This window comes from Pinus tabuliformis, chromosome 5_1 (assembly GCF_031772625.1).
Source record: "Pinus tabuliformis cultivar Carrire ecotype Pingquan chromosome 5_1, CPIR1, whole genome shotgun sequence".
NCBI lineage: Eukaryota > Viridiplantae > Streptophyta > Pinopsida > Pinales > Pinaceae > Pinus > Pinus tabuliformis.
Genome location: NC_142305.1, coordinates 480,171,109 through 480,243,197, shown reverse-complemented (window position 1 = coordinate 480,243,197; position 72,089 = coordinate 480,171,109). Strand labels below are relative to the sequence as shown.

At 41.1% G+C, this 72,089-nt stretch overlaps 1 protein-coding gene across 1 annotated transcript; it reads left to right on the top strand.

Moving 5' to 3' along the window:
- The first annotated feature begins 23,459 nt into the window (after nt 1-23,459).
- On the top strand, nt 23,460-69,607 carry LOC149165600 (uncharacterized). Its single transcript, XM_089429876.1, has 3 exons — nt 23,460-23,652; nt 23,892-24,133; nt 69,461-69,607. Exons 1-3 carry the CDS (start codon nt 23,460-23,462, stop codon nt 69,605-69,607), a joined length of 582 nt encoding a protein of 193 aa, XP_089286002.1.
- Nucleotides 69,608-72,089: the final 2,482 nt, after the last annotated feature.

The window sequence follows — 72,089 nt, the reverse complement described above, 5'->3', positions numbered from 1 at the left end:
TGGCTGAAAAGACAAGGTTTTAGGTCCACATCAAACCACACTCAGCCTCGTAGCTAGCCCTACGAGGATAGAAGAGGGATCTCTTCGGGTCGATCTCGGCAAAAGACAAGCGATGGGGCTCGAGATGACTGAAATAAAAGCTAATTTTAGGCTAGGTATGAAGTACAAAGGATTGGATTTGAGTTTTTGGGGGTTTTTGTTGGAAAAAGGGAAAGGCAAATTTGGGTCCGAGGATGAGGCACAGTTTCTGCAGAGTTCTGATTGGGGCAAGGAAGGAAATCGTTTTGATGCTTTAAATTGAGTGAAATGGATAGATCAGACTAGTGAGGAGCTAAGGAGAGCAAAGAGAGTCTCATGAATTCTCCTTAAACAGATGAAAACATAGAAATTTAAACAAATTCAAAGGCAGAGCATAGCAGTTAATGGATTCTACCTTAATCACTCATTTGTTCAAATTTAGAAGAAGAGACAGGAAAATGATACACATAACACTAATGAACTTACAATTACTTAGAGAAGAACAACATCAAAACATAAAGCCACATGGATCCCAAACAGTGCTACAAAACCCTGGTCTTTCCTTAGCCAAAAATGCAGAGATAGAATGTACAATGATATGCCAAAGCAATCCCAAGTGTCCAACCTTGAAAAATGATTAAGAAATTACATGATATAGACAAGCCTAACTCCTTCCCATGCCTCTAGGGGTCGTGCTCATCATTCTAGGAGCTGTTTGAACTAATTCTAAACAAGGAACTGAAATCCTCTAGAACAAGTAAAATTGTGTCAATATTACATCATGGTTATCAAATTAAATCATGAAAAGTAAAGAATAACTTCAAGAAGCAAAACTGGTCAAAACTGGGGCGAATTGCTAAGCTGAATAGTGAAAAACAAGCCAAAATTCTCTATGCGCCGCGCCAAAATCTGTATGCGTCATGCCACTTTGGAGCTGATTTTGAGGCACTTCCAAAAGTCCAAATTGATCCCAAGATAGCTTGTTGGAAAGCCCTGCCTGTCTACTTTCCAACCCAAGTGGAATTTCTGGATTTGGTGTCCATTTGCCCCTCCAAATATCCAATCTCCCAAGATGGGTTCCTATGTGTCAAAATAGGTGTAGTGAGATCATTTTTAGGGTGTTTTTGACCCTTTAGGCAACCCAGAACTTGATGAAATCTCTCGTCCATTCCTAAGCATGCATAAATTTTCATGACAAATCCAAAAATATCATGTTTTCCTCCAGAAGATGTCCCAATCATAAGCGCGTGCCAAGTGGTGCGGCGCATTGGGCAGAAAAGCCTGTTTTTGCTCAAAAATGTCTAGGTCCACACTTTTTCTTCACATTTCCTACAGTCCCGCACCTAATGGTTATGTATCCTGTGGACCTAACTGCACCTTTTCTTTGTGACAAGTGCAAACCCCTGAGTGTGCCGCGCCACTACCCGGGTGAGCGCGCCTTTTGCAGATGACTTTTGGAGGCCTTCCCGGTGTCCAAATTGGATGCGGGATAGCTTGTTGAAAAGGTATTTGAGTCTAATTTCCAACCCAACTAGAATTTTTCAATTTTTAGTTCATTTTCCTTGTAAAAAATCAAATCTCCCAAGCCTGGGAAAAATGTGCCAAATGAGGCTGCCTCAAGGCAGAGTGCTGTTGCAGTCAACTTTTGAAGGTCTTCCTCAACTCCAAATTGAGCTCATGATAGCTCATTGGAAATATATTTGTGTTTAGTTATCATTTGAATCATCAAGAAAGTAATTTGGCCAACTAAGCTAGGAGAAAACTTGATTTTACCAAGGTCACTTCAGAGGTGCATCAATTCTCCCAAGGCAATTGTATTTTGACATTTCTCTAAAACCATGACACCTGTGTGAAAAGTGAAGGAGGTTTTTCTTCCTTGGCCTATTATGGACAAAAACCTCTCTCATTTTTCCAAAATTCATCTTTTATTGCTCAGAAACATCATTGAAGTAAAACCTATCCTGATGTGTGGAACAGGGGATTTGTCGAAATGAAGTGAAATGAAGGGGATAAGGGGCTTCTAAATTCTTGAGGAAATTTTAGGAAGTAGGGAGGGATGTTAGGAATTAGGGGAAAGTGAAATCTCAGAAATTGAGTGAGGGGAAGGGGTCGAAAAGGGCAAAACACAGGCCTAGCCTAGAAAATAGCCAAGTTGTAGCAAGAAACTAGGGTTTGTGCAAAAATGAGGAATTTGGGGGATCTCAGTGATGGGAAGTGTTTAATAAGGTACATTATGGATAGGGGCAGGTGTATGAACATCAGGATACAAGTTTTGTTGATGGTTTGACCGTCTAGGAGAAATTGCCTTCAAAACCCTAGGAGAGGGAAATGAACCTTACCTAGGTGCAACTGAAGCATGAACAAGGTGTAAAATGACCCAGTGGAACTTGACATGATGATGACAACCCTCTAAATGATGGTAGACTCAGCTGAATAGTGACATAGACCGTCATTTGGACAAATTTGAAAGGAGTGAAAGCAAACCCTATACCTAATGCCTAGTGACCAAATTTTACTTGAAGACTCACTGAAATGATAAAATTTGACCTTGACACCTTAAAATCACTTTGTAAGAGCATGTTTGATCACTGGAGGAAGGCTGCAAAGACTGACACTAACACTTTAAATAGAATAGCCTCTGTAGAGTTAGCTTTCTTTCATCACAGTTCAAAGCTTCTTTTGAGAATTCATAGAAGTTGGCCTGAGCTCCTAGTGATCTTGCGCCAGCTGACCAAGTGACAACCTGCAGTAAGAGCTAGTACTTGTGCATACAGCACCATCGCTTCCAAGTTTGTTATGAACTACCGGGTTGATAAAACTAAAATAGGAAGCCCCAGGAGTTGCAGCATTATTGCTGCAATACTGATGCTCACCACTTTTTGGCACCGTTGCCGAGGAAGCATCAAAGTATTTTGTGATTACTGCTTTTCTTCTATTTTCTACTGCAACATTCTGCTAAGTAGTTTATTTCAACAAAATTAGAGTAATTGTTTCATTTCAATTCTGCAATTTTCATTTCAGCAAGAGTAGATTAGTCATTTCCTGCTTTCATTTCAATTCTGCAATTTCCATTTCAGCAAAAGTAGATTAGCCATTTCCTCACTTTCATTTCAATTCTACAATTTCCATTTCAACAAGAGTAGATTAGTCATTTCCTGCTTTCATTTCAATTCTACAATTTCCATTTCAGCAAAAATAGATTATTCATTTCCTCGCTTTCATTTCAATTCTGCAATTTCCATTTCAGCAAGAGTAGATTAGTCATTTCCTTCTTTCATTTCAATTCTGTAATTTCCATTTCAGCAAGAGTAGATTAGTCATTTCCTTGCTTTCATTTCAATTCTACAATTTCATTTCAACAAGTTCATTTCAGTTAGTTGCAATTTGTTGCTCAATCCATTTCAGTTTTGTAGGTACAAGTAGAAAAAAAACAAAAATCACCCAAAAAGAGATTTCCTTTCATGCCTCGTAGGAACAGAGAGAATTCAGGGAAATTCCTACCCAACACCCCCACCACATGGCACAGTCACCCTTCTCTCTTCTTCGGTGGAAATGATCTAGAAGAACCTATAGGTGAACCACCAGAGATATACGAAAATCCTATAACAGAAGAAGAGCAAGAAACCATCCCTCCTGAGACCATGGCTGAAAACAGAAACATTAGAGGGAATGGGGAAAGAGTAGAGGGTACCTTTCCCATCCAAGAGACCAATGGGGACACTAAAATGAAGAACATAAGTCCTTCAGCCTTACCTCACTTCCATGGGTTGACTACCGAATATCCTAACACCTTTTTTTTTGAATTTGTTGTTATATGTCGAACCTATGACTATGCAAAAGATGAGTAGAAGTTGAAATTGTTTCCTTCTACCCTCAAGGATGCAGCATTGTGCTGGTTCATGGGGTTACCTGGCAACAGCATCACAACTTGGGCTCAGATGCAGCAAGCCTTTAATAACAAATACCGAGACTACTGTAGGTCAAAGGATACCAAGGAAGAAATATTCTGAATGACCATGGGAAGCGATGAATCCTTGGAAGATTATGAAGAGAGGTTTCAGCTTAGTTATAAAAGGGCCAGGTGCACACTTGACCCCGAATCTCTAAAGTTGGTCCTGCTCAGAGGGGTCCCGGAAGACCTTCTAGATACCCTCCATTTGCTGGCTGGGGGGGACATCTACCAACTACCTTATGGTGACATAAAGACTATGATTAGAAACCATTCTAGGGCACCCAGAAAGAGAGGTAGGGGAAGTCAACCCTTAACCAGTACATCCTCATCCAGTTCATCCCTTAGAGGTGAATTTGAAAATCTTCTGGAAGATTTTAAGAGTGAGATGACATGGACTCTTGTCATGCAAATGGATACTTTGCATATCAAAAAGAAAACAAGAGGAAGCAGAGAGGGCTTTGGCCATCTTTTGTCCGAGGTGCACCAGAAGGCATCCTAGGAACAAATGTCCATTGAAATCTAGAGAAGTGTGTTCAGTCTGTGCAGAAGACCATTCTACGAATCAGTGCCCTTCCTTTCCGGACTTAAAGCTGCATACCAGGGGAGCGAAGGGGCCACTTAACCACTTTATTTCATCAACCAAAGGAGGCCACATGGGCCTAGACCTTACCAGCAGGGGATGCAAGGGACATCCCAGACATATTACAACCCCAATAAAGCCACTTCCATGCCTTCTTGGGGTCCTCTTGTTCATCCTTCCTGGTCCACACCCCCTCCTTGGTCATATCCATCTCAATACCATGCTCAACCAGCTGCTCATTCATTTCACTCTTATCCTAACCCACAGCCCCAGTGGAATGCACCTCATCAGGGGTGGAAGCCCCAGTACAACTCTCCTCCCGCTCTTTTGCCTCCACCACCTGCTCAACCATAACCATTGCCTCCTGCTCCACCAAGGCAACCTCAAATACCTGCTCAACCGAACCCAAACCCGAATAATAGACAGGCCCAATAGGTATATAGTGGGGAAACATCATGCCCGACCTATGCTGTGAAGATTCAATAGATTAACCTGCGGTCTAGAAAGGTTCTCCCATATAACCAGCCTCCCCCTAAGGAGGATGAGGAAGAAAAAGAGGAAAGTGAACCAAAAGCCATTCCACCCTTTCCTGAGAGATTATCTGGAATAACACAACCTACCCCAGAAGAAACTAAACTTCTGGGAGAATTGAAACAGTTATGTGTAAAGATACCACTTCTCCAAGCCATAAAGGATGTGCCTATATACAACAAGATGATCAAGGAGAAGTGCTTCAAGCACCCAGGCAGGTGCAGGAGAGATGCTCCAACTATCAATGTCATAGGACAACTGTCCGACTTGATGTTGGGGCAGGTAATCTATCCGAAATATCTAGACCCTGGAAGCCCTGTAGTCAATGTCCACATCAATGGCACCATAATCCCCCATACCCTGATTGATCTAGGGGTTGCCATTAATGTGATGACCAAGGACACTATGCTCAAGCTCAACCTTCAGGGCTCCCTGAGAAAGACCACAATAGTACTACAGTTAGCAGACCGCTCCACCGTGACCCCTGAAGGGATTGTGGAAGATGTAATGGTCTCCATCGATTCTTGGGAGTACCCTGCTGATTTCCTGGTTCTCCAACCAAAGGCAAAGCTCACTAGGTATCCTCTCATCCTGGGAAGACCCTGGTTGGCTACTGCAGATGCCTACATCAGTTGTCGAGTTGGGAACATGACAATCAAGAATGGGCATATGTCCAAGCAGCTAGTCCTATATCCTCCTACCCAACCTTTGTTAGAACATGATTTACCTCTATGGTTGGAGGAGGAAGATGAGGATGAAGTCTATTCCACACCACTGTGTGCAGTGGAAGCTACCATGGGGATGGGGGGCCCACAAACTGAGGATGATCTTATTGAAAACTTGATCCAGAATCCACCTCCCATTGTGTTGCCATTAGAAGAGCTGGTGGAAGAAACCCAAGCCAATCCTTTAGTTGATCTCTGTGTGACTGATCCGACCTCTCTCCGAGTTAAGAATGTGGAATTTGGCCTAGAAAGAACCTTGAAGATCAACTCATCCTATCCACCTCTCAGGAGAAAGAACTGTGTAGCTTATTAAGAAACCACTTGGATGCTTTTGCTTAGAGCTATAAGGAGATGAAGGGAGTGCACAGGAAGATTGCAAACTAGTCAGGTAGCCTTAGAGGAGGATGAATCCAGCCGTTAAGGACATTGTCAAAGAAGAACTGCAAAAGTTACTGGATGCAGGATTCATCTACCCTATCTCTGATAGTGAATGGGTCTCTCCTTTGGTGCTAGTGCCAAAGAAAAATGGGAAGTGGAGAATCTATGTCGATTATCGGGAACTAAACAAGGCCACCAAGAAGGACCATTTTCCTTTGCCTTTCATAGATCAAGTGTTAGATGGCCTAGCAGGGAAGAAGTTTTTCTCCTTCCTAGATGGGTTTAGCGGGTACAACCAGATCCAAATCAGCCCGGAAGACCAAGATAAGACCACTTTCACTTGTCCTTGGGGTACCTTTGCATACCGGGTCCTTCCTTTTGGATTGTGCAATGCTCCTACCACTTTCCAGAGAGCAGTATTGAGTATATTTGCTGAACTAGTTCATGATGCAGTGGAAATCTATATGGATGACTTTACCCTTATGGTTCTAACTTCCAGGAAGCTTTGTCTAACCTGGGAAAAGTTTTGGACAAGTGTATTGAAATGAACTTGTCCCTCAGTCCTGAAAAATGTGAATTCCTGATGATTGAAGGGACCGTGCTATGTCATGCAATCTCTCGGCAAGGATTACAGGTGGACCCCAACAAAATTGTCATCATCCAAAGGGTCCCACCTCCTCAAAAGGTAAGAGATGTTCTAAGTTTCCTAGGTTTAGCAGGGTATTATAGAAGATTCATTAAGGATTTTAGTAAGCTAGCCTCTCCATTTTTTGGTCTTTTGGGAAAAGATGTTAAGTTCATATGGACTGACAACTGTCAAGAGGCTCTAGATACCTTGAAAAGTAAACTGGTGACTGCCCCAATTTTGAGAGGTCCAAATTGGGCCCTACCTTTCCACATTCATACAAATGCCTCAAAAAAAGTGATAGTAGTAGCCTCAAGGCAAGTTGATGAGAAGCTGCCTTATGCCATATATTTTGTAAGTAAAAACTTGTCAAAGGTAGAATTAAACTACACAGTAGCTGAAAAGGAGCTCCTAGCTGTAGCCCATTCCCTAAATAAGTTCAGACACTACATCACCGACTATCAAACATTTGTACACACTGATCATGCTACAATTAAGTATTTAATGAACAAACCAGATGTAAATGCTCGCATTATTAGATGGTTGCTTTTATTGCAACAATTTGATTTAACCATTGTTGATAAGCCAGGTAAGGAAAATGTTGTTGCTGATTTTTTGTCTATAATAGATCTGCCTGCAAGTGAAGAAGGAATGGTCGATGATCAAATGCCAGATGAATACCTATTTTCTATCTCAGTACTCTCTCCATGGTTTGCTGGTATAGAAAATTACTTGGTTTCAGCACAGTTCCCGCCACACCTGTTCTCAAAATAGAAGAGCAAGATCGTGAGAAAAAGTGCCCCTTTCACTTGGATTGGGGGTAATCTCTTCAAACTTGACCCAGATTAGGTTTTGAGGGGATGTGTCAGGGAGGAGGAAGTTTTTGACATTCTCCTAACCTGTCATGATGGGCCCTGTGGGGGCCATTTTGCAGCAAAGAGGACTGCCTTCAAAATCCTGCAAGCAGGGTACTATTGGCCCACTCTTCATAAAGATGTAAGGAGATATATCAGCCAATGTGACTGATGTCAAAGGATGGGGAAACCTACTCCAAGGGATGCGATGCCCTGCAATCTCAAGTGACTTTCGAGCCATTTGAGAAGTGGGGCATGGACTTTGTGGGTCCTGTCAACCCTCCTTCAAAGCAGAAATCTTACATCATTGTGTGCACTGATTATCTGACAAAATGGGTAGAAACAAAGGCGATCAAGGCAGCAACAGAAGAAAAAGTAGTTGAGTTTTTGAGAGAGAATATATTCTACAAGTTTGGATATCCAAGAGAATTAGTCACAGATCAAGGGAGTCAGTTTACCTCCAATCTGATTGAAGACCTACTCACACATCACAAAATTAAGCACAGAACTTCCACCCCTTATCATCCGCAAGCAAATGGACAGGTGGAAGTCACTAACAGAGCTTTGGAAGGGATTTTGACCAAGGTAGTGAGCAGAAGCAAAAAAGATTGGGCAAATCGATTGGTTGAGACCACCTAGGCCTATAACACCACCTAGAAGACCACCACAGGGTTCACACCCTAAGACCACCACAGGGTTCACACCCTATGAGCTAGTCTATGGGAAGAAGGCTTTATTGTCAATAGAATTTGAATATAACACACTAAGAATGGCAGCTCAACTGGACCTAGATCTCAATCATGCACAAAAGGAAAGGTTACTTCAGCTAAATGGATTGGATGAAAAAATATTGCAGGCCCTTCTCCACTCAGAGGGAGTCTAGCTTGAAAGGAAAATATGGCATGACAGACACCTCAAAGAGAAACAATTCCAGGAAGGAGATTGGGCACTGTTGTATGATTCAAGGTATAAATATTTCAAGGGCAAACTGAGGACAAGATAGTTGGGACCGTACATAGTAGAAAAGTGCAATGACAATGGTTCAGTTCTGATCTGGACCATCGATGAAGAATCCATCCCCATGCTTATCAATGGGCATAGGTTGAAAATCTACAGGAAGCCCCTCTCTAAGTAAGAATTCATTGAGAATCTGAGTAAAACAGTGTTGGTAGTGGAGCAAGTCTCTGCCTCCACTCCACCCGCACCCTAAAAAAAAAAAGAGGAGAATAAAATATCCCTGGGTGAAAACCTCCCCTTGGAGGCACCCAGGGCAGGCAGTGAGGGTGAAAACCTCCTGGAGGTTGTTGTGGGGAAAAGTATCTGACTCGGATGACCCTATCCCTACTCTAAGGGTGACAGTCCTTAGCAACAACTGAAAGTAAAGCTTTGATATTTTCCTTTATGAAAGTACAGAGAAGGAAGAAAAGATTGACCAACCGGTGTCTTTCGCTTTTGTCGATCCTATCCTCTCTCTTTGTCTCTTGTTCCCAGCTCCTTGCTCCCTTTGCCGGTCCAGCTACACAAAGATCCTGCACAAACAAGAGAAGGAAAACTACAAGAAACATGTACTCATAACTGATGCATGGATTAGAGTGAATCAGATATACAAGTAAATACAATACATCAATGCAATACAAGTATATAGGAGAACATTCAAAGCTTTATTGATAGAAGTAAAAGGGTTCTGAGAAGGTTACAACCATCAATGGCTCCAATCCAGCAGCACCTCCCCAGCAGCAAGAAATCTCCTCTTCACCTCTATAAAAGCAATCACCCAATAGCTCTAACTGTAAACCAACAGCACTTCCTTGCTTTGCACAAAATTCCAGCCTCCTTAGACCTCATAGAAGAGCTCTATATATAGGATAGAATAAGAAAGGATGAGTCAGCTTGAGACTGACATAAAGCTGCCTTGTGTCCTCTCCCTCTTCAGTTAAACTTCAGTTCTTGAGTCCACTTGGAGATCCTTGCTTACACATGGAGATCAAGTACCTCTTACTCATCACAGGGCGAATCCCTTGAACCAAGTGTCAGTTTGGAAGCTTCCTGGGCAATTGACACCTTGCAGAATGACTGTGCCACTTGGCCAATCTTGCCCAGCGCAGGTAGCCTTCATTAGATTTGACTTTCAGCGCAGGTACAAGGAGGAGCAGTTGCATTCCAGCGCAGATGCTCAGTGCGGCAGCTGACATGATCCAAAAATAGCCTGTTTTTGAGTGTTTTCAGGTGGAGAACTGATGGGAAGTGTTGTGGTTTGCTGACCTTGTCCTTCTAGGGGTAAGAACAACATGTTTAGGGACTGAGGATCCCTGTAATTATTGACATTTCATGCTCCATGCTGCGAGGCACAAAAATGTCTATAACAGTTGCCCCCTAAAGTATGAGGCCGTTTATCGGGTGAAATGCTTTATCTAGAGGGTCCGAAGTTCATTCCAATGCTGAGGAGGCGCCCTGTAATACAATACAATACAATACATTATTTTTCATTTTGTTTTCATGATCTAGCTGAGGCGGGCATTCCCATGCTCAGCTTTATAAATACATTTTGGTACATAGAACAGACGATCGTCTGATGGTAGACTGATAATTCTCTGCTGAAATTATCATCCTTTGAGTAGGATGATCATCTGCTGCAATGATGTACATGACAAATGCTTTTATATTTCCTGAATATGTATCGCAGCCCGGATGGATGAAACTAGATCCGGGTTCTTCAAACTCGTTCGATCTTCACTCTAAGTACAAGTCGATCCATGTGAGAATTTCGCTGAAGTCGAACATGGAAAGACATCGCTTGATTACCGGTCAATGATGAAAACCGTTAACAAACGCGAGAGGAATCACCGATAATGATAATGACCCTCAAGGTACTGCAGTACAATTCACGTGGCGTGAATAAAGGACTTGGCGTCGAACGCCACGCAAAATCTTCTGGTCGAAGGTCATTGATGTATACCTGTCGCCGGAAGTGAGAAACTTGCCATTGAGGCATGCAAGCTTCAAAGTACTGATGGGGTTGTTCCTAGATCAACTTCTTGGATAATGAGCTGAAGTCGACAAGAAGCGATCCGTCAAAGGAGGGCCTTAATGAATCCCACATCAATGACACGGAACGGAGCTAATGATTTTAGTGGAGATGAAAACAAACTGTGATATATGATTCAGGGTGGCGATCATGAATGGATGAAGGATAATGTATGGCAGTGGATGGGACACGGTTGACACTTTCAGAATGACCTCTCTTGAACATATAACGACACTGATGCGATGGATCGGTAGCATTACCCCAAAATGTGGATGGTTTGGCGAAGACCATGGTGATGAGACCGGTGAATGAAACAACCCAACCCGATGTGGTACGGAAGAAAAGTGTCATGTTCAAGAGCGACTTGCTACCATTAAGCTTCGATGTTCTCCCAATTTTTCCCCAGTCATTTCTGACCAGTACCTCTTTATTTTTGTCAAGCTTGAGGAGGATAACATATGCTTGTTCTATAACCTGCCCTTCGGGCAAGCCCATCGCTATGATTTAACGAGCTTAGCGATAGGGAAACTCGTTCTCGTCTAAAGACAAGTTTGTCGCTATTTAATCACTTTAACGAGTCTAACGACAAGGAAAACTCGGTCCTTTTCATTTTTAAAGAGTCTGAAAAGGTACAGAAAGTTAACTCCATAATTCCTTTTTCGTCATCTAATCCCTTAAGTCCGAAAAAGTATAAAACAATACAGAAGGGATGGGTGTTCGGTTGCTTTAACGAGCCGAACAAAACAAGCGCTCGATCTTTTTGTGCAATAATCCCTCAGGTCCAAAAAGATTAAAATCTAGAGGAGGGATAGCGTTCCGGTCGTTTAACGAGCTGGAAGGCCAAAACTCGGCAAACTTTTCATATTTTACGAGTCAGTGAAAAGAGCTCAAAGAAGACTCGTCTTTTGAGGAACGAGTGATAAACAGGGATAGCAGCAGATTCCAGGTACAAATTGGAATTTTCCAATCACGGCAGTGTCACAAGGATGGCTAGGTGAAATCACTCTTCGCAGATGTTCCTCAAAATGGGTAAACACACAAATGGAAGTGAATGATCGGCCAAATGACGGTGGAGGTGACGGTGCACAAACACGACCAAGGCTTTTATGGCTGATGAATTTACGATCTCAAAAAGTTATTTACCGGTTCATTTTTTCTGAATGAGCTTGAACTCTGAAGGGAAGCTTGCTCATAAACTTATGTTTATTTTTTAACGAGCATGAACTATGCGCTAAAACTGCTCGGATCTTGCGTTTATTTTTTAACGAGCATGAACTATGCGCTAAAACTGCTCGGTATACCAGTCATAGAATAAGAACGCCTCCTGTGAGATAGCTATTTTTTAAGGAGCTTTATCTCACGAAGCTATGCTCCAACTTTGGCAAGTTTTACCTTTTCCCCACAGACTTTCTTCATGCAAGGTCGAAATCGGCTAATCCTACGAGTTTAAAGGGTTAGACCTACAGGTTTAAAGGGAGGACCTAAAAATTTAAAAAATAAATAGTCGTCCCTCGCTCACATTCCAAAAGTTTGCATGCCCCCAGGTATAGGGTAGGATTTCGAGGCTGCCCCTCCTCTCCCCCACCTCTGCTTTTCTTTGGGTGTTCACAGCTACTCGTCATCTTGCCAATCTAATGTTAACGATACTAGTCTTCTCGTTATTTTAAGGGGTCTTACGCGGTACTCAGTCTTCCCGTCGGCCCAACTTTTAACGAACAGCTATTTGTGACAAGAGAAGAACACTACTCAAAGACAAAACATTGGTATTATTGAGGGAGGCTTGTCTCTTTCTTATTATCTGAAGAGGGTTCTATTTGCTGCCGCAAATCAATCTCTTTCTTCGGCGATGTCTATCATTGGGTTACTCAAAGATGGTTACCCTCTGTCACAACAACAGAATCTCCTTCTTTGGAGGCTGCCCCTACTTATCCTCCAAAACATTTGTTTTGATGGGTGAGGCTTGCTTTTCCCCAAAGATGGTTACTGCTTGTCGCAATAAGGGAATTCCTACTTGGGCAGTGCCCACCTCTTTAGACAAAGGTGAATGACTCTTTTGCCAAACACATAACTTTAACAAAAGAATACTATTCCAGAACAACCCCTCTTCCATCCACGGACGGGGTACGGACTAGTCATATTCTTCTGCGGAAATTCTACCTTATACCCAGGGTTTCTTCTGCCCGAAGCAGACCAGGGTGCATGCCCCCTGGGTTCCAGTCTTTCTTTCCGAATCACTCGCACTCATCGGGAAGGAGGACTGGGGGCGGAGGCGAATCTTGTGTGAACAGACCATTTAGGAATGGTATTTGACTATTTGCGATGCGAGATCCCGGAAATGAAAGTTGGTCTACGAGCTTGACCATCCTTCCTTCGTGTGGAAAACACATTACTCTAAAGAGTGAGGAGACTATCGCTCCCATGCAATAAATATAGTCACGTCCAAGGAGTAGGTTATAATCCAAGGGTCCTTGGACGACCATCACGTTCAAATTAACGGTCTTCCCTTTCAATGTAACACGCACATTGGGGAGGATTCCTAATGGTCGACTGGTTCCTTTATCAAAACCTGAGAGATTTCTTAACTCAGGTAAAAGCGCTAGGGAACCCAGTGCTTTCCAAGCAACAGAGGAAAGGATACTCACAGACGCCCCTTCATCAATGATAGTACCAGCCATGATCATTCAATCGATCTGGACAATGATTCTGAATGGTACACTGGCTGGTAACCGGGGTCTGCCTAGTTGATTCCAATCAAAGGATACAACCAGGTTGCTTGGTGGTGGGACCGAATATACGGCCGGATATGACCCTGATGATGTTCCTTCCTGCGATAAAGGAATGGGCGCATTGCCCTGACGCTCATCAGAGTCGGTGCTGATGAAAAGAACCTGGATGGTGTCATCCTTATTCTCTTCAGTGAGGGTGTCGCATGAAGATGACTCTTCGGCAACGGTGTCATTTGAAGATGGGTCTTCAATGACAGAGTCATTAGACGATGAAACCTCTGAAGGAAGAACCGGGTCAACTGTCGTTTCAACCTTTAGACTCTCGTCTGGTCTGGATTCAGTAGGTTCATTCTCAATGACTGACACTTCAGCTGACCACTTGGGCGGGTCAACTGGATTTTCAACTATCAAGGGATTAGGCACGAGTTTTTGGTATCCAGGAGGAAGTCGTAACGGTGAAACCGGACGATCTTCCAAAACTCTCTTGGCCTCATCTAAGAATGGACATTTGTGGATGGCATGCTTGCCTTCACACAACACACAGGGTGATCTTGGTCTCCCTCTTCGTCCTTCACTCTCGCTAGTTGACGGACTGCAATCAACATGACTATCAGAGGTTGATGCTACCGGATTGTGCAACCTCGGGGACCAGTCCCTTAGTATCCGGGGAATACAAGGACAATCACGATGGAAATGGTCTCCTCTACATATGACACATGGCGATTTAGGCCCGGTCTGTGCAGTGTGTGGGTTTTCGTCAGATGTCTTTTGCTTGCCCCCAGTCGCCTTAGGCTCCTTCTTCTTCTTTTCTCTCTTCTTCTTTTCCTTCTTCTCCTTGGGAGGTTGACTTTTGCCAGCTCCACCTTGCGAAGATGAAGGATCAGAGGAAGTATTGTAAGAAGTGGAAGGCTGGTGGGTAGTTCTAGACTGGTCTGACTGTTGATTCGATTGCTCAGGATTAGTGGCGATCTGGACTACATTAGTTGAAAAAAGCCATACAGAGAGGCCGATTGTCAATCCTGGAAGTGACAATGTTGCCATATGAGGCGCACCAACATCTCCCCAAGAGGAGAAGGGATTTGGACTTCCGCCAAGGTTGCCTCCTTGGTTGGTGGGCTCCATACTTTTCAACTGAAAGATCAACGTGGGAATAACAGGTGATTTTGTTCCGCTTAAAATAAATTTTATTAACGACGCTTTTAGACACAAACTTGCTTTTTCATGTTTTAAGAGTTGAGAAAAAGCTAAAGATGACTCTAGTCGCCTTCGATGTATTAACGAGCCCGAAGTGACAAATGCTCGGTTGGACTTTTTCAGTTATAGAGTTTGAAAAAGGCCAAAAGAAACTGCTCTGGAGATCTAGGCAGAGGGTGTGCCAAACCTTTCGCGAAACCACAGAATACATTTTACGGTACGGGTGGTCGATCTTCGTGAATGCTGTGTTCACTGCATCGCGATCAGTAGGGCGGTCGACACGGCTTCCTATGGATAAAGGATAAATGCCTATAGGGGTCTCCCAATATACGCGACGGTACGCGGGAGCACAAGTCCGTATTAGTGCCACCGACTCTCAGGAGGAATCACCCACCTTCGTAGAGATCGACAGTCACTATGTTTAACGACGCCGGAACACGTCTCTACCTAGACCTCTAGATGTTTGCGTTATGTTACAAAGCGTTGTTATGTAAATTGGATTTATTTTAATGTTGATCTTGCTTAGCAGTTTGCCTTTAAGGATCACCACGAGATGTATATATACAACTTCCTACATGCAATCTAAGATGAGAAGCAAAACTTTTCGATCTTTCAACTTTGAAAACCTTAATCTACTGAGGGAAAAGAGGATATCAACTTTTCTCACAGATCATAGAACACACACTAAAATGCAATTTTTCCTAAATCGTCAAGCACACAGTCAAATGCAAAATGCACAATGCAGATATTTCTTTTCGTTATCCTTAATGTTGATGTAAGACAAAAAGGAAACTGTTGTATAACTTTGAATCTAATTTCGAGCGAAAGTAAACAAGCTTGTCCAAAATCAAAAGACACCTTAAGATCGACTTGTTTAGACACTGGAAATGTATAGATTCAAACCACAAGACGAAAAACAAACAAACTCAAACAGCCATGAACAGTAATAAAACTAGCTCTTAAGATCACAAAGACACTTTTACAGTTCAGGATCTAAGAGGCCACAGCTATACTGGTTCGCTTTTCACAATGGGAAACTGTAACTGAAACAAGAAATACTAAAAGAACAATCACAGTTTCATCACACAACTGAGGCGGAATAATGTCAAGGAAAGTTGGTTTACAGCAAGTACAATGACAAGCAATCAGCAGCAAAACAACAGTGAAAACAGGGCTAAGACACAGTGGGAAACCTCAGGAAGACATAGCCTAACTGGATCAGCGCAGGCTCTGGTCTGTCAAATTGACTCTCAGCGCAGTTCCCAAAGGGAGTACCTGCGCTGGAATGCAGACTGCCTGTGGACAGCCTGCACTGAGACACGAGAGTTGCGTTTACAAGGATTTCCGGGTCATAAAAAGCTCAAAAATTCACTGTTTTTGCTGAAATAAAAAGCTATAGGTCAAGTACAAGCTAAGGGATGATCAAGAGGATGAAAAGCTATCACAAAGAGTACAAGAGTCTTTTGTAGATCAGCTCTTCAAATCATGAATCTGCTCAGAAAATGAGCAAGAGTAGCAGCCCCTCTACTTCGCTTTTGATATAGTCAAAAGCTTTTCGATTTGGTACTCTTTGGTTCAGGAAATGAATAGCAAAGATACTACAAACACCAACAAGATACTGGGTTCCCCAGCGGAGTCGCCAGTTTGTTGTGGGGAAAAGTATCCGACTCGGATGACCCTATCCCTACTCTAAGGGTGACAGTCCTTAGCAACAACTGAAAGTAAAGCTTTGATATTTTCCTTTATGAAAGTACAGAGAAGGAAGAAAAGATTGACCAACCGGTGTCTTTCGCTTTTGTCGATCCTGTCCTCTCTCTTTGTCTCTTGTTCCCAGCTGCTTGCTCCCTTTGCCGGTCCAGCTACACAAAGATCCTGCACAAACAAGAGAAGGAAAACTACAAGAAACATGTACTCATAACTGATGCATGGATTAGAGTGAATCAGATATACAAGTAAATACAATACATCAATGCAATACAAGTATATAGGAGAACATTCAAAGCTTTATTGATAGAAGTAAAAGGGTTCTGAGAAGGTTACAACCATCAATGGCTCCAATCCAGTAGCACCTCCCCAGCAGCAAGAAATCTCCTCTTCACCTCTATAAAAGCAATCACCCAATAGCTCTAACTGTAAACCAAAAGCACTTCCTTGCTTTGCACAAAATTCCAGCCTCCTTAGACCTCATAGAAGAGCTCTATATATAGGATAGAAGAAGAAAGGATGAGTCAGCTTGAGACTGACATAAAGCTGCCTTGTGTCCTCTCCCTCTTCAGTTAAACTTCAGTTCTTGAGTCCACTTGGAGATCCTTGCTTACACATGGAGATCAAGTACCTCTTACTCATCACAGGGCGAATCCCTTGAACCAAGTGTCAGTTTGGAAGCTTCCTGGGCAATTGACACCTTGCAGAATGACTGTGCCAGTTGGCCAATCTCGCCCAGCGCAGGTAGCCTTCATTAGATTTGACTTTCAGCGCAGGTACAAGGAGGAGCAGTTGCATTCCAGCGCAGATGCTCAATGGGGCAGCTGACATGATCCAAAAATAGCCTGTTTTTGAGTGTTTTCAGGTGGAGAACTGATGGGAAGTGCTGTGGTTTGCTGACCTTGTCCTTCTAGGGGTAAGAACAACATGTTTAGGGACTGAGGATCCCTGTAATTATTGACATTTCATGCTCCATGCTGCGAGGCACAAAAATTTCTATAACAGAGGTGCCCCAACTATCTCATATAAAAATAAAAAAACAAAAAGAAAAGAAAAAAAATAGGAATAAAAAAATTAACTTCCTTTGAATGCATTGCAGATTGCAGGAGGGCCCCAGAAGAAAAAGGGACATGGCCAAGCCGAATACACCTCTGATAGATCATTTCTCCATCGCCATTGTCTTTTCCCAGTCCCTAATCTCACTTGTTCTGGAAATTATGCATCCTACAGGAAGCTCCGTGCATTCTACAGGAGGCTTCTGTAGAAACCACAGAGCTCGAAATCAAGTCCAGAAAAGGATCAGAGGGCTAGAAACTTGTCCAGAAGAACTGTGGACCCCCTTGCCACAATTCATCCTCCTAACTCTCCATTCCATACCTACACCACTGCATTTCCACTCACTTCTTTCCTCCCTGCACAATAAAACACAAAAATCCTGTTTCTTTTGTTAAAAAAAAAATGAAGAATAAAACAGTAGCATCCTTAGCTTATCTCTTACCTGGTGCATACCAGCTGCTTTTCCTTGGCCGACAGAACCTTCCTCAGCTATCTATCCATTCCCTTCTCAAGCCTTAGCCAAAATTTTTAGGGGGAGAAGCAGTTACAGGAAATCCTGCAGGATTCCTATAACAGTTGATCCCCTTAAAAATCGGGCTCCAGAGGTAGGGTCAGTGCAGCCACAGATGATAAAACACACAAGGAACCGGTCTTGATTAAAGATCAACAGCATGAGGTAGCCAAGCCACCAATTCAGAAGCCATAGGTGCTAGCAGTAGTAGTCCGTGAACAGAACGCTGAAGTCTGAGCATGCAACAGCACGGTAGCGACTAACAGGTAAGTGACTAAACTCGTTCCTTTGTTGCATGAGTATAATTTTAAAACTGCATGGACAAGTGATATGGTTGCGATTAAATGACATCGATGGCTAGCAAACTCGCCACCCTTGTCTAGTTCAAACAACACCCCTCGTCCAGATCAAACAACACCTCGCCCAGTTCAAATAGCACTCAGTGGGTGTAGTTGGCACGTGTGTTCATTCAACTCAGGAAAAACTCAAAACAAGTAGTGGCGGTGTATAACGGGAATGATGGAAGTGATTGCGGGCAGGTGGCATGAAGTTTCATAATGGCACTGAAGTAGGGACCAATGGTCCGGATGGGGATAACATACCCTTCCTGCCACCTCACCTCGTCACCGCAGAACACTCCCGTAAGCTTAAGTACGCTGCAGTCAACCGCCTTCACCACCTTTGTTTTCATTTGCATCGACGAGTTCTCAGCTGTAGCAACCTACCTACCACCTCCAGAGCCTCAAAACAGTCGCTCTTTGTCAGTTTCAAAACCCTCCCGCTTATCGAGCTCTACAGGAGCATTATCGCACTCTACAGGAGTGGAAACACAGTCCTACAGGAGCCCTTCTAGATGAGGGCCAGTGAGCAGCATCGCAAAGGAAAATTCGGGACTTTATGGAAAATTCGAGCTTGAAAAGGTAGGCTCAGTGAAACCCACTCTACATTTCCATATATATACAAAAGGTGGTGCGATATGAAGCGAAGTATTAAGTTGAAAAGAGTTTGCATGTGTTATATATATATATCTATATATATATCTATATATATATATATATATATATATATATATATATATAGATATATATATATATATATACAGTTTCTCCATTTGCTCTTTGCACTGAAAAACTGTCTCTTTCTCCTCTGTGGTATTCTCCTGTGTAAAGAGATGATGCAACCCTGGAAAATTAAGCCTGTAAAAAAGTGAATTTGCATTGGGTAGTCTGCTTATTTTGTGAAAAAACACTGTCCTATATACTCTCTGTTTTTAAGATATTTTTTCCCTCAAACAGACCAAGAAGTAAATTAAGTTTAAGAACAGAGTTTGAAGGGAAGGAAAGTTGCAATTGGTTTTTGTTAAAAAGGAGGAACACGAAAAACTCTCTCTCTGGTTCCAGAAAAGAAAACCTCAGCTGTTCCTCTGTTTCCGGGTTTGAAATTTGCTGCCTTCCTCCTCACCTGAGAATTTCCAGCAGTCTTTGAACATCATGACAGGGGGTTTTATGAGGAAGGAGCCTCTGAATTCAACTAAACTGCATGAACATCCAGAAGTGGTAGCCCTCTTTACCAGGGAAAATTGGATGCCTTTCTTTGAAAAATTTCATGGGTATGATGAGGAAGTCACAGAGGAATTTTTATTGTCTTTAAAACCTCACTCAAAAACCCATGCCACAGTTAGTTTCAGGGGTCTAACCATAGAACTTACACTGGATTTCATTAGCAGGATTACAAGTCTCCCACTTGGACTCCCCTGGAGCAAGGAAGAAAAACCACTGGGCCAAGTAGCCAAGAAGACCTTTTTCCAGCCTAATGAACATCCCGTGGAGGATAAGAATGGCATCAGGAGGACAAGTATACCTCATCCATGGGGTGAGGTCAGTTATCAGATCATGAAATATATCTCCTGTGAAGGAAGATACAGCATAGTCTATGGGTATCATTTCATACTGTTACATGAACTAAGATATGGCATGGACCTTCCTGCATCCAGAAAACTCAGCATTCCATATTTTCTCCTCCAATCCTTGATAGAATATAGCACCAAATTGAAGGGAGGGGTTCCAAAACAATTGGCTCACCATGGGCTAATTAAATTTTTGGTGGAGGATGCCCTCCACACTTACACAATCCCCATAGCCTGGGAGATTTTCAAGATTCCATGATAAAGAGGAAGATATCACATCAGAAGCATGGGATGTCAGGGAATCTGTTAGAGCCATCAAGGATGAAGAGTTAGACTAGTTGCTTAGAGGATGAGCAACCCATTTAGTAGGGGGTGATGATGAGCCACAGAAATGGGTAATTATATGGGCTCATTTTTCCTCTTATTTCGACTTAATCCACCATTCTCATTATTTTATTGCATGTTTTTGAATATATTTATGCTAATAGAGTGAATTGGGTTAGTCATTTTGCCATGTAGTCTAATGTGTGCTTTATGCAGATTTTTTGGTCAATTTTGGACAAAGTCAAGGGATTTATGAGCCAATGGCAGCAAAAACTCGAGAAAAATAGGGAAGAGGATTTGTAGGGGGATGTCTCCTTCATTTATGATCCCTTTCCTTGAACCCTCCACCAGCAACACGGAGCACAAAGGTCCACATTACAAGGGGCAACCGAGCAAGGATTGTTGTTTATCTCCAGTTCTAGGAGGCCGAGCTCCTTGATTTTAGGACTGTTGGAGGACTCCATTTGAATAAATAAGGGGGCTTAGAGCCTCAGAAGATTAGCTAGTCATTAGTAGAATTTTCGCACTTTTGTGCAGTACTTGTTCAGCTTATTTTCGAGTTCCTTTTTTAGAACAGGTCATGTAATGTGACCATTAGTTTTGGTAATGAAGATGAAACAGTTTTTGAGCCAGCACTGATCTCTTTCAGAGGCTTGAAGCTCTTGGGTTAGGGCCCAACCCAAGCTGCCTAGCACCTCTTGCTTTGTACTTATATGTTTTTTTGCTTCAGTTCATGAGTTAATTTGTGTTACATAGATCCATTTTACTTTGTTAGATTAGGTTGCTTTTGATGGTTTGCATCGCTGTTACGTGTTTCAGTTGCTCAAATAGGTCACTGCAGTGACGGAATAAGATTCAAAAATGCCAACAGTGGGACCTAATCTCCTTTCTCCCTTCCTAGGACTATGATTTGAGGTCAAGGCACTACTTCTGCCACCAAAAACACAGTTTTGCTCTTCCATGCAACTGCTAGTGTGATGACTTGATTTGGAAAGATTGATATATTGGTTCAGATTCAGTTGCCTAGATCATTTCCTATTCTTTTACAATAGATCTCTCTACATGCTTTTCTGTTCGAAGGTTATTGTTCAGCATTTTCTGTTTGTAGGTCAGAAATTAGGTCAAGCTAGAGAAATTTTTGTTTTCATGGTATAGTTAGTTCTTTCTTTGATCAGTTTTTGTAAGTAGATGTGCAGATCTCTTGCAGAACACCTCAGCTCACCATACATCCATAAATCAGCCAATACCAGCTCACTTCTCTCCGATTTCCCAAGTCATTCACAACATTTCGCCATTCTGTCCTAATTTCTGTGTTTTTCTCCATAATCTTCCCTCTTGCCATTTGAACAAATCCAACCACCATTTTCGTTCTTGATCTTCCTTGACAAGCTCCAAACACCTCAACACCTTCATCTAGCCTTCAGTTACCCTTTCCCATCATTTTTCCACCTTCAAAACACCAAAAATAGCTCTCGGCCTCCTCCTGTAGATCCCCTGCAACCTCCTGTAGAATTTTCTGTGAGTGATTTTTCGAAGTCCAATCGCTATGAAAGTCTCTAGAAGGGTACTAGGGGTTTCTTAGGACCTCTCCACACCTCCCTCCACCTCTGCAAAAGCCAAGTCCATCTTCCTTCGCCACCAAACCTCTGCACAATCAAAACCAGATAAATCACAAGCATAGTAATTTCACATAAAGAACAAAAAGATGTTTTCTTCTCATTTATGTTCAAAAGTAGCTTGAATAAATGAAATTTACCTTTTCAGTAGTCAATGGCACTCATTTCATTAGTTTTCATCTCTTTTCTTGCAAAAGTAGGGTTAATAAGTAAATTAGGGTTTGCTAGGGTTTGCTAGGGTTTGTGTTACATTTCAGTTTTCTTTCTCTTTCTACAAATAGAATAGCCTCTATAGAGTTAGATTTCTTTCATCATAATTAAAAGCTTCTTCTGAGAATTCATACAGGTTGGCTTGATCTCCTAGTGATCTTGCCCCAGCTGACCAAGTGACAGCGTGCAGTAAGAGCTAGTACTTGTGCATACAGCACCGTCACTTCCAAATTTGTTACGAACTACCGGGTTGGTAAAAGTAAATTAGGAAGCCCCAGGAGTTGCAGCATTATTGCTGCAATACTGGTGCTCACCATTCACCTCAAAAGAGTTTGAAGAATTTTGTGAAGAACAAGATATTAGAAGGCAGTTCTTAGTGGCCAGAACTCCTCAGAAAAATGGAGTTGTGGAGAGGAAGAACTGAACAATATAGGAAATAGCCAGAGTGATGTTAGATGAAGCAGAAGTGGCTCACCACTTCTAGCGAGAAGCATCTTAGGAAGAAGTATACTTGTCAAACAAAACTCATCTCAAGCCAGACAGTGACAAAACTCCATATGAGTTATAGAAGGGTAGACCTACATCAGTTAAACACCTCAAGGTGTTTGGGATCAAGTTCTTCATTAAAAGAAATGAAAGAACCTTCGGAACCTTGACTCATTCGCTGATGAAGGAATACAACTTGGATATTATATTCAAAGAAAATGGTACAAATGCTACAACAAGAGGACAAGGAAGATAGAAGACTACATTGACATAGTGGTTGATGAAGTAGGCTCACAACCTAAACCCTCTGAAAGTAACTTGGACTCAGATGATGAAGACAGTTCAAAGTTGAGGGACGTAGATCTAAATGAAACAAATGTAGACAATGAAGGTGAGGAAGCAAGCACATCTTCAAGGCCAAGAATTACTTCCAGGTATGTGAAAAAGGAACACCCTAAGAGTCGGATTCTTGGAGATCAAGGAAAGGGTGTCCAGACCAAAAGAAGACTTGTGGGAAATACAAAACATGAAAATTTGGCTCTACTATCACAAATAGAGCCCAAAAACCTCTATCAAGAAAGTGAAGATAAGTTTTGGGTGAAAATTGTGAATGAAGAGCTAGACCAAATTGAAAAGAATGACACTTGGGAGCTTGTCCCATGACCAAAAGAGAAAAATGTTATTGGAACCAAGTGGGTCTTCAAGAATAAGCTGAATGAAAAAATTCAAGTAATCAGGAACAAAGCTCGGTTGGTTTGCAAAGGGTATGCCCAGATAGAAGGGGTATACTTTGAAGAAACCTTTGCACCAATAGCCTGACTAGAAGCCATAAGAATCTTCCTTTCTCTTTCCATTCACAAGAACATCAAAGTTTATCAGAGGGATGTAAAGCATGTCTTTCTTAATGGACACCTAGAAGAGGAGGTTTATATTGAGCAGCCTGAAGGTTTTCTTCTCTCCTCTGATGAAGGGCTTGTATGCAAATTAAAGAAGGCTTTATATGGTTTGAAACATGCCCCTAGAGCCTAGTATGAAAGGATGGATAAGTATCTCCAGCAAAAAGGTTTTAAGAAAGGCTTAGTTGACAGAAATCTCTATGTAAAATCTGAAGATGGTCAACTACTAATACTGGTTGCGTATGTGGATGACATCATATTTGGCAGTGATGCGGAGCAGTTGGGACATCGGTTTGCAAACTGTATGCAAACAGAGTTTGAAATGTCCATGATTGGTGAGTTCTCCTTCTTCTTGGATCTACAAATTACTGAGTCCCGGCGAGAAGTTTTATATCTCAATCCAATTATCTCAAAGAAACTTTGAAGAAATTTGGAATGGAGGACTACAAACCTGTCAACACACCCATGACTACTGGTTGTAAACTGTGCAAGGAATATGCAATGCCACAGGTAAATTAGACTGAATACAAATCAATGATAGGAATTTTACTGTATCTAATAACTTCAAGGACAGATGTCATGGAAGCAGTGGGAATTGTTTCAAGGTTTCAATCTTGTCCACAAGAAATTCATGTGGTTGTTGTTAAGAGGATTTTCAAATATCTTCAAGGTATAGCAGAGTATGGGTTGTGGTATCCCAGGAGTAAAGACTTTAATCTGAAGGCCTACATAGATGAAGATTGGGCTGGAAGTCTAGATGACAGGAAGAGTACTTCTAGTGCAGCTTTCTTTTTGGGTGACTACTTGGTATCGTGGGTTAGCAAGAAGCAGAGCTCCATCTCTCTATCGACTATTGAAGCAGAATATATTATTGTTGTGACTTGTTGTACATAGATTCTATGGATGAAGAAAACCTTAAAGGATATACAGGTAGAGTTTCCTAATCCCATTCCAATAATGTGTGACAACACTAGTGCAATCAGCATCTCAAAAAATCCAGTCATGCATTAAAAAACCAAGCACATTCCTATCAAGTATCATTTCTTGAGGGAACAAGTTGCAGCCAATATTGTTAAACTTATATATGTGCCCACTAAAGAGGAATTAGTAGATTTATTTACCAAGCTACTTGCAAGAGAACCATTTAAGTATCTCAGGAATCACATAGGAGTTGTGACTCCTCCCTTCAAATGACTTCATTTTGGTAGGAGGTGGCAGCTACTCAGTAGAAGGAACTCACGGAAGAGTAGGTTGCATTGGTTCAAGGGGATTGCAAGTGAAGTTTTCTTTGTGATTGATGTCAAAGGGGAAGAAATTTTTCATCATAGAAGACCATGCCAAGCTAAGGGGGAGTTTGCAATGTTGCCATCAATGCCAAAGGGGGAGATTGTTTGACATTTCATGGTATGAAGGTGGCTGCTTGTGTAAGTATTGGCATTGATGTCAAACAAGGCTCAGCCTAATTATGGTTCTTCATGCCTTGGTGGTTGTGATTCCATCTAGGTAGATACTTTGGATCCATCTTTTGAGGTAGAATATGGGAATAGTGTCTAATTGAACTCCTTTCATTTGAAAGTGATCTAAAAGAGATTTCCAATGGTATGCGAAAGCCCAGAAATGAACTTGTGGTTTAAGAGATATGGCATGGTGAAGTTCAAGATGATTCAAGCCTTGTGCAGTGAGGAATATTGGAGATCAGAGGTCTCAGTGAAATGCAATCAGAGGTCCCCTCCAATCAAAGGTCCTAATGAATCACATATCATGGCCTCGGCAAATTGCATATATGTGATCCCACATGTTGTAGGTCTCACAATATCCAGGGATAAGGTGGGACTATTCGTTCCTTTTTAAATCGTCAAGGAGGCCAAAAAGGAAAATACAAAGGAATTTTGTGAAAAACTAGAGTAGGCGAGGCCCCTTTCTCTCTCATCCAGACAACATACATGGAGCTATTCGGTTGGCTTCAATAAGGATAGAAGGCAACATCAGAGGAGCTCCGATGAGGACAAGTGGCAGGATCTAATTGGTTCTGATAAGGGACATGTGGCCACTTGCGCCAGCGTGACGTCACCCTATGGAGGGACATGTGGTATGATGTTTCGGTGTTTATGGATGGCCTAATGGGCCATTCTAAGTGACATGTTCCACTGGTCAAAAGATGCAGCGTGGCATGAGATTACATCACTTCATCAATCAGCGATTGGAGTTTTGAAATGGTTGGCTCATGTGCCACAATGAAATTTTGTAGGGACGTGGGATAGCAGGTGGTCGCAAATGCTTAAGGGAACGAAGGACTAGGGCTTAACAGAGGTGCCAATCATTAATTGGTGATCAAAAATCTGTGATGGAAAACACATTGTCACAAAGTGGAAATCTCCAATAAGGGGATCTGATGTGGTAAGTGCATGGTCTAGAGGAAAGACAAGAAACCAAGGGTGAGGCGCTTTATAAGGGAACCAAAGGCCCCCAGTAGAGCACTGAAACACTTAGCACCTTAAGGCAAAGCCCTCGGTCACCGTCCTCGGTCCTATGGTGAGAAGTATGCAGTAAGGTTTGAGCGGAAGGAGCTTAAAAATCGGAGATCAACAATTGCAAGTTTGTGGTTTCTAGCACATTGGCCACAAATGAAAATTTTTGATATAGGGGGCTCTGATATGGTTAGTGCTCGGTCACCAAACCAAGTCCTATGGTGGAGATATAGCGGGGGTCTAATGCAAAAGGGGCTAGACTTGATCAGAGGTCGGAAATTGGTTATTTCATAATGTTACACCACTACACAACACTGCGATGAAAAGCTATTATATGATGGTACAAGGTGCCATTAAGATGTATGAATCAACAGTTGTGTTTTTTAATGCAAAACTATAAGGTTGATGGTCGAAAATCTCTCGTGCATGCATTGTAAATAAATGCAAAACTGAGACTCCATGACAATGTACAGGTAGATCTCTTTGAACCATGAAGAAGTACGGGGAGCCTCTTTGAAATATGTAAGGAGGATAGAGAGTTAATACACAACATGGAGAGTCAGTTGTATGAAAGAGAAGTGATCATCACCCATCCTTATAAGTTTAATGCAATGACTAAACTGGATTTTTTATAAATCAGCAAAAGAATGGGGTGTCATGCCTGGGGTACATGTGTGGGCAGAATTGATAATGACAGTGACTACATCGAGCCAAGAGTAGCACAGGAACAAAATTTTGAACCTCCATTGTGCTAATTATGAGTGTGAGCATACTTGCGAGAGCGCAGAGTAGTGAGTTGTGTATTGGCAAAGAGTGTTCCAAGGGTAGTGCTATGGTGAAACAGTGGAGAGACCTGAGCAAAAAATAGAGAAGTGAGCTGTGAATTGGAGCATAGTGTTGCAAGGGTAGTGTTGTGGTGAAATAGTGGAGAGCCCTGAGCAGAGAAAGCAGAGCACAGAGAAAGTGTTGCAATGGGAAGCAAGAGGAAGACTGCCACAAGTGTTCAGAAAGCAGAGTGCAGAAGTTGAATCTGCAGATAGCCATTAAGTTGGTATTTTACTTGTAATTTGTATGCCTTTGTTTTTAGTATGAAAATTGTATGAAATAGTAAAACAGTGGCAGTGACAGGTTGGTGCCTGCACACTTAAGAGGTTGGTGCCTCTAGGCAAGTTGGTTCTTGCTAAACAAAAGAGGTTGGTGCCTCTAGGCAAGTTGGTGCTTTCTAAACAAAAGAGGTTGGTACCTCTTGGCAAGTTGGTGCTTGCTAAAAAAAATAGGTTGGTGCCTCTAGGAAAGTTGGTGCTTGCTAAACAAAAGAGGTTGGTGCCTCTTGGAAAGTTGGTGCTTGCTAAACAAAAGGGGGTTGGTGCCTCTAGTGAGTGGGTGCTCACAAACAAATAGATGTAATTAAGTTGGTGCTTAAATTACATTATAAAACAAACAACAAATTGGTGGTTTTTTCCCTCTAAGTTTCCACGTGAAAACATTGTGTCAATGTATGTCGGTCATGAGATTGTGGTTTGAGTATGTGTTCTGAAAGTTTATAAGATTTACTGCTTTATGAATGAATTCTTTCACATATGAAATAAAATAAGAAGGAATTATAAGCACAGTAAGAAAAGAAAATAAAGAGTTTCTTAAATTACTGATTCGCCCCCCCTCCCCCTCAGCAATTCCTTAATTCCAACAGGAGTGATAGGCGCTGGCACAGTTGAGTCACTTTGGCAAGATTGGACTAGCCTCAATCATTGCATAGATTATGGACGAGAGATATGGGAGAGGAGGCTCTATTATAAGCATGCTAGGAATTCACTCACCAATAGAGTGTCACGATGTCAGAAATATAGGTTCCTTATGCAGCGGCCAGGGGATTCTGGCATAACAGGGTTGAGCAATTCAGCTACCGGTACAGGTGAGTCAGTTTCTACAAGGGAGGGTCATCTAGATCTTCCATTTGGTTTTAGTGATTCGTTGATGGTGTGAGGAACTTCACTAGTGTGGCAGGGTGATCGACGGGAGGAGATCAGTGGAGGCCCGGGTAGACAAGCGTTCAGTTCCATTGGGATTGGATTGCATCTTCAGGAGTTTACTCTTGTATTGGATGAGATGGAATACTCAGTGTCGGTTGCTAAATTTACCCACTTTTTACCCGCCTTTTTATCCCTTTCTTGTACTCATTTCATGTCCTTTTTTATCAATTTGTATTCTAAATAGGAAAGGTACACCTATTTTCATGTCTTTATGAATTGTTAATCAATGAAGCATAGTCGTAGGGGATTATTACTTAAAGTGACTTGCTAAATTAAGTTTTCGTGTAGATTTGGAGGAATGATAATCAAAAGCACGATTCATCATACGATAAATATCGAGCTGGCAAAGCTATCTTTCAATATGAGTTGCAGCAGTGGTTCAACCTATCAACCATTAGAATTACTATCTTTGTATTTTGTTATATCTCAAGACTCGCTATGTATTTGTAGGTATAAAGATGTCATACTCTTAGGCATTGTTAGTTGTTAATTAAATGTATAAGTAGTGATTACAAAGCTGCAAAAGCCACTGCTAGGAGATATGCGATATTTCTGAGTTGTAACAGCAGACCTCTGTAATGATATTTTGATTAATAGAATTGTTTATCTTTTGACTATCTTATAGATCTCAATCTTGCCACAACCCTGATCAATGATTAGATGTGTTCATAGGTTCATTTTATGTTGTGTTATCTCTTTGTTATGTAATGATTTCAATGTGTTGTTGTGAGTCTTAACTTGTGGTTACTCTTATTGTTGTTACAATTATAACTTGTTGTTACACATTGTTATGTTATGATTACATGTTCAATGTTGGGGAGGGAAATTTTGGCCTGCATATACCTTGCATGATGGCCTTGAAATAACCAGTCAAGCCCTCGGTTGACAATTAATGTGGAATTGGGTGAATTGCGTGATTCATATCTGAACACCAACATTTTGGCACCATCGTCAGGGAGGCTATCGAAGGCACTAAAGTACACCTAGTATTGGCCATAGGACCATCCTCTTGTCTTGGGGAGGGAAGTTTTTCACCCTGCTCCAGGTCTGAAGCATTAGATTGTTTGTTTCTTTAATAGGAACCACTCTCATCCTAGGAATGGATGTTTTTTTTCACCTTGTTTCAAGTCCTAAGCTTAGAATTTTGTGGTTGGTTTGTTTTCCTTATTTTTCTTTCTTTTTAGGGGCCACTCTCTCATCCTGAGGATGGAATTTTGCACCCTACTCCAGGTCCTGAGATTTAAATTTTCTTGGATGTTTTCCTTTTATTTTTTGATTGCATGAACAGAGATAAAAATAAAAGGGGCAGAGGAATGCCCCAAGAAAGAGGAAAGAAAGATCTAGGCAGAATTACGTATATCAAAATATGAATCAAGAGCATCGTCGCGAGCTATTATTAGGGTGAGATGTCATATGAGATCTGGAGGGAAGTCAGTTTCACAACCAAAACCTCCCCTAATAATAGAAGAAAAATTCAGGGAAGAAGAAGTAGCAAGCAGAGGATTGGGGGAATTAAAAACTGTGAGTTTAGAAGAAGAAGAAACTTGAGGGAATTCACTACACCATTTGATCGAGGAAGCGATGTTAAATAGACTCAACTGCACATTACAGAACAACCAGAACCTGTTGAGATTCGAAGTGAATATTGGAAGATATTCATGGCTCCTGCAACTTCTTCGATTGAGTTCCCAATTGGAGATATCGGGGTGATGCGCCTATGAAGCTTATTCCTTTAACAAAATTACCTAATTTCATGGTCTTTCTTCTGAAGATCTGGACGCATTCCTCTTTGAATTCGACATTTTCTATCAGGGGTGTGACTATATTTCTAATGCCTAGAAATTGAAGATATTCCTCGCCACTTTGAAGGGAACAGATTTGAGACGGTTCGTGGGTTTAGGGGGTAAATCTATTACTGCATGGGATGATATGAAGACTATGTTCCTTGAAAAGTATCAAGACCACTGAAAATCCCGAGATGTTAAGGAATAAATCTTTAATATTATGTAGAAAGAGGATGAGATCATGGAGGAATTTGTGGAACGCTTCAAATACAATTTACAGAGATCAGGCCATAATGATATGGATAAGGACATCTTGAAGATAATTTTTCTCCAAGCACTAAGGGAGGAATCTTTGGAACTTTTGAACGTAGTAGGAAAGGGAGATATATCAAAGGAAGAATTCAACACCATCTATGAATTGTGCATTAAGTGTTCACGTGGAGCTGTGAGGCATGGGAAAGGGATCTTAACCATCAATACATTCAGCTGTGGAGTTATGAAAGCATAAATTGGAAACTTGTTGGACAACTTGAGGACTGATATCTTGAGCACACTATCCTCACAGTTGGACATTTTACAGGTGAAACAGAAGCAGATGGAAGCAGAGAAGGCTATGTCCATTTTCTTCCCTCAATGCAGGAAGAAGCACCCACTGAAGGAATGTCCACTAAATACTGTCGAGACCTGTGTGATATGTGAATAGAGCCATTCCACTAGCACCTGTCCATCTCTTCTTGCACTGAAGCCAGTTTTTAAGGGAGAAAATGAAGAGGTAGATCAGTTGTACTTTATGAGATCAAGGAAACCATGGAAACCATGACCATAGAACATGAATCAAGGTATGCCTCAAGACCCTTCTCAATATTTTAATAATTTGAATTTTGGGCCTCAGTCTATACCTTTTTCACCTTCATGGCCACAGTCTTGTCAATATCCAATGCCTTGGAAACCATGGTTCCCTTAGTCTGGTCCAACTCCTACATGGTCCCATAATTCGCATGGACCTCCTCCTCCTTCAAGAAATTTATCCCAGCCTGTGCCACAACATTCCTTATAGCTCCCCTCTAATGCCTCCACCAGTAATCCTCCTCTTCATCCATAATTTCCTGTTCAATCCAACCCAAATCCAAACAATAGGGGGGCTCAACGGGTTGAGACACTGGACCTTCCTGCATTAAGTATTGCCACTGTGAAATGTAATGAATTAAATATCTAGTTTGGTCATGTGGTAAATACTCAATCTTCACCAATTATAGTTGAACATACTGACGATGAAGTCTCAGAACCAGAACCTAGGAATTCTGCTAGAAAAACTAGGGATGAGTCAACACAAACTCCTATGGAACAACAACCCCCTTCTCAAACAATTGTTACTAGAGGATGTCAGACTGGTCCACCTTATCCTGAGAGACTATCCTTGAGCAAACAAAGTCCTCATCCTGAATTTGACTTTTTAGGGGAATTGAAAAATCTATTTGTCAAAAGCCTGTTACTTCAGACTATGAAGGATGTATTGATTTATGCCAAAACAATCAAAGAATATTTCTCTAAGAAACGTGGAAGAAAACCTAAGGATCCACTCACTATTCACGATATGGGAAAATTATCAGATATAATGTTTGGAAAATCTATACCTATTAAGTATGAGGATCCAGGGAATCTGATTTTTACAGTACAAATTAATGGGGTTGATATCCCAAATGTGCTGGTAGACTTGGTGGTAGAAATTAATGTCATAACTTCTATAACTATGGTTAGCTTTGGCCTGTGAAACCTTAAACCAACTCCCGCCATCCTAGAATTGGCAGATCGGTCTACTATAAGGTTGGTAGGGAAGTTGGAAGATATAACTATTTCAGCAAACTCATGGCAGTACCTCGTCGATCTTTTGGTATTACATACCCAATCCCCAATCGATGGGCATCCTTTGATTTTAGGAATATCTTGACTTATGACCCTAGACACTTACATTCAGTGTTGGTCAGGAAATATGGTAATATACAATGGGGAAATTACAAAGAATATTATCCTTTATCCCCCTGCAAAACGGAGTTCACTAGATAAACCAGAATTTACCTTAATACAAAAATCTCTACTTGCAAAATGAATCAAACCTGAAAACGAAGAAATTAGACCAATTATTATTGTTGGTGAGGCCCACTATTTTAAGGATGAAACGAAATATGATGCCATTACTACATTTATCAGCAGAGACAACTCTGTTTCTGATTCAACCCGCCAGTTATTAGAATTTGTTATGAGTTGCAATGTTCAGGAAGCCATTGAACCAAAGACTAAAGTTGAAAATGTTCTTGTAATTGTACCTCGTAACAGTATTCCTGTAGAAATTGAACCAAGGAAGACATTGAACATTAATCCTGACCTTTCACCTTCCCAGTCTGAACAGTTACTGAAATTCTTTCATTCACTTGGGAATATACAGACATGAAAGGAATCCCTGCTGACTTATGTACTCATCACATATACATTAAAGAAGAATGTCAACCTGTTAGGCAACCATAGAGAAGAATGAATCCTGCTTTAAAGAACATTTACAAAGACTAATTACAGAAACTATTAGATGTGGTATTTATTTACCCAATCTCGGACAGTCAATGGGTATCCCCACTAGTCATTATTCCAAAAAAGAATGGCAATTGGTAGATTTTTGTTGATTACAGGGAATTAAATAAAGCGACTCAAAAGGATCATTTTCCCTTACCTTTTATTGACCAGGTCCTTGATACATTAGCCAGAAATAAGTTCTTATCCTTTCTAGACAGATTTAGTGGGTACAACCAGATCCAAATAGCTCCTGAGGATCAAGATAAAACTACCTTCACATGCCCTTGCGGAACCTTTGCATGCCGATTCCTCGCATTTGGTCTCTATAACAAGAAATATTAGGAATTTTTTCTGACCTACTCGATGATAATGTTGAAATATACATGGATGACTTCACCCCATATGCATTCTTTTGAAGAAAGTCTGGAAAACTAAGAGAAAGTACTTAAAAGATGTAAGCAAACACATGTTTCTCTTAGTACAATAAAATGCCATATGATGATGAAAGAAGGAATAGTGTTGGGACATCTACTTTCAGTTGCAGGAATTCGGGTTGATCCTGCCAAGGTAGAGGTAATATTAAATTTTCCTACACCTAAGACACTGACACAGGTGCATAGTTTCATCGGTTATGTTGGCTATTATAGATGTTCTATAGAAAAAAAATTCTAAAATAAAATTTCCACTTTTTCAATTGTTACCTAAGGACACAGAGTTTGTGTGGATAGATGAATGTGAAACAACATTTGTGAAAATCAAAGAACTAGTTTGCAAAGCTCCGATATTATGTGGTCCTGACTGGAAGGTCTTGTTTCATATCTCTACAAATTATTCTCACACGGTAGTAGGGACAGTCTTGGGACAACATGAGGACAAGAAACTGTACGTGATTTATTACGTCAGCAAGAATCTGACTCCTGCTGAACTGAACTATACAGTAACTGAAAAAGTGTTTTTGGTTGTTATTTTTGCTATTAATAAGTTTCGGCATTACATTACAGGGTATCCCACTTTCGTGCACGCTGACCATATAGTCATCATGTATCTTATGAATAAATTGATAACCCCTGGTCGTATTATGATATGGTTATTATTAATTCAAGAATTTGATATTACCATTGTAGATAAGCCAAGGAAAGATAATGTAGTTGCATATTTCCTGTCTATGTTGGATACTAGTGATGAAGGTGCACCTATAGAGGATAGTTTTCCAGATGAACATATTTTTGTAATTTCTACTCACACTTTGTGATATACAAATATTGCTAACTATCTTGCTACAGGAAAAGTACCTCAACACTTACCATACAAAGAGCAGCAAAGTATTATCCATCATAGTGCCCGCTATTCATGGATAGAGGGATACCTATTTTATACATGACCTGATAAACAAATTCAGTGTTTCATAGGTGAAGATGACATCTATGATGTCCTCAAAACTTCTCACAATGGCCCCTGTGGAGCGCATTTTGTAGATAAGAGGACAGGTGATAAGGTGTTACATATGTGATACTATTGGCCCTTTATTTTTCATGACGCAAGGAAATATGTCTGAGGGTGCGATAGCTGCCAACGGATGGGAAAACCTGGTTGGTCGGATGAGATGTTGTTACAGCCTCAACTAGTTCTTGAGCCCTTTGAGAAATGGGCTATTGATTTCGTTGGGCCATTCAATCCATCCTCACATCAGAAAGTTCACATTCTAGTCTACATAGATTATTTAAAAAGTGGGTAAAGGCCAAGGTTGTTGCGAAAGCAATAGAACAGGTTGTCTCAGACTTCTTATTCGAAGAAATTTTCGCTCAGTACGGAGCTCCTAGAGAGATAGTTTCAGATGGAGGGGTGCAATTCACATCACATATGATAGCAAGACTTATGAAGAAGTATGGAATCAAACACAGGGTGACATCTCCATATCATCCTCAAGTGAATGGTCAAGTTGAGAGTACAAATAAAGTGTTGGAAAATATCCTTACAAAGACTCTAGCAAACCATCACCGAAAATGGGCAGAAAGCTTCCTCAAGCACTTTCGGTGTATAGAACCACATGGCGGAACACAATATGATTTTCACCATACGATATTGTCTATTGGAAATCCCCTTTGTTTTTGGTAGAATTCGAAATTAATATGCTCGGGATAGCCCTTGAAGTAGGTTTGGATCTTTCAGAAGCCCAAAAACACCAACTAGAATAGTTAAATTAGTTGGATGAAAATCATTTGGTAGTTGTCCAGAACACTGTTGCAATTCAGCAACAACAAACTAAATGGCATGATAAATTTATCAAGAAAAAGGTGTTTCAAAGAGTACATTGGGTGTTGCTCTATGACTCTCGATTCAAATATTTTAAAGGAAAACTCTGTTGTAGATGGATGAGACTCGTAACAATCGATGAGGTGCATACTCCCCTAATTGTAAATGGACATCACCTTAGATTGTATCACCGTTTAGTTTCCAAAGAATCCTTTATTAAATATCTCTCTGATAATTCTTGTTTTGAAATTGTTAGCTCAGAGAACTCCTCCTCTGCACCTCTTTCTTAAAAAAAATATATATATATATATATATATCTATATATATATATATATATATATATATATATATATATATATATATATATATATATATATATATATATATATATATATATATATCTATATATATATATATATATACAATAATTTTTTTTTACTACTCTATCATTATTTTTCTTGCAGGTACTTTGTTGGTGCTCCTACTCCACTAGTGTTGTTACTCCTCTAGTGTTGTTACTCTGTGGATGTTGATTTCGTCTATGTATTGCATTGGTGTTGTTACTCCTCCAGTGTTGTTACTCCTCTGGTGTTTTTACTCTGCGGATGTTGATTTCACCTAAGTACTTCACTGGTGTTTTTACTCCTCTGGTGTTGTTACTCCATTCGTTGTGATCATCTAAGTACACTAATTTTTTCATTCCTCCTATGTTGTTACTCTATTTGTTGCAATTTCATCTAAGTACACTAGTGGTGTTACTCCTCCAGCATTGTTACTCCATTCATCGCAATTGTCTAATTCCACTGGTGTTGTTACTCCTCCGATGTTGTTACTCCTCTGGTGTTGTTACTTCTTCGTTGTTGTTATTCCTCTGGTGTTGTTACTCCATGAACGTAAGTCGCCAGGTTTTGAAAATAGCAACAAGAAATGCTAAAAATAGAAGTGCTAAAAATATCACTACTACAAATAGCATTTCGGGATACATTCCAATTTTAGTTAGTCCCTGAACTAAAATTGAGAATTAAAATTCGAATTTGATCTTAGCCGTTGTTTGTAAAATAATTAATTAATTCATCTTGAGTTAATTAGTTGTAGGAAATCAAACATGAAGTCTATGTGAAAACATGCAACAATTTCTCCATTGACTGAGGAAGTTATCCCTTGATTAAGGAGATCAGTATGAGTTGTACTTTGAGTTGTAATTAGTTAGCTCAGTTATCTGAGTTAAATCCAGTTAGATTAGTTCCAACAATTTTTGGAATTGATTGTGAGTTCAGTTAGTTAATGCATGCATGCATGTAACTGTTACACTTCAGATAACTGAATATTCTCTCAAAAATGACTCATGCATGTCAATTCAGTCAAAGACCCAGTTGAGATCAGGTGATGGGACAGTGTACTATCAGTTGCAGGAATATTCCATGGAGGATATCTCTTGCATGCAGAAGGAATTCATTCCTTGGAGATTGCACAGTTACTTTTGACTTTGATGGTTGTGTGATGAGGCAATTCACACAGGTGGCAGCATTGGACCCCAAGAGAAACTGCACAAGGAAATAGGAGGCTTGGAGGGCTGATGGAAGGCATATGTTGTGTCTATTCAGTATGTGAGTTGTATTGTTCAATTGTACTGAGAGCTGGATGGCTTGTGAGCTAAAGCTTTGTGTAATCTGAACATATTTCCACTTGTATGATATTACAGAGATCAGGGTTTTTAACTGAGGCTTTCCTTAGAGTATTCTCCTATGTTCATGTGTGATTGATTTCTCATTCTCAGTTATATGTGTTCTATTTGATCTTGCTCATATTCGATTAAGCTTCCGCAAGTTTGTTGTAGAAGTAGATCTTGTATTTTGCTTTATTATATTGCATAATTTGTTGATCTACAGTGGGAAATTCTACATGGTATCGGAGCACAGGTGATCAAAGCGAAGAACAGTATACAAAGAAGGGAGAAGTTCGAAAGTTGAAGTTCCTGATTATAGAATTCGAGTTCTTATCACATCTCAATTTCACCAATGGTGTTCAACGGTTTAAGACTCGAGTATGCCCTTGATGGCAGCTCAAATTATATAGCCTGGAAGGATCGCATGGAAGTAGTATTAGAGGATAATGGTCTAAAGGACTTCATTGATCAAGAAGCCCCCAAGCCGGCAACAGCTAATGCTACAGAATTGGCAGAATGGAAGAAATGTGTGGATAGAGCAAGGAGAATCCTTCTGGAGGGAGTTCGAGGCCACATAGTCTCGAGTCTCCATGGGAAGGAGACACTTTTTCAATGTGGAAAACATTGAAAGATGTATATCAGAACAACAACGATTAGAGGAAGCTGGCGCTAAAAGACAAGCTTCGAAAAATCAAGTGTGAAAAGGGCGACATGATCTCTACATATCTGAACAAGCTCACCACCTGCAGGGATGAGCTTGGAAGTGTAGGGATCACGACAGCTGATGATGACATGGTGAGTCTTGCTCTCCTCAGTCTTCTTAAGAGCTGGCATAGCTACGAAGACTCAGTAAATGGAAGAGAGAAACTACCAGATTGGGAACGAATTTGGTCGGATCTGATGCAGGAGGAGATAAGAAGAAGCACCAGAGATGGATCCTCATCAAAGCAAGATGATGAGGAAAATATAGCCTTAGCGAGTAAGGCAAGGAAAGGGAAAGGGAAGGCATCCCATTCCAAATCCAGTTCTTCCCATGATGGGAAGAAGTTTGACAAATCAAAAGTGTGATGCTTTCATTGTCATGAAGTGGGCCATTATGCTACAAATTGTCCACAGAATAAATCCAAGAAGGGATCCTCGAAGGGATCAGACAATGAGGCACTAGCCTCACAGTTCGAGTTGGATTTCTCTCTTATCACATGCATGGTTTCATCCATGGTGGGATGCATTTGGTACCTAGACAGCGTAGCTTCGTTCCACATGACCGGTGATAAGAATATTTTCAGTACTTTGGAGGAGAAGGATCTCCAGATGCGGATCGAGATGGGTGATGATGGAAAGTATCGTGTTTTAGGTGAAGGTATGGTTGTGTTTCAAAGGGAGCATGGAGATCCTCTCACCCTAACTGATGTAAAGTATGTACCAGGTCTGAAGAAGAATCTTGTATTTGTTGCTATGCTAGAAGATAAAGGCTATGATGTAGTCTTTAGTAAAGGAAAGGTATTCCTGAGGCATATTGACATTGGACAAACCAAGAGGATCGGGATTTGAGTAAAGAATCTCTACAAGCTAGAGGTAGACGATTGTTCTGCATTGAGTTCAAAAGCTAAGTTGGTGCAGAGCCAAGATGTTGGCGAGCTATGGCATAGAAGATTGGGCCACTTGTACCATGGAGCCCTAAAGATCATGCAGCAAATTTCTACCGGACTTCCTAAGGGAAAATTGGAGCAGACAAATACATGCAAAGGTTGTACCTTGGGTAAGTATGTGAAATCTTCCTTTCAGAATCGAGATAGTAGAGCTAGAGCAATCCTCGAGTGAGTTCACACAGATGTTTTTGGACCATTCTCTATAGCCTCCACCGCTAAACAAAGCTACTATGTTATTTTTATTGATGATTTTTCTCATAGATGTTGGATCTACTTTATGAAAAAGAAGGATAAGGCCTTCTTGAGGTTTTCTAAGTTTAAAGCCTTGGAAGAGAAAGAATCTGGAAAGAAAATAAAGGCCTTGCATAGAAACAATGGTGGAGAGTATATCTCCCAATAGTTTAAGGACTTCTGCCCTGCAGAAGGAATTAAACGGGAGTTGACGGCACTCCATAACCCACAGCAAAATGGGGTGGCCAAAAGGAAGAAGAGATCGCTTGTGGGAGCAGCTCGAGCGATGTTGCATGACCAAAGCCTACAACTTCATTTGTGTGATGAGGCATGCAATACAGCAGTATACTTGCAGAACAGAAGCCCACACCATATACTGGGAATGAAGACACCTATGGAGGCTTTTCCGGGAAGCGACTAGATGTGATTCACTTCAAGATATTTGGATCATCAGTTTGTTGCCATGTGACCAAATATGCCCAGAAGAAGCTAGATCCAACAACTAAGTTGGGAATACTTGTGAGGTACATTGAACACCCCACAACTATCGGGTGTTCTTGCCTACCAGTCAGAGGATAGTGGTATGCAAAGATCTAAAGTTCGACGAGCAAAAAGCCATGGGAGTATCACTTGAGAGGGAGCTCAAGTTGCATGCAGAGGAGGAACTTTTAGTTCCTAAGGAGGAGGAGCCTCAAATTGATGCGGAGCAGCCACATGCAGAGGATCCAGGAGTGGAGACATCCACTCGTGCTAAGTCTTCCAGAGATGGTCGGAAACGCTCAAGGGAAGCTGACAGGTTGATTCTCGATGCAAGAGAGAATGTGGGGCAGCCATCTTCTCAGTGCAGACAGAGGAGGTCACCTGAGTAGTACACTGGTTACATGGGCCTGGTTGGGGAGTGTGTAGAGTCTAAACCTTCTTCATTCGAGGAAGCTATGCAACAACCAGTATGGGTTGATGAAATGGTGGAGGAGTACAACTCCATCATTTGGAACTGTGTTTGGGATGTTGTCCTAAGACCTCAAGACAAGTCAGTGGTGAGTTCCAAATGGCTTTGCAAGGTAAAGCAGGCAGCTGATGGCAGTGTTGAGAAACATAAGGCAAGGTTTGTTGCCCATGGTTTCTCATAGGTCGAGGGGATCGACTATGATGAGACCTTTGCTCCTGTAACAAGGTACTCATCTATTATATCGATGTTGGCACTATCAGCTCAAATGGGTTGGAAGATCCATCAGATGGATGTGAAGACAACGTTCCTCAATGGGAAGATTGAGGAGGAGGTGTACATTGAGCAGCCGGAAGGTTTCGAGACCTTCGATTGTGAGTTGCATGTGTGCCAACTCAAGAGGGCTTTGTATGGGCTGAAGCAAGCACCCCGTGCTTGGTACACCAAGATCGAAAACTATTTCACCGGGTTGGGCTTCACCAAGAGTGAAGCAGATGTGAACCTTTACCACATCATGGTAGAAGGTAAGCCATTGATCATTTTTCTTTATGTCGATGATCTGATTTTGACAAGTGATGATCAGTTGATCAAGTCTTGCAAGGAGGACCTTGCAAGAGAGTTCGAAATGAAAGACATGGGTCTTATGCACTACTTTCTAGGCATGGAAGTGTGGCAGAAGGATGGAGAAGTTTTTGTGTCTCAAGGCAAGTATGCCAATGAGATACTCAAGCGATTCCACATGGAGAAGTGTAAGCCCATGCAGACTCCTCTAGCTGGTAACTGGAGGAAGGAGGATGCTACTTCAGGTGAGGTAGTAGCTTCTACTACTTATCGACAGCTTGTGGGTTCACTTATGTATCTAGTGAACACATGACTAGACTTATGCTTTGTGGTAAACCAACTAAGTCAAGCTATGGTTCGGCCTACCAAGTTGTTTTGGAAGGCAGCGAAGCATGTGATGAGATACCTCACAGGCACATCTCAGTATGGATTGTGGTACAGATGGACAGAGGGAGTGAAGCTTCAAGGCTTCACAGATGCAGATTGGGCAGGGAGTCCATCAAACCAGAAGAGAACTTCTAGAGGAATCTTCAACCTTGGTGTTGCACAAAATATTGTCACCATGACATTCTGCAATCGGTGTGAGTCTATTACCACTCATACTTTCCTCCTTTGCAAGTCTTAAACCTCAGTTCTTCATGTCAAGCCTTGAAAATAAGAGAAAGCCCTTAAAAGTCTCTAAAACTCTGGTTCTGCACTTTCTCTTAGCATTACCTATGGTCCCGCACCTATTGGTCATGTCCCCTACATACCTGACCGCTCTGTCTCTATGTAATGGGTGCGGACCCCTGTAAAAGTCAAAAAGGCGCAAGTACATTCTTAAAAACTCACTTTGAGTCATTTCTGGAAGCTTCTAGAAGGAATCTTGAGGTAGCAAGTTCACTCCTTTAAGGTTCATGCATCCCATACCTTAAGGATCTAACCCCTTGATGTGAGGAGCTTATCCCTTTGAAGGAGGACTCTATCCCTTCATAGGTGGACCTGTAACCTCCTTCCTTTGCACAATAAAATGAAGCATTGGGTTGGTTACTGGGGAGGTTGAAAGCTGAAGATTTTTTAGGTGAAATGCTGCTAGAACTTAGTCTTCCTAATTGAGCTTTTGTGAGGAAATATTACATACCTTGTTGATCTCATTTGGAAGAGTGTGAGGATTTTCAAAGTAGAGGAGATTCCTGTTTCGGACCCTAGGAGAAGCTTGTACAACATCAAGGCACCAAAGGTTGTAAAGTTCTTCTATTTTCAAAGTTAATAAAATCAGGTTTATTTTTCTCAATAAGCTATATTTTATGGTTTATTTCATGGATTCCTTGATCACCATGATGAATATGATTTATTATATTAGCTATGCAGGTGTTATTTGATGTGTGCTTGTTTGTGATCACAAGTTCTCAAAAGGAAACTATTTCGGACGGTAGAAGCGTGGCTGCCACAAACTAGCGTTGGACTTAAGGTAGGGTCTAAAACACTTCTTAGTTTTTATTAATGAATCGCAATATATTTAGAGAAAGGTAGATTTGCTTGTCCTGCTTGTTGCTAGATATCTGTTGATACTGGGGAGATCGGTCTTGTCTGCAAGAACGATTTATTCGGCCAACAAATTGGCGACTCCACTGGGGATTTGAATTTGGTTTTTTGCTTTTCCTTTTTCTTTGACTTGAGAAACTTATCCCTGTTTCTGGTTTTTGCTTAATGTGTGTGGGATTGGGTAGTTTTTAGGATCTAGATTCTTTTTTTTTTCCAAAGTTTACAGGGAACCGCACTTTCTTTTTACAGATAGTGCGGACCTCTCCGCATCTTTCCTTTAGTACATAGAGTGATACCACATCTGGTTCTACTGGAAGCTTGCGGACCCTGTTAAAGTTTTGAAAAACCTAAATTATTTTTGTCCAGTTAAGTTTAGTTTTTATTTACGACTTTTATTGTTTACCCAGATCTGCATGTGTTCTGTCAAGAATCTCTTGTGAGTGAGTTCCATCGGCATTTTTGTTTTAGGTGATTTTCTAGAAGTTTTGCGTGCCTGGATTGATTTTCGCTTGGTCTTTGTAGTGACTCAGAGATTAGAAGCCTAAGAAACCTTAGATTACCCTAGTCTTTTTGGTCTTCTTGATGAGTCTGACTGATTTGTGAAATCTGCCCTTGGTGAGAAATAGATTTTGTTTTCTCTTTGCAAAGCTTTGAACAAACTTGCTTGTAAGTTTTGAATTTCATTTTTATAAAAGAAAACATAGCTGGGTGTTTTTTGATTGATTTGTTATTCTGAACGAATTAATCCTTAGTTTACTGAATAACTAAGTAAAACGTCCTCAAAATGATTTAAAGATTTTATTTTAATTGGGTTTTTAGAAGTTTTTAGATCTCAAGATTAGTTTTTTATAGTTTTGGGTGTTTTCTAGAAATTGTAGAATCTCTTTTGAAAGAAATTGTTTTCTGTAGTTCTTGAGTGTTGAAAAAGAAAGGGATTTTTCGTGAGCATAATTAGTATTCTCATTTTGAGTTTATTGAAAAGGACAAAAAATATTTTCTTTTCATTTACATGTTGAAAGAAAGATTTGTTTTTCAAAGAATTGCATTCTCAACTCTTTCTTTTAGCTAGAAATTCATTGAAGAAAAAGAATTGCTTATCATCTTAGGTGCATTTTTTAGTGTTTTTGGAGTCGAGTCTTCACACCATCATAGTTTCATCTCCATACCTATTGACTTAAGAAACAACCCATAAAGATAACGCTTAATTAAAATTGATCTAGCAATATTTTTATTTCTAGGGCTCTTATCACCAATATAGCGTAGGCTAGTATCTTGGAGTAGGGAGTAATTAACTCTCCAAGATAGTTAAAACAAACAAGTAGCTATATCTTGCAATAGGAAATAAATCCAATTATAATCGATATAATCTGGGAAGCTCCTCTTAAAGGAGTCAATCACGAGATCATGTCCGAACCTTTGAGACAATCAAGTCTGTCTCATTAGGAAAGATAGAAGATTTGCACGCATTAAAAACGTAAACCTCGGATTAACCATTGTCGAGGAGCCTGGGGTCACTTGTTGGTAAACCTCGGATTGATCATGTCGAGGAGCCTTCAAGGGGATTGAGCTTTGTTACTCTACCCTTGCGCGTAGATCGGATCGTAGATTGTTCTCCCAGTTGTATTTGTTATTGTTGGTATCCTTAGTGACCATAATCCTAAGATTCTTTCCTAAGGTGACGGTGAAGGACGGGCCTCACTATACCTGGAGCAGACGTCGACTAGACTCACTTGGACTCTCTAGGGGGTTCTCTTCACTCGAGATGGTTTTGTGAAGAAACTTGTGCTAGTCTGTTTCATTAAGCAGGTTGTCTGGGTAACTTTTCCAATCGCCCTTTCTGTATTGAATTATGCGACATTGGATTTCATCACCAACTAGTGTTTTTAGTACGGAAAGTTACTGTTTGTGTGTGGTTTGAACTCTTAGATTTTTTAGGCGTGTGATTCAATTGTTTGGTTCTTTAGAGACTTTAGGTGGTTTTATTGAGATTTTCTTTTTTTGCGTGTGAAGTAATTAAATCTTTAATCGTGGCTGAATTACTGAGACAATCCCGTAGACTTCGGGGACAACCTCCTGAGTATACACCAAGCCATCTTGAAGGGCTACGAGCTCTTGTATCACCTAGTGACAGTAGAGTTGGGTCACCGGAAGCCGGAGAGTCTTCTTTAATTTTTCATCCTGATTATCAAGTTCAAGCAACAAAGTATATTTCTGAACCAATTTCATTTTCCGAAGTTACTAGTAGTATTTCTTCTACTAGTAAATTAGCTAAAGAACCTGAAATTTCTGAGCCTGAAACTGAACCTGCTGCTACTCCATCTTCAGGATTTGCTTCTCCAACTTCTAGTGGTCTTGGTTCACCCAGGGTAGGAAGGATCATTACCCAAAATCTTTCTTCTGGACTCATTTCTATTGAATAACTTGTTAGTCCAGAAGAAGATATAACTCTCCCTAAAAATCAGCCAACTTTAGAACTTAGGGAGCGTGAATCAATTTTCTACAGTCCATTTAGGAGTGACGCTTGGTATGTCTCATTGACCCACTTTTTAGAAAATCCGGGTCTTAGTTTTTCACCACCTCGAATTCCTTTTATTCCAACACACAGAGGTTATTATCCTCCATTGAATATGTCGAGATAGTCATCCATGTTTTCCCAATCACCGGAAACATTTTTATATGATAGCCCTTTTGTTCCTTCGGGGTATCAGTCACTCATTGGTAGTTTTTCAGAAGCATCTCCTCAACCCATTGAACATGGGATATCAACTAGTAATAATGGAACTCAACCGTTGACTGTAGAAGAAATTCTTATGATGTCTGGTACTATTCCAAATCCGTAACCTCAAGGTAGTCAGTTACCGCCTGGGGACCAACCTCAAGGTAGTCAATTACTGTCTAGAGGGCAACCTCAAGGTAGTCAATTACCGCCTGGGGGGCAACCTCAAGGTACTCAATTACCGCCTGGGGGGCAACCTCAAGGACAGCGCATACCTTCGGGACAGTACATACCTCAAGGTCAACCCTAAACTCAATACATACCTCAAGGTCAACCCCAGTATCAATATATACCTCAATGTCAACCCCAATTTCAGTACGTACCTCAAGGTTATCAACCTCAAGGTCAGTACCCAACTCAAGGTTTCCAACCACCTTCTGGTCAATCATTTGTACAAGGAACTGGAAATGTACCATTTAATTATCAGCCCTATGCTCAACCCGGTTATGGCCTTTCATATGCTCAACCTTCTATGGGTCCATACCCTAGAATGAACATGGCACGGGATCCATCTCAAACTCAACAGATTTTGCAACCTAATGTGCAGTTGTCATCTCAATCTGGACAACCTTTGGTTTCTGGTTCAACCCAGCAACCTGTCCAGCCTACTATTCAAACTTCTGCACCTGGTGTAGCTCATCAGTCTGGGCCTAGTTCGCCTCGAACTCTACCTCAAACGACTACTGCAACTACTGCAGCTTCTATTCAATCTACCCCACCTACTTCTGGAGTATCGACAGCTCCGGTTTCTACTATTCCTGCATCAACTCCTCAAGCCTCTTTACCTCAGTCGAGACCTACAATTCAGAGACCGAAAAGCAGATAAGCATATAGAGGAGAATAGGTAGCTGCTCTTGAGCCACAATAGAAGGTTAAAAGAAGGAGTCCTAGACTGATAACTGTTCTTCCTCATCCAAGCCAGTAGCTCACTGAACCAATAGAATAGCTCACCCTACCTCCTAAGCTAGTTGTTGGGCCGGTAATCCATACCGACTAAGCTACTAATATCTTCAGGTCGCCTCACCCGAAACCTCACTGAATTCGGAAAAACTTCCAATTGCTACGCCTTAAGAGGAGGTTCAGTGCTCTCTATCGGTCCTTTGCTGGGCGAGGTGCTGGCTCTTTCACTCAATATCGAACTGCCTCTCTTTGGTCTGTACCTCAGATGCCTGTAGGACAACCTGGTCCAAGTACGGGTCTCACAAGTCAACCGCAATTCACTTATCAACCGTACCAGGGATAGTACCAATTCGGTCCTGCTGTGCAAAGCCCAATTTACCAGTATCAACCGTACCCTAGATATACTTATCAGCAACCTCAACAACCCCAGTTTGGTCCGGTTAATCCTGGTTTTTCGGGAGGATATAATATTCCAAATGCAATTCCAATTCCAAGTTATCCTGGATATCCTCCTCCTGGGGTTGGTCTTATGACCCAAGGTTTTCGCGACCCTAACCGTCAGTTACCGTTTATTACAACTTTGGACTTGCCTAATTTGTCACGCCTTACGAATGATCCGATTAATTATCTTCCGTTTTGGTCGCCAATGCCAAATAAGTTGCCTGTTTTGATACTGAAACTGTGGCGGAAGAGCTCATTGCGGATGAATCCTTGTTTCTTATCAATACTCTTGATCCATGGTATGGAGATATCATTGTTTATCTCCAAACCCAATCTTTTTCGACCTGAAATTTCATGATCTCAGCGACGGAAAATACGTTTCTAATCCCAACAATACAATATTATTGGAGATACACTCTATCGTCGTGGGGCGGATTCTGTTTTCTGAAGTTGTTTAACTAATGAAGAAACTGAAAAGGTTCTAAATGACTGCCACTGTGGAGAAGGTGGCGGTCATATGTCTGGGTATGCCACAGCCCAAAAGATATTGTGCGCTAGTTATTTCTGGCCATCTTTATTTAAAGATTGTATCTATGCGGTCTGAAAATGCCACAATTGTCAAATTTTTGATCGTAAGATGCGTGCTCCACCTGCTCCTCTCCACCCTATAATTGTCGTCGGTCCTTTTGCAAAGTGGGGTATCGACTTTATTACATGTAACCCTCACTCGGTCGAGGGGCATGCGTATATCATCCTTACGGTAGATTATTTTACTAAGTGGGCCGAGGCGATGCCTACATTTTCGGAAAATGGAAAAACTACTGCAATTTTCGTTTTCAATCATATAATTGCTAGATTCGGTGTTCCTCAAGCAATTATTACTGATCATGGGAGTCATCTTCGAAACATCATGATGACTGAACTGATAGATCAACTTGGCCTGCATCACAATAGTTCTACTCCATATTACCCATAGGCTAATGATCTGGTTGAAGCCATCAATAAAGTTCTAGTCACTATGATCTGACGAATCATTGTGTTATCGGGAAATCTAGTGTCTATGCAGAGCTGCTAGTCCCACTAAAGCTGGTAGCTACCTTAGAAACAAACAAACTAAAACCACTTTCATTTTCCTTTATGAAAAATAGATAAGAGGGGAATAAAGGAGACCAACCTCTGTCTTGCGCTTGGTTCCTTGCTTGATTCCTCTCCCTTCTCATAGATCTTTGCCACTCACTTCCTCATCTACCCAGCTTCAAAGAGCACCTGTAGAATCAAAGCAGCATAACACTATCCAAGAACATAGATCTATTATCATAAACAATATAGGACCAGATATATATTGACCACACAAATGCATATATCATCAATCATGCAAGAATGTGGAGGAAAACTTGAATAGCTTTATTAATAATCAAGAATAGCAAAGAGGATTACAACCAATTGTTCTGACCCAGCATCATCCTCTCAGCAAGAAAGCCTTTCTTTACCTCATGAAAAGCTTAGATCACCCAACACTATGATATTACACCAAGAAACTAGCAGCACTTCCTTACAAGATACAAAATTCCAGCCTCTGGATCTCTGGGATGAGGGATCCATATATAGATGTTTGCAAGGGGGGTGAGTCAGCTTTTGAGATTTGATTAGTGTCCTCTCTCTGATAGTTCTTGATTCCACTTGGAGATTGATGATCTCTTACTCATCCCTGGGCGAATGCAGAGAGGCAAGTGTCACAGGAGAAGTTTCTGGAAGATTCCATGATCCTCCACCTTGCAGATTGACCCTGCCATTTGTCCACTCTTGCCCATCGCACCCCATAGAAGGGCTTTTCAAGATGCATCGCACCTCCCGTGTGTATTTAGGTGGGATGTAGCACACTTTGACCATGGAGCAGGTGAGATGGTCCAGTTTTGACCAGTTTTGAGCAGTTTTTCATGGAGAACTTCTGGGAGAAGATGTAATCAGTTGACCTTGTTCTTTTAGAGGTTGGAACAACAATTTTAGGGACTTAAGAGCCCTTGGTTTATGTACATTTATGATTGGGGTTGCAGTGCCCAAAAATTTCTATAACAGTTTCCCCCTAAAGCATGAGGTCGTTAATCTGTTGATGTCAGGTGAAATGCTTTATCATGAGGATCTGAAGTTTTTTCGAGCTGGAAGGCAACCTGTAATAAGATACAATACAATACATTATCTTCATAATATTTTCATGATCTAGCTGAGGCGGGCATTCCCATGCTCAGCGTTATAAATTCATTTTCATGTACATAAGACAGACAATCGTCTGAGTGTAGACTGATGATTCTGGTAGAGCCATCATCCCTTAGGTTGGATGATTATCTGTGTAGTAATGATGTACATTTGATGTCTTTATTTTCCTGAATATATATTGCAGCTCGGATGGATCCGGGGTCTTCAATCTCGTTTGATCTTCACTCAAAGTACAAGTCGATCCATGTGAGAGATGTTCTGGAGTCGAACATGGAAAGACATCGCCTGATTACCAGCCAATGATGTAAGCTGTTAACAGGCGCGAGAGGAATCATCGATAATGATGATGACCCTCAAGGTACTACAGTACAATTCATGTGGTGTGAATAAGGGACTTGGCATCGAACACCACACAAAATCTTTCGGTCGAAGGCCATTGATGTAAACCTATCGCCTGAAGTGAGAAACTTGTCATTGAGGCATGCAAGTTTCAAAGTACTAAAAGAGTTGTTCCTAGATCGACTTCTTGGATAATGAGCTGATGTCGACAAGAAGTGATCCATCATAGGAGGGCCTTAGTGAATCCCACATCAATGACATGGAACGGAGCAAATGATTTTAATGGAGGTGAAAACGATCTGTTGATATAAGGTTCATGGTGGCGGTCATGAAAGAATGGAGCGTAAATGTATTGCAGTGGGTGAGACACAGGTGAATTCTTTGACGACTTCTCTTGAACATATCGGCGACACTGACATGATGGATTGGTAGTGTTAACCCCAAATATGGATGGTGTGATGGACCCATGGTGATGTTACCAGTGAACAAAACAACCCAACTCGACTCGGATGCGGAGTGAAAGTGTCATGTTCAAGAGCGACTTGCTACCAATAAAGCTTCTTCAAGTTTTCCTCCCAATGTTTCCCCAGTCATTGCTGACCAGTACTTCTTTATTTTTTTCAAGCTTGAGGAGGATAACATGTGCTTTTTCTATAATTTTCCCTTCGGGCAAACCCATCGCTATGTTTTAACGAGCCTAGCGATAGTGAAACTCGTTCTTATCTATATGGACAAGTTTGTCGCTATTCGGTTTTAACGAGTTTAACGACAAGGATAACTTGTTCCTTTTCAATTTTAGAGAGTCTGAAAAAGGGACGTAAAGAAAACTCCAATAATCCCTTTTCGTCATATAATCCCTTGAGTCCCAAAAAGTATAAAACAATACAAAAGGGATGAATTTTCGGTACTTTTAATGAGCCGAACAAAACAAGCGCTCGATCTTTTTGTGTAATAATCCCTCAAGTCCAAAAAGATTAAAATCTAAAGGAGGGATAGCACTTCTGGTCACTTTAACGAGCTAGAGAGGCCAATCGCTCGGCAATCTTTTCATATTTTACGAGTCGGTTGAAAAGAGCTTAAAGGAGACTCGTTTTTTGAGGAACGAGTGATAAATTCGGGTAGCAGCTGATTCCAGGTAAGGTTTGGAATTTTCCAATCATGGAAGTGTCACAAGGATGGCTAACAGGATCACTCTTCGCAGTTGTTCCTTAAAAGAGGGTAAACAATCAAATGGGGGTGAATGATCGGCCAATACAGAGTGGAGGTGATGATGAGAACACGACCAAGGCTTCAAAGGCTGATGATAATACATTCACGAAGGTTATTTACCGGAAAATGGTTCATTTTTTAATGAGATTAAACTCTGGGGGAACATTTGCTCATTGCTTATGTTTATTTTTTAACGAGCTTGAATTCCGCGTTAAAACTGCTCGATCCAGTTGTATAATAAGGATGTCTCATATAAAAACGGCATTTTTTCAAAGCTTTGCCCCACATCCTTTCTTTATGCAAGTTAGGAAACGACCAATCCTACGAGTTTAAAGGGTTAGAGGACCTACAAATTTAAAAAAATAAATGGTCGCTCTTCGCTTGCATGCCAAAAGGTTTGCATGCCCCTAGGTATAGTGAAGTAGAGTTTCCAAGTTACCCCTCAATTTGCAGACAAAACATTTGTTTTATCGAGAAAGGCCTACCTTTTCCAGGTTACCCCTCAATTTGCAGACAACACATTTGTTCTATCGGGAAAGGCCTACCTTCTAACAAAGGTATCTTATTCCGGTCTAACCCCATTTTCCTAAATGGACGGGTGTATCAACCAGTCATATATCCTTCGCGGAAACCTACTCTATGCCCAAAGTTTTCCTGCAGAAAAAAGCCAGGGTGCATGCCCCCTGGGTTTCAGCCATATCCTCCGAATCACTCGCGCTCATCAGGAGGATGGACTGGGGATTGATGAGACATTCCTTGTGTGAAAATACCATTCAGGGTTGGTGTATGAATATTTACTATGTGTGAACCGGGGAATGAAAGCTGGTCTACGAGCTTGACCACTCTTCCTTCATGCAGAAAACACATTACTCTAAAGAGTGAGGAGACAATGGCTCCCATGCAATAAATATAGTCACGTCCAAGGAGTAGATTATAATCCAGGGGTCCTTGGACTACCATTACGTTCATGTGAACGGTTTTCCTTCTTAATGTTATCGGCACATCGGGAAGGATCCCTAACGGTCGACTGGTTCCTTTGTCAAAGCCTGTTAGATTTCTCATCTCAGGCAAAAGCGATGGTGAACCAAGCGCTTTCCAAGCAGTTGAGGAAAGGATACTCACAGAAGCCTCTTCATCTATGATGGTACCGACCATGACCATTCTACATATTTGAGCAATGATTCGAAATGGTACACTAGCCGGTAAACGGGGTCTGCCTAGTAGATTCCAATCGAAGGAAACAACCAGGCTGCTTGGAGGTGGGACCGAATAGACGGCCGGATATGACTCTGACGAACTTCCTTCCTGCGGTAAAGGAACGGGTAGACTGCCCCCATGTTCATCGGAGTCTGTGCTTACGAAGAGAATTTGAACGATGTCGTTCTTGTTCTCTTCGGTGACTGTATCATCTGAAGATGGATCCTCTGAAGGCAAGACCGGGTCAACTGCCGCCTCAACCTTTTGACTTTTTTCTGGTGTGGATTCAGATGGTTTATCTTCAATGATAGATGCTTCGGCCGACCACAAGGGCATGTCAGCTGGATTTTCAACTAGTGACAGACTCGGCAAGAGCTTCTTATATCCAGGAGGAAGTCGTAACGGTGAAACTGGACGGTCGTCCAAAACTCTTTTAGCCTTGTCTAAGAAGGGACAATGGTGGACAGTGTGATTGCCTTCACACAGTTTACAAGGAAATTTACATCTTCCTTTTTGTCCAGGGGCTTCACTTTCACTAGTTGACGGTGTACTTTCAACATGACCATCAGAGGTTGATGACACCGGATTGTGCAAACGAGGAGACCAGTCCCTTAAGATCCGAGGGATGCAAGGACAATCTCGATGATAGTGGTCTCCTTTGCAAATGACACATGGCGATTTAGGCCTGGATGGTGCAGTGTGTGGATTTTCGCTAGACGATGCCTGGTCGCCCCTTTTCGCCTTTGGCTCCTTCTTCTTCTTCTCTTTCTTCTTCTTCTCCTTCTTCTTCTCAGTTACTTGATTTTTGGCTTTACCAGCTTCATCAAGCGAAGAGGAAGGAGGAGAGGAATAATTGGACAAAGTAGAGGGTTGGGGGATAACTCTGGTATCGTTTAGTTGCTGACTTGATTGTTCAGAAATCACGGTGTTTTGAACGACAGAAGTTGAGAAGAGCCATACAGGCAAGCCGATTTTCAATCCTGGAAGCGACAATGTGGCCATATGGGGTGCGGCAACATCTCCCCAAGAGGAGAAAGGACTAGGATTTCCCCCAAGGGGAACTCCTTGGTTGGTGGACTCCATTTTTCTCAACCTAAGACCAACGTAGGAAAGGTGATATTTATTCCGATTAAAATAAATTTTAGACGCTTTGACACAACTTGTTTTTTCAATTTTTAAGAGTCGAGAAAAAACAAAAGATGACTCTATTCGCCTTCAATTTTTAATGAGCCTGAAGTGACAAGTGCTCAGATGGACCTTTTCCTTTAAGGAGTCTGAAAAGGAATGAAAGAAACTACTCTAGAAATCTAGACAGAGGGATTACCAAACCAATCGCAAAACTGCAGAATACTTTTTACGATACGGCAATCAATCTTCCCGAATGTTGTGTTCAGTGCATTGCGATCGATAGGGCGGCAGACACGGCTTCCTATGGATAAAGGATAAAGCCCATAGTGGTCTCCCAATATATACTCGATGGTACGTGGGAGCACAAGTCTGTACTGGCACTTATCGTCTCAAAGTGGAGGAATCACCCAACCATCAATGAAAACAACAGTTACCAGGCTTTACGACGCTGGAATACGTCTCTAGCCTAGACTTCTAAATGTTGTGCGTTAGGTTCCAAAGCGTTTTTAGCTTCATTAAATTTATTTTACAGTTGATCTTGCTTAAGAAATTTACCTTTCAGGTTCACCGCATGATGTAGATGTACAATTCCTAAAATGCAATCTAAGATGATAAACAATCGTTTAATCTTCTTTTTGCAATGAAAATCCTAGCTACTAAGGAAAGAGAGATGATATTCTTTCAACATAGAGCAGAGAGCACACACTATATGCATTGTCCTAAATCAAACCAACAAACAGTCTAAATGAAAATGCACATGCATGTATTTGTTTTCAGCCTTCTTAATGTGTGAATGATAAAAAGAAAGCTAAGCGCAAATCTGAATTATTTTTCAAAGCGACATTACTAGCAAGTTTCTTTTCAAGACAAAATGAGGACAATGACGACACTTTGCAATTTGGAATTGAAAACTTGCTTTCAACACTTGAAAAACTACTAATTCAAATCAAATACAAGAGTAACAATGTAATCGACTATCAATAACAATCAGATTCTCTTCTATGACTGAAAACGACACTTGCGACACTTTCTAAATCAAGAAACGACAGTTCAATTATGCTACTTCTTTGTAAAAGAGAACTAAAAATGGCTCAAAATACATAAAAACATTTACAATTATTTGCACAATAGAGGCGGAATAATGGCAAGGAAGGGGGTTTCAACAGAGGTGTACTGATTACAAGCAGTAAAACTCCTGAATAGAGCTGAAAAGAGTGAACACAGAAACCAAAATCTAAGAGCAGAAGAGGCCTTGTCTGATCAGCGCACCTGTAACATAGGGAAAAGGAGATGCAGCTCACCTACTACACTCGGGAAGTGCGATGCATCCAAAATCAAAAGAAGAGACAGTGTGATTGTCCAGGGATGAGACTTCAACTGGGTTCCGGGTCAGAGTTTGCAGCTCAGTTCAAGGATTTAGGTCGAGCAAGTGGTAATCAGTAAATCAATCACAGGGGTAGATCTAAAGAGGTTACTAGAGCCACCACAAGGGCAATTAGAGAGCCTGTAAATTGATTTTTCAGTTCATAAACAAAACCGAGAGATAGACTGAAGCAGCATTGATCTACTTTGCACTTGCATAGCAAATGCAGTTCGAAGGCTAGCTGGCTTAACTTCATGCTCCATCTGTAAGTTTATAAAGTAAACAAATCTAGATAAACAAACAATCTATTCGCTCCCCAGTGGAGTCACCATTTTGTTATCGGGAAATCTAGTGTCTATGCAGAGCTGCTAGTCCCACTAAGGCTGGTAGCTACCTTAGAAACAAACTAACTAAAACCACTTTCATTTTCCTTTATGAAAAATAAATAAGAGGGGAATAAAGGAGACCAACCTCTATCTTGCGCTTGGTTCCTTGCTTGATTCCTCTCCCTTCTGATAGATCTTTGCCACTCGCTTCCTCGTCTACCCAGCTTCAAAGAGCACCTGTAGAATCAAAGCAGCATAACACTATCCAAGAACATAGATCTATTATCATAAACAATATAGGACCAGATATATATTGACCACACAAATGCATATATCATCAATCATACAAGAATGTGGAGGAAAACTTGAATAGCTTTATTAATAATCAAGAATAGCAAAGAGGATTACAACCAATTGTTCTGACCCAGCGTCATCCTCTCAGCAAGAAAGCCCTTCTTCACCTCATGAAAAGCTTAGATCACCCAACACTATGATATTACACCAAGAAACTAGCAGCACTTCCTTACAAGATACAAAATTCCAGCCTCTGGATCTCTGGGATGAGGGATCCATATATAGATGTTTGCAAGGGGGGTGAGTCAGCTTTTGAGATTTGATTAGTGTCCTCTCTCTGATAGTTCTTGATTCCACTTGGAGATTGATGATCTCTTACTCATCCCTGGGCGAATGCAGAGAGGCAAGTGTCACAGGAGAAGTTTCTGGAAGATTCCATGATCCTCCACCTTGTAGATTGACCCTGCCATTTGTCCACTCTCGCCCATCGCACCCCATAGAAGGGCTTTTCAAGATGCATCGCACCTCCCATGTGTATTTAGGTGGGACGCAGTGCACTTTGACCATGGAGCAGGTGAGATGGTCCAGTTTTGACCAATTCTGAGCAGTTTTTCATGGAGAACTTCTGGGAGAAGATGTAATCAATTTACCTTGTTCTTTTAGAGGTTGGAACAAAACTTTTAGGGACTTAAGAGCCCTTGGTTTATGGACATTTCTGATTGGGGTTGCAGTGCCCAAAAATGTCTATAACACATTGGTATTCATAGGTCGAATTGGTATGACATGTTATTTTCAGCACTTTGGGTGTATCGAACCTCAATAAAAACATCAACTGGTTTCACTCTTTTTCAACTGGTTTATGGTTTGGAAGTTGTGTTACCCATTGAATGTGAAATTCTGTCATTGCAAATAGCCATAGAATTACTCCCAGCCACTTCCGAAAAAGAGAAACGTTCGTTGTACTTAGCTCAACTAGATGAGAATCGACATGACGCTACATTAGCAATCGAAACTCATGCCAAATGAATAAAATCTCAGTACGATCAAAATGTTACACCTCGTAATTTTTCGGAAGGAGACCTAGTCTTACTATACGATCAAGCAAACAATAAGCTAGGGGCTGGAAAATTTGTGCCTATGTGGCATGGTCCTTATGTTGTTAAGTGAAAGCTGGCAAAAGGGGCCTATGAATTGGTAGATTTTGACGGTGTCTCTTTGGGTAAACCCAGAAATGGTCTTTATCTGAAGAAATATTATGCTTTAATCTAGGTGTGGAGATTTTTGTTAGATTAGTTTCTTTCTAGCTGGTGTGTTTTAGATTAGAAAAGTGTGCCTAGTTTAGAGAGTGTTTTTATCATTATTCCTGCTTATCTTGATTTTACTCTTGATATTGCAGATGTTTACGTCTCTTCAAACATACATTGGTTTCGCTAATGGTGCTTGTCGTAATGCACAGAACATTTCTTCCGCAGCTTGGGTTATCTATTCACCCTCTGATGAGTTGGTATCTATGCATGGGGTAAGCCTCGGTCAAACAACGAACAACATTGCAAAGTATAATGTTGTAATTGAGTTCATATCTGAATCCATTTCATTTGGGATTCGGAGTTTGATTGTTAGGTTAGATTCTGAACTCATTGTATTGCAGCTTAACAGAGTTTGTGCCATTAGAAATCCAATGTTATTAAGATTATTTTTTAGAGTTTGTCTCTTGGAATGTGAATTTGACTACATTGAATATCAGCATATTCCAAGATATTTAAATACATTAGCAGATGCAATTGCTTCTCGAATGTTAAATAGACAATTGAAATAATCAAACAGTAAATTTAAAAACATTCCATAACATGTTATATAAGATAGCTAGTAATAGTGATATAGCATAGCATAGAAGTGTGTCAAATATACATCATCTTCGATCATAGGTTAAAAAACCCCTTATGATCGACAAAAATGATAGTACAAAAAGAAAAAATGTCGTATGAGTCTACAAAGGCAATCATCCTATCACTGGTGATGATCACGATAAGAAACTGTTAGCTACCTATACCAATAGGTTTCATATTTCATGATTGGAAAATAAAGTTCCAAATATGCTCTGCTTTGGTGATGCAAAGATCCCATATTTTCAAGGAAAGGCAACATGTGTATATAGCTTGATGTTGACTCAATTTTGATGGATGGTCCAACAGCTTAATCTGGATCATGCCATGTTTCAATTTTCTGTTGTAGAATAGAGAAAGAAGTCTGTCCAAACTGTTTAATCTTGGCAGACCAGTAGCTAGGTAGAGAAGTAAGGTTCCCAACTGCTTAATCTGGGACTTTGGAAGCAATAAGGGTAGCCTGAGATAGAGAATCAAAAGAAAAAGCCAAAAGAAAAGAAAAGGCACATAAGGGTCTGCAAGTCTAAGTGCACCCTCCATGAAGAAACAAAAAATGCTAGGCAAGTAGATGGGTAGGCAGATGGGGTTGCAGAAATGTTATTACTTTCAAATGAGTTTTGCTGGTCTAGCATAAAGGAACATCAGTAGATAGAGAAGCTCCTCTTCTCCATCATGTTGCAGCAAAGCAAAGGAGCATGACTAACTCCATTTCCCCACTTCACTATTCATTAACTAACATCCCTTCACCAGTTCTGTTCATGGAAGAATTCAAGGTCTTATGGTGGTTCTTGTTTTTTAAAAGCCACATTTCTTGTGTAAAATTCTTTTCATTTTGATCTACTCCCTAAGCTAAGTTGTTTTTATATAAACTTAGTGATATCACTCCTCATTCACCTCTTCCATTCATATTAACCCCTAACTTCTTATTATCTAAAACCCTTATGTTACCCTTTCCCTATTATTATAAACACTATGGTGTATAAACCCCAAGCATTCTATAAATATCCCTTCCCCCCTGGCATTATAGCCGTATGTTCACAGTCAGGGATTAAATTGACATCTGGTCAGTTTAAGAACCCAAACCCTACCCCTCTTCCCCCTTCAGAAGTTATCTAAACCATTAACCCCTTCATTTACTAAAGAACCTTGTAAAAAACCCCATTTTCACCCCTAACCCGCTTCATTTGCAAAATATACATAAAAACCCACTTTTCCCATTTTACCCAAAGTATTGGCGCAATGCGCATTTTGATAAAATACATTGAAAAGTCATACAAATTCGCCAAAGTCCACAGTCCCGCTGGGTGCGCTTTTCAAACAAATATATTATTTTAATCCCCGCCCACGTCTGTATCAACCTGGCACCTTAACAATCCGTCGACCGTCGGATCTGGCCCTTTTCATCTGACGGCTCTCATGCATTTCGGACCGGGCCCGACGTCCGTAAGTTACCTTCCGAAATTTGTCAGAGGGTGACGTCAGGCCTCTGCCACGCGTCACCCCCAAATCGTATCGGAGCGCCCTCTGACAATTCCGCTTCCGTATAGAGAGCGGTGCGATATTATACCGGAAACCGTTTCCGGTTTTTGTGAACCCGCCTTGCCAACGTCACTACCACATCATTACCGCGTCACTGCTACATCACCGCCGTGTCAGCGCCCCCGTCCGCCACTGCTCTGACCTGCCTGCCACCTCATCATCCTCGTGGACCACTCTCAAGCCGCCACGTCACTCGATGACGTCATGCTGACGTCATCCGACCTTGACCCCACCTGATGACGTCATGTTGACGTCATCTAAAAAAAGCACCAAATAACCCAAAAATCCATATTTTGGCCGAAAAATCGTGTTTTTCATTACTTTTGCAAAAAACAACTGTGGCACCTCTGCATTATTTTATGACCAAACAAGCGTCAACCTGCTGAATTCGACCCGAGGACCGTTGGTGCGCCAATTCCACCTGCATTTGTGACTATTGCCGACAGTTTACCAGGTATTTATCCCAGTCATTCCCTCTGCGCCTGGTTTTATCCTGCATTCTCCAACAATAGCTTAAAGAGTAAGAAAACACTGTGTTTACCGCTAAATCCCCTGTGGCTAGCCTCCATTTTCAGTTGTGAAGTCGAAATGCGCCTATGGAGCCTTGTTTACCCGAGTTTTCACAAAACATACAGTTAGTTCGCGCATTCGTGAACTGAGAACCCAAGCTGCACCAATTCACCGTAAAGAGAGTTTTTAAGGCCAAGCATTTGCCCTATCAGTGCTTTGTGCAGTATTTCAATTGCTGCCATTGCCATTTTATCCTCTGTTCCTCAGTAAATCACCTCTCTTTCCAAGAAATACTCCTTTGTGTTGCTCTGCACAGTAACACCAGTTCATACCAACATAATCCTAAAGTAACCATGGATGCACCAGTAGCTCCTGTAGCCTTGAATATTGCTCCATTAAATGCCCCTCAGAGAGAATTGGAATGGAAACCATTAGCAGACCTGGATTATCAAATATCAGAAGAAATGCTAATGCACAGCAAGTACCACATCCACTTGTTAAACGAATTGAAGATTAAACATGAGACTGGAACAGATGTATTGGGCATTTGGGATTCTTTCCTCCCTATCTTCAAGCTCCCTCAGGTCAACCAGTTCCCTGACCTAATCCACCTATGCGCTGACTGCTACGACGCCACTCAGAGGGCTGTGATTGACCCTTCAGGCTCAGTTGTTTTCTATGTCACCCCTGAAGCCATCAGAGAGATGCTGCACTTCAAAATTGAGAAGAAATTAGTTCCTTTATCACTGATTGATCTGATAAAGCAAGGAGCTAAATTGACAAATGCTCAGGTCACCAAACTAAATCAATTGTACATTGACTCTGACACCGTGAAGTACCCTCCCATTTCTCATGTTTACCTCAACCAATTGGGCAGGGACCTTGTAGACATGATCAGTCCCATTCTGGGCTATAATTCAATTGAGTTTGTTGATGAAACTGTGCTGGTGATGATGCTCATGTTTTCCCCTGGCAAGTCTCCAATCTGCTATGACTATGCCACCTACATATCTGATAAAATACATGAGCAATTGATGAACTTGTCAAGAGAAAGGGTGTTCAGATACACCTCCTATATCTACCACTTAATCTTATATTATCAACATGAGAAATTTCCTTTTGTTGTGAAAAGAGTGGATGCACAAGGCAATCCAAGGTCAGTAGTCTATTGGTCCTCTGCTTTCCACTGCAGATCTTGTTCTCCATACACTTATTGTGAGTTTATAGACCTCTTCATCCACCCAGCCATGTCTTTGCTTATGAGCTCACCTCCTCCAAGACTAACTGATGAGATGCAGAGAGTCCTTCAGTTATCTAAAGCATACAGCATTGGGGATTGGTACTATTACCAAAACCACACAGTCATCAGAATATATGGGTGTGAGTTGCCCCCATACAGATTGCCCAAATATGTGCCCATGAGATTGTTTGCCCTTGAATACTTCAGGCAGTTTGGGAATGCTGATGTGCTACATTTTTCAGGCAAAGGCAAGAAAGCACAGCTCAAAGTAAGAAACCAATTAGGCCACTTCATTTACAACAAAAGGGAGGAAGGTTGGCAAGAAGCAGACAGAATGCTAGAATCCCTTGGCCTACAGACCAGTTTCCTTTGGAAACCTTATGACCCCAATCACTTCATAACTTTAAGAAGGGTCAAGTATAGGCTGGCCAGTTATGACCACGTAAGGTTGCCTCACATAGAAAAATATGCAAATCAAATAAAGTGGAGGAGAGGCACCTTAGAGGAAGCTGTCACACAAGAAGAATTAAATCAAAGAGCAGTTAAAAATCTCTAAAAGATGGCTGACTTAGAGCTTTGTGCACAGGTATTTGCTCTTCCAGGCACTCAAGTGGGAGCAGCTGCCTCATCCTCCACAGCACATCAGCAAGCAGCCAAAGCTACTGATCAAACCTCTGGCAAAGGCAAAGAGAAAGAGATGGAGCCAGAGCAGCCACCTCATGAACAGGTACAGCAGCAGGAAGTGCAGCAACAGCCACAGGTACAACAGCAACAAGGGGGGCAGCAAAAAAAGGAACAGCCAGTGCAACAAGAGCAAACATCACAGGCCCCAAAATCCACCGGGCAGCAAGCTCAGGACACTCTGCCTCCTAGGCAGGAGACAACAGTGGAGGCCTCAGTCCTCCAAACCCCACAAAAAGAAGACATAAGTAGAAAGAGGGACAGAGAGACTCCCCTCACAACATCAACAACTCAAGGGGAGAAAAGACACAGAATGAATCCCCTCTCAGAGGAAGAAATGCCTATAGGGCAATCTTTGGGCATGGGCCCACCTAGTATGGAGGCATCTGCAAGTTCCTTCCAGCAGGAACAAGAGAGGATGATCGGAGGAGAAGTCAGCTCCTCAAGCCAGCAAAGAGGAGGTGAACTGGGCATCAAGCAACAATTCATTGATATAAAGAAGAGGAATGAGCCCATAAGAATACAGCTATATAATCATTTGTTGAAAATGGCTCCCACTAACCAGCAAAGACTAATGTCTGCATATGATGTCCAGGAGGGCAAAATGATCATGAGCCATTTTACGCCAGCAGTGTTGCAGCCGCAGTCAGCTGCAGATTACATAAGGACCAACCTTGAGGTCCTTGCCAAGGACATCCACCCAATGGATCAAATCGAATTACATAAGCAAACGGGTGAGATGGTGTATGCCTCCTTGGCAGATAAGACATTGGTGAACTATAGGCTAGAAAATAGCCTAAATAATACAGCTGCCCAACTTGAGTTGGAGAGAGCATCCTCTCAAGCAAAGGACAATAGAATCAAAGCCTTAGAGGAGATAATCATAGAACTTGGGCATGATCCCAAGGACATCAAGGCTGTACAAGCATTATTGAAGTTAAGAGATGCAGATATGGCAGCACTAAGGAAAATGGTAAAAGTCCCAGCAACCATTCACCCACAAACTGGAGAAGTTGCCCAGCTGAGACATGACCAAGATGCAGCAGCTATGCTGGTGTCATTATACAAACAGCTGATCCAGACATAGGAGAAATTGGGAGAATCAGAGGCTGCACTACAGGCAGCATTACAACAAAAATAAGGAGGACAAACATCTCAGCCTCCTCCAGAGATAATCAACCTTGAGGAGCCTCCTCAAACTACTGCTCCTCCCACTGAACGGACAGAACAGGCGGCGTCTTCCACATCAGCACCAGCGCCAACAACAGAGCAGGCTCCAAGCCTGGACATGCAGAAACTGAGAAATGAAATCCAAGCCCTGGAAGCCCAAATGGCAGAATTAAATGAGGCCAGGGAAAATTTAGTCAAGTTGAATGAAAGATATGATAAATCAAAACAAAGTGTTGCTGAGAAAGGAAGAGAGATAAAGGCTCTCAAAGAGAAGATAAAGGAGCTGGAGAAAGAGCTCACACTTGATAAAGTAGTGGCTGAGCTCAAAACAGTCTTATGGGCCAATATTGGCCAATCCATCACTGACCAATGGCAATACATTGAGACCATTCATGAGCAAATAGAGCTTATAGGGAAAGCACATAGAGAAATCCAAAGAGCAAGGGCATCTCTAGGCAATATGCCTGAGGTTGCCAATAGAATGATCAATGTGCTTAATAACAGAACAAGTGCTCAGCTGGCAACAATGGGAATTTCCAACAGGACTGAGACCATTTTGCTAATAAAAAGAGTCCTAACACTAAGAAGCCTGGTGCAAACACTAGAAAGAAGAAGCCAGGATATGCAGACAGAGGTTAATAAATTCATGGACAAATTTGTGGCATTGCAGAACAGAGGTCTTCCTAGCTTACTGAACAGTGCAGGAAGACTACTTTCCCATGAAAATTATGCCAAAAGGGTCAACACATTTGCTACAAATCAGATTACAGAAAGACCCAGCACTTCAGAAGAATCAGGGCCAGCATCAGGGCAGAGTCTCTACAACAGGGTTGAGAACCTATTTTTCATCATGGATGAGATCAAACATTTGTTTGAAGTGCCTCCAAATTTCTATAAATACACAGAGGCAGATGAGACTTTAGAGGCAATTCTAAGACATCAATTTCCCACACAGGAAGTCTGGACCAAAATGATACAATTAATATTGTAAAACCAGAGCCTGTAATCAAGTTTTCTCATTGAAATATATAAGTTATCATGCACAGGAAAATTTTGATAAAATCAGCATGTATGGAGAAGAATGGGCTGAGCCAACTCAGCAAAACTATTCGGCCACTAAAGCAGCACTGACAGTCACAGGTGACAGGGCCGAAAAGCTACAGGAGGACAGAGCTACAAAGACACGTCATTCATCATTTATAACAGAACATTCAACCGACTCAGTGGCCTCCAAAGGTCAAAAAGTCTTCTGACAGAATTGAAGAGCATTTATGTTGTATTCAAAGCTGTAATAACTTCTTATCTGTTGTTCTGTACAAGTTGGTGAACATATTTATTTCTCAGATGACTCAACGCTTCAGATATTTTGTATGACTGTTTGTATATATTCCCCCTCGCATAAGTTTGCAGGGGTTGTTGTTGATTTCTCTTCTAGAGTTTCTTATGCTGTAAATTTTCAGGGTATTAATACAAAGGCTGATGGAATTTCCAAAGCCCTGCGTTATCTGAGTCATTGTGGTGTTTTGCTGAATGTTACAGGATTCCTGCGTACTTCATGGCACAATACGTTTTCCTTAAAAACTCTTCGTTATGTGTTTTTTTTGTTATCCTTTCATAGCTCATTCATGTTTCTGTTTTTCATAGTTAATGGTAGAGAAAAAGAATAGTTCCAGGATTTATTCACAGAGTACCCTGAACTCAATCCATGCTATTATAAATGTCTTTCTTCAGTTATAGTCATAGGGTGTAATTCTTAACTGCTGCACCTCCAAACTATATCTTTCACAGTGATTGTTGTTTCAGGAATTCAAGTTTCCTCCTGTGCAATATATCTCTTTCTTACACCCCCAACTTAGTGGAGAATTCTTAATTGCTTTTCACTGGTTAAACACACCTCATAATCACAATTTCAATTTTGTTTCATGATGTATTTAAATGGCCTTGCAGTTTCAGCAACTCAACTCAATCCCTCAGACAACCTGTAGCCGCAGACTCCATTACCCAATGGACTAGAATTATCTGAAGATTTCCACCTTAGGTACAGAAGACATCCCTTAACCAAAACACAAAACCAAACCCTGAATTCATAACTAGCCTAAAATCTTCACAAAACAGAGACAAACCTTAAAGAGAGAGCCCTCTCTGATTACAGTTTGGCTAGAAGCTGTAATCCAAAGATTGGTTAGTGGTTACCCCAGCCGTATTCCCTTGGGAGTCAAAGGGAACAACCTGGGTGTTAACAGAAACCACTGCTCGGGCCACCCTACAAAGGAACCTCCTGAAAGGTCCTGGGACCCCAATCACATAGCGCTGTAACCTAAGTGGAATATCATCTATGCTAGTCTCTGGAATATCTGTTGTCAAACGCTCTAGATGATTTTCCAATTCAGTCAGGGTCTCTGTAGATTCGTCCCGTGGGGTCGGTACTGCTGCAGCTGGGTGTCTCCTCTCATAGGGTCGGAGAGCGGCTAGTCGCCGTGGACCCACATCTGCATTTGAAACTTTTATTATCAGTTTTGGACGATTTAAAAACAAAACAAAAAAATTAGTTAAAACTTAGAAAATGTTGAGAATGATTTTACCTGAATCATCCCACTGCTCTCCTGGTGGAAGAGTCATGTCTGGGTCACCACGATAATCCATCCCAGCATATGGAAAATCCTGAATCACAAAAAGTTGGTTCTCCAACCAATGAAAATACTCAGGCAGAAATCGAACAACCTCTGAACCCTCCTCAGGATGACGGGCCATAACTGCAACCCAACACATTAACTTAGGCTCTCGGGGAAGTCCAACCTCAATGGAGAGCTACTGTGGGACCAACATCGGGACCCTCTCTAGACCAAAGCTCACAACTAGGAAACCATATCCAAAGTTTTTTAGTTGTCCATTCTTTGCTCTAGTTAGTTGGCCTTTTACATTCGCCAACACAGCTTCGCACCAGTTGAAGATGGTGCCTCGATAACAGTCTACTGCCATTTGCATTTGGGATCCGGTAGCTACATGCAGTGCTGCGCTTCCACAGAGTCTGGTGACAGTAAATGCAATCACTTTAAGTTCAGGACGGGAGATAGTTTTGATATCGATCCCTTTGTCCTTTGTTTGGTCATTACAAAACTCTAGTCGGAGACTATCGACAGACTGGCCACCTGGCCTAGTCCCGAATAGAGATAATCGTTCACCTCTCTTTGGCAAACCAGTCAAGAAATAAAAGTCCTCTAGCTCAATTTCAAGCCAGTGGCCACCAATAATGAAACACCGATCCTGTATGTTCCAACTGTCTACCAGCCATTGCAAAAAGTCTACTTGGGCCCTCATGCCAGGTATGGCCCAGAATTTAAATAGTCTGCATGCTCTCAATGCATCCAATGAGGGTTGATGATTTATTGCGGCAAGGTCCACATATGCGTGCTCGTGTTCCCTTCGAATAAGCATTTTGTATGTCCTACATTGCACAAAAGACATATTAGAACATTTTAGTTCAAAAAAATTTTGGGCAAAAATGGAAAAATTGAAGTTTTAAAACCTATTTCGCGGGGTCCGCACCCACCAGTTAGGGATAGTACGTAGGTCCACACTCTTCCTAAGCAAAAGGTGCGGAACCCTGACTCTTTCCTTTGTAGAAAAAGTCGGGGTCCACAGGGTCCGCATGTTGCGCCTGCGGACCCCCACGAGCGGATTTCTAAACTAATTTTTCCCTTAAAAATCAAAATGGAAGCCTAAAAACGAAATGCAAACGATTGAAATGCAAGATAAGGATGATGTGGATTACCTGGAGCTGACGGTTTTCGATTCCAACGGACAGATTTTCCGCAATCTTCACAGGAAGTTTCTTACCCAAAAGCTCTCTCTTCTCACTCTGAAGTCAAACGGTAAAAATGAATTTACAAAAGCCCTTTTTATAAGCTTTTTTGAATAAATGAATTTTTAATTTGTTTATTTTTCACTTTAAAAAGGTAACTTTTTGATGCATTTTTATTTATTTTAAACAGGTATGAGTAATGTTTGAGTTTTTGTGCAGAATATTGGATTTTTAAGGGAAAATTGATCATTTTCAACAAAAAACATTGGAGTCCTCTTTAAGCTCTTTTCTGACTCGTAAAATATGAAAAGATTGCCGAGTCTTTTCTTTTTGAACTCGTTAAAACGGAATTAAAAGGACGGTCCACTTACAGCTCTTTTCTGACCGCATAAACATGAAAAGATTGTCAGAATTTTGTCATTTCAAGTTCGATATTGGTTATAAAACAACGTGTCTTTGATTGCTTTTTTTCTTTTTTGGATCAGGGACATTAGTTATGAAAAGTACTCCTTGATCGTAATGGTCAAGCGGTTCTCTCAAGTATTATTTTATACTTTTTCGGGCTTGGGGGACACAAATTTACGAAAAAGGACAACCATGGAGTTTTCTTAAGTTTTTCTTCTGACTCCCTAAAATTGAAAAACACCAAGTTTCTCCTATATTGGACTCGTTAAAATTTAACAGTAAAGGACCTGTTCAATTTTAAACAGGAACGAACCATTCCTTCTTAGGGTTCGAATTTTAAACTAAGTTGGACTCATTTGAAGGATGGCTTATAACCAAGCAAATGTTATCCTCCTCAAGCTTGTCAAAAATAAAGAGGTACTTGCTATAAATGGTGGGGGAAAAGAGAGAAAAATGAACCTATTTGTTATACTTTGTGTTTTAGAAAAGCATTTAACCACTCTTGAACACGACACTTTTTGTTCACCTGGGTTGGGAAATCCTTTGCCTAACAGTTAATCAAACCATATTGAAAGTCTTCAGCCGGTTTCTGGGTATTAGCTTTGGGTCAATTGTCACAAAATCATCTGCAGTGTCATTATGTGTTCAATATGTCAGTTCAAATAAACCATTCATCTGCAAAATATCTATCATCCATCTTGACCATCCCTGAGTTAGTCCTTGCCAAATATATTTCTTCAAACTTGATCTATGATTTCGTGTTGTGGGCTTGCCTACGACGGAACACTTTCTATCGACTTCAGCTCATTATCTATAAATATGATCTAGAAATCATCAGTACCTTGGAATCTACATGCCTCAATGGTAAGTTTCTCGCCTTTGACGACAGGTTGCATCATTGACATTCGGTCAAAGGATTCTATGACATGTTCGACATCAGCTCATCTATTCACATTTCATGGGTTTTACTGAGTACTTTGAGAGCCATTGACATTACTGGTGGTTTCTCTCACACTTGTTAATAGTTCACATCATTGACTGGTAATCAAGTGGTTTCTACCATGTTCGACTTGGACACATTCATTCACATGGATAGAATCGTACTAGTTCGGGAAGCAAAAATCAAGACCCTGGATCTAGTTTCCACCATCCAGGCTGCGAGGAATTTTGTTATTCATTATACAGTGGACTATTCATAAACATATGGTTGCACCCATACTGTGTCTACATATGTCTATACTTATGATGTATTACAAAATCATTCCTATATCAGAGTAGTTTACTTAGTTTTCTAGTCAGTTTTCATCTGAGCATGGGAATGCCTACCTCAGCGATGATATGTTCACATATATATATTTTGTATTGAATATTTTTACAGGTACCAACCAGGGTGTCCAAAGGATGATCCTTGAAATGATAAAGTACTTTACTCTTCTTAGATGACAAATGCTATCCTCATCTATTACAGACTTCGCACTTTAGGGGGCAATCTGTTGCACAAAATATTGTCACCATGACATTCTGCAATCAGTGTGAGTCTATCACCACTCATACTTTCCTCCTTTGCAAGTCTTAAACCTTAGTTCTTCATGTCAAGCCTTGAAAATAAGAGAAAGCCCTTCAAAGTCTCTAAAACTCTGGTTCTGCACTTTCTCTTAGCATTACCTGCGGTCCTGCACCTACTGGTCATGTCCCCTATGTACCTGACGGCTCTGTCTCTGTGTAATGGGTGCGAACCCCTGTAAAAGTCAAAAAGGTGCAAGTACATCCTTAAAAACTCACTTTGAGTCATTTCTGGAAGCTTCTAGAAGGAATCTTGAGGTGGCAAGATCACTCCTTTAATGTTCATGCATCCCATACCTTAAGGAGCTAACCCCTTGATGTGAGGAGCTTATCCCTTTGAAGGAGGACTCCATCCCTTCATAGGTGAACCTGTAACCTCCTTCCTTTGCACTATAAAATGAAGCATTGGGTTGGTTACTGGGGAGGTTGAAAGCTGAAGATTTTTGAGGTGAAATGCTGCTGGAACTTAGTCTTCCTAGTTGAGCTTTTGTGAGGAAAGATTACATAACTTGTTGATCTCATTTGGAAGAGTGTGAGGCTTGTCAAAGTAGAGTAGATTCGTGTTTCGGACCCTGGGAGGAGCTTGTACAACGTCAAGGCACCAAAGGTTGTAAAGTTCTTCTATTTTCAAAGTTAATACAATAAAGTTTATTTTTCTCAATAAGTTGTGTTTTATGGTTTATTTCATGGATTCCTTGATCACCATGATGAATATGATTTATTATATTAGCTATGCAGGTGTTATTTGATGTGTGCTTGTTTGTGATTGCAGGTTCTCAAAAGGAAACTCTTTCGGACAGTCGAAGCGTGGCTGCCACAAACTAGCGTTGGACTTAAGGTAGGGTCTAAAACACCTCTTAGTTTTTATTAATGAATCGCAATATATTTAGAGAAAGGTAGATTTGCTTGTCCTACTTGTTGCTAGATATCTGTTGATACTAGGGAGATTGGTCTTGTCCGCAAGAACGATTTATCCAGCCAACACTTGGTTTAGTTGCAGTTTCCTGGTACAGTAGGAATTAGAGATCAGTTGCACTTAGCTCAGAAGAGGCTGAATACATGGCTGCCAATCAGGCAGCATGTGAGGCCATTTGGATGCGGAAGATTCTAGTGGGATTGTTTGGTCACAGGATGGATCCAACTATGATCTACTACGACAATTAGAGTTGTATCAAACTCTCTGAGAATCCAATTTTTCACGACAGGTCCAAGCACATTGATATCCAGTAACATCATCTTCGAGGTTGTGTGGTCAAGAGGATCGTGTTGTTGTTATATGTTTCGACCAAGGAACAAGATGCAGATATTTTGACTAAGGCATTGTCAAAATGCAAGTTCGAGTTCCACAAAGACAGGATTGGGGTTACTAATAATCCCTTTCTTGTTGAGAGGGAGTGTTGAAAATAGCAACAAGAAATGCTAAAAATAGAAGTGCTAAAAATATCACTGCTATAAATAGAATTTCAGGATACATTCCAATTTTAGTTAGTCCCTGAACTAAAATTGAGAATTAAAATTCGAATTTGATCTTAGCAGTTGATTATAAAATAATTAAATAATTCATCTTGAGTTAATTAGTTGTAGGAAATCAAATATGAAGTCTATGTGAAGACATGCAACAGTTTCTCCATTGATTGAGGAATTTATCCCTTGATTAAGGAGATCAGGATGAGTTGTACTTTGAGTTGTAATTAGTTAGCTCAGTTATCTGAGTTAAGTCCAGTTAGATTAGTTCCAATAGTTTGTGGAACTTATTGTGAGTTCAGTTAGTTAATGCATGCGTGCATGTAACTGCTGCACTTCAGATAACTGAATATTCTCTCATAAATAACTCATGCATGTCAATTCAATCAAAGACCCAATTGAGATCAGGTGATGGGACTGTGTACTATTAGTTGCAGGAATATTCCATGGAGGATATCTCTTGCATGCAGAAGGAATTCATTCCTTGGAGATTGTGTAGTTACTTTTGAGTTTGATGGTTGTGTGATGAGGCCAATTCACACAAGTGGCAGCATTGGACCCCAAGAGAAACTGCGCAAGGAAATAGGAGGCTTGGAGAGCTAAGGGAAGGCATATGTTGTGTCTATTCAGTGTGTGAGTTGTATTGTTCGATTGTATTGACAGCTGGATGGTTTGTGAGCTAAAGCTTTCTGTAATCTGAACATATTTCCACTTGTATGATATTACAGAGATCAGGGTTTTTAGCTGAGGCTTTCCCCAGAGTATTCTTTTGTGTTCATGTTTGATTGCTTTCTCATTCTCAGTTATATGTGTTCTATTTGATCTTTCTCATATTCGATTAAGCTTCCACAAGTTTGTTGTAGAAGTAGATCTTGTATTTTGCTTTAGTATATTGCATAATCTATTGATCTACATTGGGAAATTATACACCAGGTACATCCCCAATCGAATTCGTGGATTTGATTGATATTTCACCTATGACATGACTAGTCATGAACATGGACGGTCATCCCTTAGTTGGGTGGGGGGGGGGGGGGGGGGTGGGTTTGCAGGCGTTTATCGTATTAATGTTAAACATGTCGTATTTAATAGAAATGATGATTTGTCATTATCGTTGTTGAACCTCACACCAACTCGTACATTCCACATCATCATTCTGATCCCCACCATACCTTGTGCATTTATCCATACGCATTGGAACTTGAACTATGTACAATTGTATTGAATTACAGTCCTTCCCAATGCGTTGTAATAATTTCATTATTTACCATAATCCACCATGGGTTTTTCCCATAATATCTGCCCAGATTTCCCTTTCACCACATCCTTTGCAACCGTAATCCCTTTCATCACAACTTTACCAGCTAACACTCTCCTCAATGGTTTTGCTGCTACAGAGAAACTTGCAGAATGGGTGGGCAAGATGTTAGGCATCAACCAGAAGACACAACATAGGTTCGACGTCATCTGGATGTATGGCAGGTTTTTTAAAATGTGGGATGGCATACCTATTTTGGGAGGTTGCAGGGATTTGATGAAGTCGTTACAATGGAATTTGCATTGAACTTGGACAGGAATTATTCCAGAGTTCGTGGGCTAGACATTCCTATCACAGAGGAAATTATCTCGACTATCAGCGGGTTGCCGCAAGGTGGGAAGAAATGGTTCGCCTGGAAATCGCCCTTACCAAAATTTCTGGAATTATTCTTGTAGGCAGGAGAAACCATGGTTCAAAAGGGAAGGGGATACAATTGGAAATCCTTCCCACATCCATGGGTCGAGATCATGTACTTTGTGGTGCGATACATTACTTGTGAAGGTCGGCTCGCTACCTTGTTCAAATACCATTTTAAACTTTTTTCATGCCTTCGGTTCCGTCATGTGCATTATCTAGATATGCCATATTTCTTATGGAATAACCTTCAGTTAATGGCACGATCTTCTCGTCGGTCATGTAAACCATTGGAGGTCCTCACAAACCACGTGCTTTTCAGGTTGTTGCTGGTGCATGCCATGTCATAGACTTCCGTGGCTTGGCCACAATTCACTGAATTAGCAGAAGAGGAACTTGCAGCCATGATGCCAGCAAGAGAGGAAGAGGAATTAGTGGCAGAGGAAGAAGCTGTAGACGATGCTGTTACACAAGAACCAACTTCATTTGTCGAATAATTGGTGACGAAGCAGGCTGCAACAGAATCGCCAATAGAGGAAGGGGTTGTAGATGATGTTGCTACACAAGAACTAGTATCGACTGCTAACTTGGAAGAAGAAGTAATGAAGGTAAAAAGGGGTGCAAGTGGTGCTGCTACACAAGAACCAACATCAACTGCTGACCTAGAAGCAGGAGAAATGGAAGTGGAAGGAAGTTTAGTCGACATTGTTACACAAGAACCATCATCGACCACTAAACTAATGGAAGAATTACCGGCAGTGAAAGAAATTGTAGGCGATGTTGTTACACAAGAACCAGCGTTGTCTTCCAAAGTGATGGAGAAACCAGTGGAAGAGGTGGAAGATGTAGTCGATGTTGGTACACAAGAACCAACATCGACTACCGAGTAAGCGGCTGAAACGGAAAAACAGGTGACACATGAAGAAAAGGAGAAGGAAAGTGTGGAACAGCCAGGGGAAGAAGAAAGCATTGAAACAACATGTGCTAAAAGGATGGAAATTGACGAGGATATCCCTCGTTCTCCGCTTTCCGCTTTTTGCCTCCCTGCCAAGAGGGGCAAGAAAAATTTTCTCCCCTAGACGCTCAGTGAAAGAAAATATCTCTCCCCCGATACTAAAATTTGTAGGGATGGCTAAGGGCACCATCATCGAAACTCTCACACAAGAACCATTGTCAACTGGTGGAAAAATTGGGAAAATCAAAGGACTCATGGTCGACACTATTACATAAGAACTAGTGTCGACCGAGGGGAAAGTTGAAGAAACTATGGCTGATGTTGTTCGCACAAATCCGTTGGAAGAAAATGTTGTTGTTGGTATCAACCCGCAAGGGTCAGAACCAATTTTTTAGAAAATGGAGGAAGATAATCGAGTAACAGAGTAGCCACACGAAAAAGGTGTTGAAAATGTTACTCCGCAATGGCTTGTAATGGATCCGGAGTCATTCAAGGAAGATGTGGAGGTTTCAAGACTTGTGGAAGAAGATGTTGGGGCTGCCCCCCGAGTTAAGGAGCAGACAGAAGAAATAAGGGTGAAACAGGAACTGGTTGATGAGTTCCTTGACATCACCCAACCAAATCCAACACCAGCCATGAGACTAGTGGAGGAGGTCGTTATCAAACAAGAATTCATTGAACAGTGAACAAAGAGAAGGGCCCCCATCCAAGAAAGGTATCAGTCACAATTTAAAGAGAATATGCAATTAAAATTGGAGATTATTAAGTTAAGGAAGTAGGTGTTACGCTTATAGAGACGGGTGAGGAAGCATAAGAGGAATGTTGGTCGAGTTACTGCAAATCCTGGAGCTGAAACCACTTCAACAGTAGTACAGACCAAGCCATTTTTGCATCTGTTTGAGTTGCGGGAATTCTTGTTCACCACAGAAATTCAAAAATGGCAGGCTACTACATCTCGCCTTCAACGGGGGTCTATCTCTTTGGAAACCCATTAGGAAGAAGTGAGAGGAATTCAAGAACAAGTTGCAAAAGTAGTGACTGATTACATGACTTGGATGGATAAATAAAAGCAGAAACAAGAAAACCAGCAGAAAAGGATTCAGCAACTAGAAGAACAAGTGCAGCTAATGAAGGCTGGCAAAGATGAAATGTTTGCTCTGGCGCAACACGTAATGGCTTGCTAACCTCCTGCTCATAGTTATGCTTTGTTCCTCCATGAGTAGTACATGTTCTTTTGTTTGGAGGGCATACATCAGGAGATAAGCCACGAAATCAAAGATTTGATACAATTTTTGCGGATCCTAAGGGGTCACAATATCCTAAACCAGCACTTGATGTGCGAACTCTACATGCACGATTATTTTCTAGGGATTGATCAATCATTCAACCCAATTCCATATGTGGGGGATATTTAGTTGACAACCTTCACCTCCTTCACAGTTAACCAGGCTAAGTGGAAGAAATCCTTCAACATGTTCGAAGAGAACCAAGCGAACATGCCACTTGTAGTTCGAGCAGAGCATTGTCAGGCTATGAATATTTTTAATAAACATCATACCTTCTTGGGAATAGAAGGATGAAAGGGTAAAATACTAGAAACATAGAAGTGGTGCACTGACATGTGTACAAAGAAAATTTTTACTTTTCAGGAGGAGGCTTAGGCTGGCTATCAGAAATGATGGGTGTTGTCTCCATTTGTAGCAAGGATACGCAAACATTTTGTGGCCCCTAATTTTGTTTTGGTTTTGGACCAAATACCACAATATATTGCATGTATTCAGACTTGTGGGACTCGATGGGTGGGTTTGAGATTTCATTTTATCATTGTTTGGTTGCCAACTGAGAAATACACACCAGCTTATGTGGTACATATGAATTGGTGGAAGGAAGTCCTTCACACAGATGGATACAAGGTTCCTGGAACGAAAATGGCAGCGAAATATGAACTCACACAGCTCCATGCTGACCACAGTGGATCTAACACAGATCTGCGCAGGAGATGAGTTGCATGAGGACACGTAGAA

Excerpts from the sequence above, each read along its gene's own strand:
- LOC149165600 (XM_089429876.1), top strand. The coding sequence starts at position 23,460 with ATGGATAAGTATCTCCAGCAAAAAGGTTTTAAGAAAGGCTTAGTTGAC. Across the intron at positions 23,653-23,891 it reads GTTTGAAATGTCCATGATTG|ATGTCATGGAAGCAGTGGGA; the intron begins GTGAGTTCTCCT and ends CTTCAAGGACAG. Across the intron at positions 24,134-69,460 it reads GTGACTACTTGGTATCGTGG|ACTTCCGTGGCTTGGCCACA; the intron begins GTTAGCAAGAAG and ends GCCATGTCATAG.